At 49.8% G+C, this 64,926-nt stretch overlaps 1 protein-coding gene across 1 annotated transcript; it reads right to left on the reverse strand.

Annotated features, from left to right (window-relative positions):
• Positions 1-12,428: 12,428 nt before the first annotated feature.
• On the reverse strand, positions 12,429-38,259 carry LOC134022655 (uncharacterized). The gene is made up of 15 exons (XM_062464356.1): positions 38,140-38,259; positions 20,647-20,747; positions 20,014-20,143; positions 19,804-19,853; positions 18,954-19,059; positions 18,608-18,766; positions 18,267-18,384; positions 18,123-18,184; positions 17,868-17,993; positions 17,581-17,669; positions 17,300-17,455; positions 16,863-17,059; positions 16,637-16,766; positions 14,622-14,806; positions 12,429-13,080 (listed from the first exon to the last, which is right to left on the reverse strand). Exons 1-15 carry the CDS (start codon positions 38,168-38,170, stop codon positions 12,642-12,644), a joined length of 2,079 nt encoding a protein of 692 aa, XP_062320340.1. The 5' UTR covers positions 38,171-38,259; the 3' UTR covers positions 12,429-12,641.
• Between the last annotated feature and the right edge of the window lie 26,667 nt (positions 38,260-64,926).

The raw sequence follows: 64,926 nt of genomic DNA on the forward strand, positions 1-64,926 counted from the left end.
GGACAGTCTGCATTGTTTCATAAACGGTCCCTCATAGTCCAGCACAGCGGACCACACAGCGCTAACAGCTTGATAACACAAAGTTTTAATACAAAGGATTCACAAAAAAATAAAAATGTATTAACAATAACTCCCCCGAGGTAATGCGAATAAATGTAACGTGTGTCTCTTTAGATATGTTCTCAGTTCAAATGTTCCCATTATCCTGTTCTGCTCCGTGGCTGCGAGCGTAGCTCAGAATACAATATGTGGGAGGTTGAGTGGGAGGCTGTTGATCATATTGAAACAACACGTGTTTCCTTCATCCAGGGATGCTTGCCACGGCGTCCGTCCTGGCCAACGGCGCCCCAAAGCCGCCCCAAAGCTGCCAAGTGTCACATAAACAAAACCCACGACAGAACAATCGTACTCGTGGAGAGAAGAAAAGAAAAAAACAGAGAATGAAGCCAGGTGATCAGTCACTACGCCGCATTGTTGATGCAGCACTGCAATCCTAGGAACTGCAAACATGTCATTCAGCTGTAAATCATGTTAGAGGGAGGTCACCTTGCGTAGAGGTGAAGACAGGGAGGGGAAGAGACCTGGTGAGTAATTCATCTCCATGTCTGTAATTTAGACAAGCAGAGTGGAAATCTAAACACAGGCCGTTTAGTACCCTGGGGAAGAAATCAAAACAACAGCGATGGTAGCTGGGAGGAAGGTCTCGTTTTATGATATATGGAAGACACACATCAACTCGGGCTGCATGGAGGCTGGTTAGTTTAGAGCAGGGGCGTTAAATCAAGTGTTGTGGTAAATATTTACCTCAACTGTATACAGTTTATTATAACAATCATTTAAAATAAAACAGCATCCACCAAAGGCAGCCCTCCTAGATGTGCTAATTCAGGCAGAAGTGATTTCTAGTCCACAGAGACGCCATCGTCCGACTGGTCTGTGAAGCGGTCTGTCCTTGAGTGACTTTAAACGCAAAGCCGATCTCCCACGAGGACGCACGCCTTAGCGTAGCACAGAGGACGCAAGCCTTAGCGAAGCGGGCTAGTAATCCGAAGGTTGCTGGTTCGATTCCTGGCCGTGCGAAATGACGTTGTGTCCTTGGGAAAGGCACTTCACCCTACTTGCCTCGGGGGGAATGTCCCTGTATTTACTGTAAGTCGCTCTGGATAAGAGCATCTGCTAAATGACTAAATGTAGCACAGAGGACGCAAGCCTTAGCGTAGCACAGAGGACGCACGCCTTAGCGTAGCACAGAGGACGCACGCCTTAGTGTAGCACAGAGGAAGCAGGCCTTAGCGTAGCACAGAGGACGCACGTCTTACCGTAGCACCGAGGACGCAAGCCTTAGCGTAGCACAGAGGGCACAGAGGACGCACGCCTTAGCGTAGCACAGAGGATGCACGCCTTAGCGTAGCACAGAGGATGCACGCCTTAGCGTAGCACAGAGGACGCACGCCTTAGCGTAGCAGCGTAGCACAGAGGACACACGCCTTAGCGTAGCACAGAGGACGCACACCTTAGCGTAGCAGCGTAGCACGGGGGGCAGGGGAGTCTTCTTCTGTGGTTTCTCTGGACTCTGAGAGACTCTGCCAGCGCCTGGATCAAACCCACTGCTCAACTGTCTGTGTTTTATTTGGCAGGCAGACAGGAGAGGGGAGGGGGGCAAGGACAGCCACGAGGCCCTGGCAGGTAGCATGGCCAAGCAGCCCTGGGCAGATGGCTTTGACTGACTGACTGACTGACAGGCAGACAGGCAGACAGACAGACAGACAGACAGGCAGGCAGGCAGGCAGGCAGGCAGGCAGACAAGCAGTCAGACAGACATGTCCAGGGTCCTCTCCCCCCAGCTGGTCTCCACCCCTGTGGGACTCGAGGACGTTTCTTTCTCCCTGCACAATTTGCTCTGTGTTTACTCTCCTGTCCATCTGCATCAGAGGAGGACGTCCTGAGTGACATGGACATGCAGCCACACTCTGTGCCTGCTCCCCAGAGGGGCTGGGAGGGCAGCGAGGACGCCTCGCTCAGACCAGCAAGGACTTCTCCTGGAGGAAAAAAAAAACATTCATCTTGAATTGACATGCCAGGAAGACAACATCGTTTTTCAAACGGTCTTAGGTTCAGTATCTTCAGGTTTAACACTTTAGTCAGGACATGTCTTTCAAACATTACTCCACGGCCAGAGAATACAATCTGGCAGACAGTGGCAGACCTTAGTGCATGGCCTGAATGATTGAGTTGAGCCCTTTAAATGCCAGTGAAATTAACCAAGGAAGGCTGTATGTCGCATATCAGAAGAGATTATGGAGATACATCACTGGGAAATTGTCTTGCTAAAGACCTGCTCGGTCACAGTCAGTGCCTTATAAAATAAAATAAAATTATACAACCGTATTCTAATTTAACCACAATCTCTCCATCAGCTTCTACTGAATCATACATCTTTTTTTTAATAAAGATGGAATGGATATTTGCTGAAGGCACAGTTCATATATTTACACATAAAATTGTCACTATGACATAGCATGTCATTATTATGACGCTGTACATTACGATCCTAACTATGATGTACTGTATCTACACACTGCCTGACCCTATAGCACTGCATCCCTGCTGTCTGTTTCTAACATGGGAGGCTGTTGAATGCCAGTCACACCTGAGATGAACAGAACAACCTGATTTCCTGCATCCCCCAGAGTGAATTCCCCAAGAGAGGAGCCGCGGTGAATCAGACCTCCATTTCCCTCCTCTGTAACCTGTCATGGAATCAATCCTGTTCTCTGATGTGCTCTCTTCACTATGCTGGGAAAGAGGGGTGTGGTCTCCCTGTCCCTCTCTCCCTCTCTCCCTCTCTCTCTGTTTATCTCTCTCTTTCTTTCTCTCTCCCTCCCTCCCTCCCTCTCTGTCTCTCTTTTCCTCTCTCTACCTCTCTCTGTTTATCTCCTTCTCCCTCTTTCCCGCTCTCTCTTTCCCGCTCTCTGTTTATCTCCCTCTCTCTCTCTCTCTCTCTCTCTCTCTCTCTCTCTCTCTCTCTCTCTCTCTCTCTCTCTCTCTCTCTCTCTCTCACTCTCTCTCTCTCTCTCTCTCTCTCCTTCTTCTTTATTTCTGTCTGGCTCCCCCTGTTCTCTCCTCTCTGTAGTGCTGCAGTTGGAGGAGCAGAGGGACTCTGATTGGGACAGAGCAGAGCTGGCAGGGGCAGGAGAAGTAGGTCATTGTTTCTGTGTGAGGGCCTTGAGAGATGAAAAAGCTTCAAGACGAGAAGGGAAAATGATGCTCGATACAGTCCTGGGAGTTCTAGACAGTTCTGGGCTGAAGATATGCACTTGTGTGAAGGAGCTGGAGATCAGAGCTGCCAAGCAGGATTCACAAAATATAAATTGAATAAAACAAATATTTGCCATGTCTCTGTAACGAATCTGTGGTTAATAACGCTGAATTTCTCAGTGTAGTAGTACCACATGCTTTTTCTTATAGGATTGAATGATGGATATTTTAACATTGACTGTTATCATGATGTTTTCTCTTTCTCTTCATGTCTCTCGCTCTGTCACTCTCCCTCCATGTCTCTCTCTCTCTCTCTCTCTCGCTCTGTCACTCTCCCTCCATGTCTCTCTCTCTCTCGCTCTGTCACTCTCCCTCCATGTCTCTCTCTCTCTCTCTCTCTCTCTCTCTCTCTCTCTCTCTCTCTCGCTCTGTCACTCTCCCTCCATGTCTCTCTCTCTCGCTCTGTCACTCTCCCTCCATGTCTCTCTCTCTCTCTCTCTCGCTCTGTCACTCTCCCTCCATGTCTCTCTCTCTCGCTCTGTCACCTCCCTCCATGTCTCTCTCTCTCGCTCTGTCACTCTCCCTCCATGTCTCTCTCTCTCTCGCTCTGTCACTCTCCCTCCATGTCTCTCTCTCTCTCGCTCTGTCACCTCCCTCCATGTCTCTCTCTCTCTCCCTCTGTCACTCTCCCTCCATGTCTCTCTCTCTCTCTCGCTCTGTCACCTCCCTCCATGTCTCTCTCTCTCGCTCTGTCACCTCCCTCCATGTCTCTCTCTCTCTCGCTCTGTCACTCTCCCTCCCATGTCTCTCTCTCTCTCGCTCTGTCACCTCCCTCCATGTCTCTCTCTCTCTCTGTCACTCTCCCTCCATGTCTCTCTCTCGCTCTGTCACTCTCCCTCCATGTCTCTCTCTCTCTCTGTCACTCTCCCTCCATGTCTCTCTCTCGCATCTGTCACCTCCCTCCATGTCTCTCTCTCGCTCTGTCACTCTCCCTCCATGTCTCTCTCTCTCGCTCTGTCACTCTCCCTCCATGTCTCTCTCTCTCTCTGTCACTCTCCCTCCATGTCTCTCTCTCTCTCGCTCTGTCACCTCCCTCCATGTCTCTCTCTCGCTCTGTCACCTCCCTCCATGTCTCTCTCTCTCGCTCTGTCACCTCTCTCCATGTCTCTCTCTCTCGCTCTGTCACCTCCCTCCATGTCTCTCTCTCTCGCTCTGTCACCTCTCTCCATGTCTCTCTCTCTCGCTCTGTCACTCTCCCTCCATGTCTCTCTCTCTCTCTCTCTCTCTGTCACTCTCCCTCCATGTCTCTCTCTCTCTCTCTCTGTCACTCTCCCTCCATGTCTCTCTCTCTCTCTCGCTCTGTCACCTCCCTCCATGTCTCTCTCTCTCGCTCTGTCACCTCCCTCCATGTCTCTCTCTCTCACTCTGTCACCTCCCCTCCATGTCTCTCTCTCTCGCTCTGTCACCTCTCTCCATGTCTCTCTCTCTCGCTCTCCCTCCATGTCTCTCTCTCTCTCGCTCTGTCACCTCCCTCCATGTCTCTCTCTCTCTCTCTGTCACTCTCCCTCCATGTCTCTCTCTCGCTCTGTCACTCTCCCTCCATGTCTCTCTCTCTCTCGCTCTGTCACCTCCCTCCATGTCTCTCTCTCTCGCTCTGTCACTCTCCCTCCATGTCTCTCTCTCGCTCTGTCACTCTCCCTCCATGTCTCTCTCTCGCTCTGTCACTCTCCCTCCATGTCTCTCTCCCTCTGCCTCCCCCCTCTCTCTTCTCCAGCCTACCCTCTGTCCGGTGAGGGCTGTCCCGGTGGCCGGCCGTTCAGCACTCATCATGCGCATCATTTCCTCTTGGCGTTCCCCGTTGAGTTCCTTCCTGTTCTGCTGGCCTCCTGTGGACCGTGTGCACACGCCTGGTGTCCTCCTCTCTCCACGAGGCCCCCCAGCCCTGCCCAGCCCTGCCCAGCCCTGCCCTCCCCAGCCCTGCCCAGCCCTGCCCTCCCCAGCCCTGCCCAGCCCTGCCCTCCCCAGCCCTGCCCAGCCCTGCCCAGCCCTGCCCTCCCAGCCCTGCCCAGCCCTGCCCTCCCCAGCCCTGCCAGCCCTGCCCAGCCCAGCCCTCCCCAGCCCTCCCCAGCCCTGCCCAGCCCTGCCCAGCCCTGCCCTCCCCAGCCCAGCCCTCCCCAGCCCTCCCCAGCCCTGCCCAGCCCTGCCCAGCCCTGCCCTCCCCTGCCCTGCCCAGCCCTGCCCTCCCCAGCCCTGCCCAGCCCTGCCCTCCCCTGCCCTGCCCAGCCTGCCCTCCCCAGCCCTGCCCAGCCCTGCCCTCCCCAGCCCTGCCCAGCCCTGCCCTCCCCAGCCCAGCCCTCCCCCAGCCCAGCCCTCCCCAGCCCTCCCCAGCCCTGCCCAGCCCTGCCCTCCCCAGCCCTGCCCTGCCCTCCCCAGCCCTCCCAAGCCCTGCCGGGCAGGAGGAGGACGCCTGCAGGAGGGGGGGCTGGAGGAGGAGGGGAATGGAGATAGACGCTTCCTCAGTCAGACCAGAGGCCAGCACACTGTGGAGGACAGAGCCCATCTGAGGACTTCAGACAACCAGGAGCCCCAGCTGGAGAAGCTGGAGGAGCTGGAGAAGCTGAGAAGCTGGAGAATTGGAGAAGGGGTTTGGCTCGTCTCAAGATCTATCAGATGGTCAAAGAATAATCGGATTAAGTTGTGAACACAATGTCAGTGATTTTATTTGGTTTGGATTTTTCCTATTGGCCCTTTTGATATGCTTCAATCTGACTGAGAGCACATCTAAAATCGGTCATGGCCCGCTTTCCTGATCGTCACAGATTAAATCCTGTCTCACATCTCTCTGTCTGTGAACATGCTGCATTTCAGTGGGTGGTAACACTGGCTCTTCTTCAAATTGAACATTTGAAAAGAAGTATTATTTTTTATGTGAACAACCAGAGAATTTGTGATTTCAATGCAAAATAGAAGCACAACCGTGACGATGTTGATACATAATGAGAGTTCTACTGCCCTCTGGTGGAAGTGTTCAGACAGTGAAAGTTTTCAAGTTTCATTGGGTTCATCATGGCCTGATGGTGACATTCTGCTGTTACTATTTAATGACTGGTTAGTCCTCACCATAAATAAGGACTGGCTAAGCCCTACTCCTTGAGATTTACCCTCCTGTATGTTTTCACTACAACCCAAATCCAGCACACCTGGTTCTGATAATGAGCTGGTTGACAAGCTGAATCATGTTCGTCATAACTCTGGTTGGAGTGGAACCCCATAGCAGCGTTGGACAGCCCTGTCTTAAATAAGACGGGAGGACTTTGGTTACGTTTCTTCTGTAAATGTATGCTTTTGTGAACCATTACATACCTCCTCCTTCCCCTCCTCCTCTTCGCCCCTCCTCCTTCTCCTCCTCCTCCTCTCCTCCTTCCCCTCCTCCTCTCCTCCTTCCCCTCCTCCTCCTCTCCTCCTTCCCCTCCTCCTCTCCTCCTTCCCCTCCTCCTCTTCCCCCCTCTTCCTCTCTTCCTTCCCCTCCTCCTCCTCCTCCTCCTCCTCCTCCTCCTCCTCCTCCTCCTCCTCCTCCTCCTCCTCCTCCTCCTCCTCCTCCTCCTCCCCCTCCCCCTCCCCCTCCCCCTCCCCCTCCCCCTCCCCCTCCTCCTAAACCCATCACCACCAGTGCCAGCTCCAGAACCACTGCCAGTAATTGCGCAGTGCTTTATAAATGAGGTACTTGTTGTTCAGTGTGGGAAGAAAATTTGATTATGCAAGTAAACCCAACACCGACCCAAAGACAAGCCAGGCATCATCACAGGCTTAGAAGCCTTTTGATGTTTCTTCCGTTAATATTCTCCCCTGGATGATTTTCTTCCTCTTATTAGGATATTTTGCCCCCTTCTTTTGTGTACAGAGCTGTATTTCCATGATATAATATGTATGCCAACACAAAACAATCCCCAAACTGTTTTCTCTTGGATCTCCTAACCTCAGCTGGGTGGGTGCTCACCGTAACTTCATTTCCTCTATCTGACAGTCCTCTTTATCCTGCTTTAACCCTTGTGCTGCCTTCGGGTCACATGACCCAAAGGTTCATAACGAACCATCGTTGTGTTTACCCAATTTTACCCAATACAAAAACAAATACAAATACTTTTCTTTTAACCTTCGCAATGTGGGGGGTCTGAGAGCCCAACGGTTAAAAGAAAATGCTTCCCTTTGTTTTTGTATGTGGTAAATTTGTCGCAATACGACGGTGGGTCACAACGACTGATGAAGATAACACAAGGGTTAATTAAAGCATTTATTGGCGAGACAGGACATTGTGTTGTTTTTTATTTCAGAGAGAATGGATTTGAAGGTGACTGATACTCTCTGCAGACCTGTGTCAGTTTTGAGCCCTGAGGTGAAGGTACATGATGCAAAAGCTTGCTGTGTTTATCTCCTCCAAACACACCCTAGATTCCTTCCTCATGGTCTTTTCATTAGCTTTTAATTGGCCAGTGAGGAGTGTTAAAAGGTCTGTGTGCAGCAGGTGAGATACGTTTGCTGCCAGAATGAGCCCAGACCTATTCATTCACAGTTAAACTCACATTACTGTATGCTGCCAGACCATTCATCAATCATATGACCTCTTTTGTGGTTCTTACGTAAATGATCTTTATTCTTGAGAATGTGTCATGGGGCCTGCGGAGACATGACAGTCAGAGAGCGGCACACACACACACGTCACACCTGAGCTCAGAGATGGGAAGTAACAAAGTAAAAATACTTTGTTACTGTACTTAAGTAGATTTTACTGGTATCAGTACTTTACTTCACTATTTATTTTTCAGACAACTTTTTACTTTCCGTCCTTAAATTTTTGTGATTGTGAGGGAGGTGTTTGAAATGGTCTACGTTCAAAAGGATTCCCAGCGAATGCTATAGTGTCTTTAGTGTCTATAGTGTCTTTTTGTATTAATGTATTAACATGATGCGAGGTCCAGTTACCAGCGTGACACTAAAACAGGTAGTAGTAATGGCTACCTTTTACTTAAGTATATGTCAGAACCCACACTTCTTTACTTGAACTTTAGTGAAAAAATTGTAGTCAGTACTTCAACTTTCACCAGTCTTTTTGAACATGATATCATAAACAGTATCTGTACTTCTACTTGAGTGAAATATGTGTGTATTTTTGCCATCTCTGGCTTCAGTACAGCCCCTGTTTCTGTGTGTGTGTGTGTGTGTGTGTGTGTGTGTGTGTGTGTGTGTGTGTGTGTGTACATTGTCATCTTAAAAGTAACAGCATTAACAGTGAGTGATGTTACTCAGGGGAAGATGACAGGAATGACCAGCAGAGGGCAGCAGAGCTCCAAGCTTGAGGTAAATAAACAATATGTTATTGTTTCACACAATTCCAGTAGTATAGAAAAAGAAACTCTACATCGCTACATCAAACATTTCTATTTTACATCTAACAAAAGTAAGATAAGACAGACACAATTAAGAATTAAAGGTCACATCTTATCACATAAAACAAAGAAAATAAGTGTCGTCGGGGTAGATCGGTTAAACTCACTCCTCAGGTATAATGTAGCTATACACGCACGCCATCCGCGCCAGCTAAACGCTAGCTTTTCGTTGGTGTAGCTGGTAGTGGTTGTGCACAAGGAGTCGGAGTTGGAGGGTTTGATCCCAGGTGCGGGCGAACATCGGCCATGTCTACCTCCGACTGGCACCACATAGCTTACATCTGCTCTTGTCCCTCGTCCAACTTGGTCGGAGTCTCACTTCTAAAACTTCCAACTCTGACGATCAAAGGAAGAATCCTTCTCAAGAGGGCTGAGTCACATTGCAACTAACTCAAATGTTCCTTCCCAATGAATTTCATTATTTTAGGTAATTGTCTTTTCAACACACACACACATGCTCACACACACACTCACACACTCACTCACACACAAACATGACTTGGTCGTCTGTTCTTCTCCCATAGACATTCCTACTAAAGGTCACAACCAGAGAAAATCTTTCACAGAGACGTGGTTGAGTTTCAGTAATTCAGAAGGAGACGTTTCAACGATGTAGCAGCTCAATATTAGGATAAATGCCAAGCTTGTTTGTTTAACATTTCGTGGACAGGAATTCCTTTGGTGGTTTTTAGACCTGCAACACTCTTTATTGGCCTATGTGGGATTTGGGCAGGAAACCAAAGTTAATGCCTCTCTCCCACTTCAAACAGATCCCAGGAGCTCTTAAATGTCATAAGGAGGGAGGGGGTGGGGGTGCTGAAGGGGGTCTGAGGTTTGAGTAGGACAGAGATCCACCTGGAAGTCCTCTGGTTGGGGGCGGGCTTGGCCGGTTTATCAGAGGAGGATGGAGGTGGTAAGGCAGAGGAGATGGCCTGTTAAGGCAGAACAGATGTACAGCACCAGCCTGGGTCAGTCACAGCCTGGGTCAGGGAGAGCAGCCTGGGTCAGTCACAGCCTGGGTCAGGGAGAGCAGCCTGGGTCAGTCACAGCCTGGGTCAGTCACAGCCTGGGTCAGTCACAGCCTGGGTCAGGGAGAGCAGCCTGGGTCAGTCACAGCCTGGGTCAGTCACAGCCTGGGTCAGTCACAGCCTGGGTCAGTCACAGCCTGGGTCAGGGAGAGCAGCCTGGGTCAGTCACAGCCTGGGTCAGTCACAGCCTGGGTCAGTCACAGCCTGGGTCAGGGAGAGCAGCCTGTGTCAGTCACAGCCTGGGTGAGTCACAGCCTGGGTCAGTCACAGCCTGGGTCAGTCACAGCCTGGGTCAGTCACAGCCTGGGTCAGGGAGAGCAGCCTGGGTCAGTCACAGCCTGGGTCAGTCACAGCCTGGGTCAGTCACAGCCTGGGTCAGTCACAGCCTGGGTCAGGGAGAGCAGCCTGGGTCAGTCACAGCCTGGGTCAGTCACAGCCTGGGTCAGTCACAGCCTGGGTCAGTCACAGCCTGGGTCAGTCACAGCCTGGGTCAGGGAGAGCAGTCTGGCCACTGGGGCTTCAGGGACTGGGCCTCTGTTCAGGCTCCTACACACGAAGGTCAGCTCTGCTCTTTTGATTTACCGTCAAAGTTCTTCGTGAGAGGAGTGTGGAGTGTGGAGGGTGGAGTGTGGAGGGTGGGGCTGTGAGGGGTTGGGTGAGAGGAGTGTGGAGGGTGGAGGGTGGGGCTGTGAGGGGTTGGGTGAGGGAGTGTGGAGGGTGTGTGGGGTGGGGTAGGTGGGTCTGTGAGGGGTGGGGTAGGTAGTACTGTGAGGGTGTGTGGGGTGGGGTGACTTGGTTACTGGGCGTGTCAGAGTCTTTCTAGCCCTGCCAGGAACAGTGTTTATGAGTGGGAGTTCAGTTCCCTCCTCCTGTGTTAATGGATTTCCATAAAGGCAGCCATGACACATTTTCTCCTTTGGGTTGTTGTGTCTCTGTGAGACCTCTCTCTCTCTCTCTCACACACACACACACACACACACACACACACAGTTGTGTCTCTGTCTCATCCCCTCCCTCCCTCGCCTTCTTTCTCTCAATCTCTTTAGGTCCCTCTCTCTCTTTCTAGAAGTCTCTCTTTCTTCCTCTCTCTCTGTCTTTCTGCCCCAGCTCTTTGTCTTCTCTTCCTTCCTGTTCTACCAGAAAATGTCGTCTCTCATTAGTGACCTGAGGCTTCACCACAAGACCATAAACACACACACACACACACACATTTATCTCAGGCCCTTAGTCCCCCCCCCTCCTCAGGCTCCGCCCCCCCCTCTCCTCAGGCTCCGCCCCCCCCCTCTCCTCAGGCCCTTAGTCCCCCCCCTCCTCAGGCTCCGCCCCCCCCTCCTCAGGCTCCGCCCCCCCCCTCCTCAGGCTCCGCCCCCCCCTCTCCTCAGGCTCCGCCCCCCCCTCCTCAGGCTCCGCCCCCCCCCCCTCTCCTCAGGCTCCGCCCCCCCCTCTCCTCAGGCTCCGCCCCCCCTCTCCTCAGGCTCCGCCCCCCCCCCTCCTCAGGCTCCGCCCCCCCCCTCCTCAGGCTCCGCCCCCCCTCTCCTCAGGCTCCGCCCCCCCCCCCCCCTCCTCAGGCTCCGCCCCCCCCCTCTCCTCAGGCTCCGCCCCCCCCCTCTCCTCAGGCTCCGCCCCCCCCCCCCCCATCTCCTCCCGGCCTGATTCTCTGCCACTTGATGAAGGAGAGCAGGAATGAAAAATGAGGCATTTCCTGAGTGAAGCCTGCTGATACAGTCACAGCACCCAGGATGGATAAATACACAAATATTCACTTCTGTGTTAATATTAACTTACGGGTACTAACTAAGCAGCAGTACAGTGTGCAGGATTCAAAGTATGCGATGAGAGGATGTATAAATCCTTGATGTTGTGTCTGAAGGCTCTCCTTGCACATATGCATCTGTAACCCCTGCAGGGGTAAATCCTTAAGGATGACCTTGTTGTGACCTTGAAAGATCTTCACTGCATCCTGGAAACAGATGCCTGCAGCAGCGTCAACGCTGGAGAGTCAGCAAACAAGGACAGAAAAAAACCTGTTTTGACAGAGATTTATTCAGTCTACAGATCTGACATGGTGAAAAGACATTCCCCCGCTCTGGCCCAGGGACTGTGATTTAAGGAAGTATTTTTTACTAATCCACCCTTTACTGAGACAATATGGATAATACTAGCAGTACCTACCAAGAAGGAAGTTACATATACCACTAAGGAATGTTAAATATCCAACAACACGGTCACATCACTTTAACAAAATACATCAAAACCGTAACTGGTACAATAGCTAACAAACATATAAGTGACAATGTATGAAGTGACAACAATCTAACAGGATGTATGAAGTGACAACAATCTAACAGGATGTATGAAGTGACAACAATCTAACAGGATGTATGAAGTGACAACAATCTAACAGGATGTATGAAGTGACAACAATCTAACAGGATGTATGAAGTGACAACAATCTAACAGGATGTATGAAGTGACAACAATCTAACAGGATGTATGAAGTGACAACAATCTAACAGGATGTATGAAGTGACAACAATCTAACAGGATGTATGAAGTGACAACAATCTAACAGGATGTATGAAGTGACAACAATCTAACAGGATGTATGAAGTGACAACAATCTAACAGGATGTATGAAGTGACAACAATCTAACAGGATGTATGAAGTGACAACAATCTAACAGGATGTATGAAGTGACAACAATCTAACAGGATGTATGAAGTGACAACAATCTAACAGGATGTGTTGCAGCTACTGGTGAACATGGTACAGCACCATTTTGTTCAACTTTGGGACAAAATATATTTTAAAAAGATATTTCGGTCTTTTTGTCCATCTCTCTTTGATGCACATGCACACACACACACACACACACACACACACAGATGAAGAGGGAATGAATCTCTGTCATCAAATCGCCATAAGCTCATGAAATTGGGGAGTTGCCGTGGTGACAGATGCCCGGTCGATGGGGGTTGAGTGGACGATAGTCTCCTGGTTGTCGTGGTGACCAGTGATTATGGCCTCCTGGTTGTCATGGTGATTAAAGATGATGGTCTCCTGGTTGTCGTGGTGACCAGTGACGATGGCCTCCTGGTTGTCGTGGTGATCGAAGATGATGGCCTCCTGGTTGTCGTGGTGACCAGTGACGATGGCCTCCAGGTTGTCGTGGTGACCAGTGACGATGGCCTCCAGGTTGTCGTGGTGACCGGGGGGGGGCTGCTGGGGGGGGGCGCAGGGAGGAGGCCTACGCAGAACCACAATCTCAGCACTAGGACCCTGGAGCAACAGGGAGCAGAGCTCCTCCTCACTGCAGCCCACCACAGGTACCCCGTTCACCTCCACCAGCCTGGAGCAAACACACACACACATTACATACACACACACACACACACACACACACACATACAAACACACACACACACACATTACATACATACACACACACACACACATTACATACATACACGCACACACACATTACATACACACACACACACACACACACATTACATACACACGCACACACACACACACACACACACATACATACAAACATTAATCACCCGCTATAATCATTTCATTTGCAGAGATGCTGTGTGGTTACTGATGCAGGTAAGAGTGTTCAGAAGGAGGGACCAGGACAGCTGCTCCAGCTGCTGTACAGCGAGGGAGCAAAGTGTGTTTCTCATCCAACTGGTCAAATATCAGTCATCTACTGTCTCCGTGGCACCTGCGAGGCAGACTGCCTCCAGTGTTCTCTGTCATAAGACACCCCACAAATAATATCAAAGGCTCCTGGGTCATGAAATATTAAAACACGAGTTCAACACAGATTCTCAGCTCATTAAACACTGCCTTCGTTAATTTTCTATTTATAGTCATCCCGGAATACAAACGAAAGAAGGAAAAAAAAAGTTTGACTTTATAGGCTAAAGGCTTTATATTTTTTCACAGACTGTGAAAGGAGCATTGGCAGACAGCCTGTGATTAGCTACACATACGCAGCAACGTTCAAGACTGCTCTCAGTTTTCTGTGGTACAGATTCTGCACTGGGTTAGAGACAGGCCTCTCTGAGTCGGGCCTTTATCTCCACTTGCAGTGAGCAAACTGGCTCTCATGACGTCACGAGCACGGTTTTAGTGTGCGTGTGTGTGTGTGTGTCTTGGCTCGTGTGTGAGGGATGTGAATGTGTCGCTGCCATGGTTACAACAACACTAATTGCATGACTACATGTTTTTCTTCTTTTATCTACTGCTCTCCATTTGCTCCGACATCCCAGTTTCACGTTACCGTGGTTTCCTGTTATGGCCCCTGCTCTGACGGGTTTCCAAAGCTACCAGGACGAGAGCCGGTCCGTGAGAGAGCCGGATGATCCCTGCTGCTCACAAGCAGGAGGCTAGGACGCTTCCCCAGGTGTTTATAAGGTGTGGCCTGGTCGATCAGGTGAATCTTTCGGTGTGATCAGGGCAGGAGGAGGATTGTTTCCAGTGGGTTAGAGAGAGATCGTTCCTTGTGTGTGCAGGGGGACATTTCCATGTGTGTGCAGGTGTGTGTGTATATGTGTGTGTGTGTATATGTGTGTGTGCGTGTATATGTGTATATATGTGTGTGTATATGTGTGTGTGTGTGTGTATATGTGTGTATATGTGTGTGTGTGTATATGTGTATATATGTGTGTGTATATGTGTGTGTGTGTATATGTGTGTGTGTGTATATATGTGTGTGTGTGTATATATGTGTGTGTATATGTGTGTATGTGTGTGTGTGTGTGTATATGTGTGTATATGTGTGTGTGTGTATATGTGTGTGTGTGTGTATATACGTGTGTGTGTGTGTGTGTGTGTGTGTATATATGTGTGTGTGTACGTGTGTGTGTGTGCCTTCACCTGTCGTCGAGGCAGAGATGGGAGCGTCCTGCCTCGACCACCACCAGGCCGCAGCCGTGTGTGAAGCGACAGGTGAACCCGTAGCGTCCGTCCGGCCTCGGTCTCTCCTCCACCACCAGCAGCATGGCCGGGCAGCAGGGGGACACCAGCTGGCCCAGGGTGGAAAGCTTCCTCTGGGCCTTCTCCTGCAAACACACAGCCACACAACCAGCTCTCACTGTTTGTTTTTAAGATATATTTTGGGGCATTTTTCATGCTTCATTGGACAGTTTTAAGTTAAGTGTGACAGGAAAGGAAGGGGGGGAGAGAGAGAAAGAGAGGGGGAGATTCGAACCCAGGTCGTTGCGGTGAGGCCACAGCCTACATGGTACACAGAATTTAGGTCAGGAACACATACCATATGCAAGAAGAATGAAAGGTACTTTAAAAATAGCTTGTGTGTCTGGCCACTACATTTCCAGTGCCCGCCCCCCCTACCTCGCCCCCTCCCCCTCTGCCCCCCAACCCCCTCCCCTCCCCTGGCCGTCTCTCGTGGCGTGTGAACGCCTCGCAGCGATTGCTGCCGTCTTGCCGGGGTCAGAGGTCAAAGCTGAGGCCTCTCCTCAGGCATGAGAGCCAGACAGGATATCTCCACGGAAACGCAGCAGAAGCCCCTTGAGAAACAGCCCATAATGCACATCATTCTCCCGTTAAGTTTCCCTCTCAACTGGACGCATGGTATGAGCCCAAATAATTTTCTCTTCATATTGTTCTTGTTTGTCTAGAGGAGCCTCCGTGATCCTGGACTACCTGGTCGAGACAGAGAACATTCCAGATGCTCCAGAAACACTCAGTCTACATTAGTCAACATAAAACAGGGAGTCAGGTGGCTGAGCGGTGAGGGAATCGGGATAGTAATCCGAAGGTTACCAGTTCGATTCCCGGTCATGCCAACTGACGTTGTGTCCTTGGGCAAAGCACTTCACCCTACTTGCCTCGGGGGAATGTCCCTGTACTTACTGTAAGTCGCTCTGGATAAGAGCGTCTGATAAAAAAAAAAGAAAAGACTAAATGTAAAACATGCCACGGTTTGAGTGCAAGGATGAAAAAGGATTTAAAGAACGTGTCCCTACAATGTCAATCACAGGAGGTCCCCGTCGATGTTTAACAGTATGGTGACTGAAGTTTCTTTGCCTTCCAAGCTAAAGTGCTAGTTTAAAATAATTTCCGCCGTTTGTTGTCCTCCTTCCAGCACTGAGGCTCCATTAGTTCCCAGGTTGCCACGCGTGCGCGCGCCTCTCCCCCGCGTGTTACTCTGATGAGGTCATATGATAAACATTAGCTCTGCCGTGTTTCCCACAAACTCAGCACCTCCAGCAGCCTCACCCTGGGGCCGCAACGCGACACGGCCGGCCTCTCAAGGCCCCCGGCCGCGTGTCCTTTCATGGCTCCTCGTTAGCGCTGCTCCAGCAGGATAAAAGACCCACGTAAAAAAAAAAAAAAAGGTACAAACTGAGAAGAAGGAGTCTCCTGTGAGCACGCACCCGGATCGTCTTACATGCAGTGGCCTATCTCTCTCGCTCGCTCTCCCAGTGGCTTTTGTCACTGACATTCCATTGTTGGTATGGTCACAGGCTCTCAGGTGACAGTGCTGTGGATCCCCTCTCTTCCTGGAAGAGCATGTTCAGCTAATTGGTGACCCTCGGCCTACTGCCTGGTCTCACTCAGATGCTAACGGCTCAGTCTCATGAAATAGAGGGAGGGGTGAAAGGAGGAATGCGTTTGTCCATGAGAGAAGAAACTGTAAAAACAAGATGGATGCCGTCTCCTTAGTAAAACTGTTGGTAACACCAGCTCAGGATGTTAGAGATGTTTGTCTGTTTGAAGTCATCTCCAATCTTCCCGCTGTGTTACACTTGCCCTGGGGCTGATGTAGCATTAAAACAATGCACCACAATATAATAGGGACAAACATGTAAACCCTTGTCTGAAGCTGACAGGTGTAGGTGTGGTGGATTTAATGAACCTAGTGTTACCTTATCTTGGCAGTCCTGCAGGGCGGTCTGGAGGTGAGCCACCTGTCTGTTCAGGTGAACCAGGGAGATCTCCTCCATAAACACCTGGCAGTTTGTCTTCATCTTGTCCAGGAGACGGACTTCCGATCGCCTGAAAGGTACAGAGGAGGTTATTCCTCCCCACTGCGCTGCCCTACATCAGTGAGAACCAACCAAGTGAAGGAATGGTTGGACGCGGCTCGCGTACCCGCTCCCGTGAGCCGCTGCGTGGGTCGTGGCGTCTCTGAGAGCTTGCAGACTCTGTCTCTTGTCTCTGAGGCGGCCCTGCGCCTCCTCTAGCCTGGCCTCCAGCTCAGCAGAGTTCAGCTCCACCAGCGCCACCTCTCCCTCCGTGCTCTTCAGCTCTGAGCAGAACGCCACCAGACCCTGGTGGAGCTCCTGGACCTGGGGGCGCAGGCAGCCACCACTCACGTGGTCAGATCACATCAAACTTGATCTGTAGAGCCTTTCTTACAAGCAGTGTCACGGAGGGCTTCACACACGCCCATAGAACTGCACCCAAACCGTCATTTTTCAAGATGTTTATAGTGATATGTCTGATTCGTCAATTTCGGATCATTCTTTCCGTGTTAGTTTTTAAATTGATTGTACTGTTGAGTAATGATTGGATATGTTAAGACACACCTGGAGGATGACATGTTGGAGGGAGTCCACCTGCTGGTTCAGCGCTCTGATCTTTTCTTCTTTACCTGGAAGGCTTACTTGGAGGTTTTGATTGACAGCATTCTCACAGTCGTTGTTTATTTTAGGGCCTTGGATGTCTATGGATTTGGGTTTCTCCTTTGTGGCAGAAATAAAAGAAATATTCAGAGACATGTGAGATGAAGCATGCTTCTGCAGCATTGCAATAATCACCTTTGGTTTGTGACATCAGTCCAGCTGTAGGACAGGTGATGCAGACCTACCTTTTTACACAGGTACAGCTCCAGCTGCCTCTTCACATGTGTTGCCAAACTACCGATCTGTAGACCTGGTGAAAGCCCTTCAGAGGAACCTTCAAAAAACGAAATACAAATTCACCATAAAACACAGAAAAGCATGTGCGGGGTCACTGTGTGTTTGTGTGTCTGCCTGACCTCATTGTGTGTTTGTGTGTCTGCCTGACCTCACTGTGTGTTTGTGTGTCTGCCTGACCTCACTGTGTGTTTGTGTGTCTGCCTGACCTCACTGTGTGTTTGTGTGTCTGCCTGACCTTGCTCCTCTTTCAGGGTGAAGAGGTCCTTGTCTTCTGTCATGTTCAGCATCCTGGTGCACGACTCAACTACCTTGCCCACCGAGGTCTCCTTGGGGGTCCTGAGATGGACGATTCTCTCTGAGGCTGAAACATACCATGACACCATAACAAAATGTATTCCTTCTGACCTTAAAAACTGCAACTCTTGCAAGGGAACATCGAGTGAAGTGTTCAACAAATAAATGATATCACAGTAATCAGGGGTTCAAGTACCATTAATGGTGATCTCTATTAGTTGAGAGTTCTTCTGCACCAGATAATTGTGGCTTCTGTTTCTGCAGGCACAAGAGGTGAACAAATCAGGGCTGTGTTTAGATCACAGTAACGTTTGAAGTGGTTAGACGGGGCAAAACCTACCTGAGCTTGACTGAACAGCGGTTCATGTTGAGGCAGTTGACCTGCGGTGAGGATTTGGACTTGCTCATAGACACTAAAGCTGCAGTGAAGCTCTCTACGTTATTAGGCCCTAAGGTTTCTGGAGAAGAAAGACAGTATTGTAGGGAACATCGATTAAAGCCTGTCATTCAAACGTCTAACTACCACCTGGCAGTAAATCAACCCAGGTGATCCGAGGCTGTGTGGTGGTTGGTGCATGATGATTGAAATTAACTTTACAATACCCAAGGGGGATAATTGTACTCGCAAGAACAGCAGGTGTAAAACTATAAACAGTGGGTGATGCCATTCCATAACTGTACCCAGCAGGGAGTCGAGTTTCTGGGACGTGGAGCTGGGAGGGTGAATCTCCCTGTAGATAGCTGACAGGAGCTGCTCTCTCTCCTCCAGGGAGGAGATGTGGAGGACCTCCAGGGTGTTGACATCCACAGACGCAACGTCTGCTCCAGACAGAGCTTTCTCTGTCACGGAAGAGGTCATCGACACGCGCAGGCCAGGTCACAGCGGGAGAAACCAACACAAGCACAATGTCTTAGGTTTAGACATTCTTTTGTAATTAGCAAACTGGCAACGTGAGGCTGGGAAAACGGCGAGAATCCATCCCAAGGCTGCGGGGCTGGGAGGGTGAGAGGGAAGAGGGTGTTGTACCTTTGATGAAAGGGAGGCATTTGGGAAGGCCAATGCTGATGAACCACTGGCAGACTTCCTCCGTGCTGAACTCCCCAAGAGATCTGTCTCCCTGCCTGTCTGAGCCCTACCAACAGACAGAAACAGGTCTTTATCTGCAGGATCTTGGTTCACCTCAGTGACGAATCAGGTGTATTTCACTAAAGCATGGGATTCTTTGAAATTGAGAAACACGCATCTCTCTGCCATGTGCTGTTATAAGTCGTAAAGTTGTTATGCTCTCCCTTGACACTAAAATGGACTGTGATATACGAGCTTCTGTTGAGATCTTGGTGTTGCCAGAGCCCATTTGGCATGGTGCGATGCTCTGCGTGTAACTGGTGATGAGGTGAATGGTTAGGAGTCTTTGTGGCTGTTCTGTCTGATCGGTACACATTCTAAATTGTTGATGTGAGAGCACGTTTACTCAAATTATTGATTTTTGTCAGGGGTGGAGAACAGTGGGGTATTCTGAATTTAGTTCTTAGATCTTATTGAATTTAGGTATTTTCATCTTAATGGGCTCATACTGTAATGCTGGGTTAGGGTTAGGGCTAGTCAAAAGAATGTCCATTCATGTTAGAAAGAAGTATAAAATAAGTATACATAATAGTATAAGTAATTACTATAAAACAGATTCAATTTCACCATTTAAATTGTTTCTGTGTTCACAGGAAACACCCCCTAAGCACAAGCAAGACGGTTTAAGAAATATTTGCACAGTCATTACTTTGACTAGATTTCTAAACATATTCAGTAATTGCAGCAGCTTAGGGCTTGTCAAATGCCACCCTGAAGGGCCCAACAAGTGGCTGACGACGTGCCTTCTCACCTTCTCAGCTAAGTTTCCATTCTGGTCCTTGGACTGGGGCACGTACGACTCTAAGGAAAATATTGGGGAAAAAATAAAGTGTTATCGTTGGCTAGTACTATGATTTAATTTATTTATCTGAAAAAAAAAAAAAAGAAATAAATAAATGCCAAGATGCCCTGATGCAATGTTCCAGTGCACATCTTCGAAGCGAAGGGGGGTGGGGCTTACCAACGGTTATGCGTCGTTGCCGAGGCGACCCTTCCTCCTCTTGTGATTGGTCCTTAGTCTGGGTCACAGTGTGGAAGGTGTGGCTGCGGGTCACCGTGTCTCCCAGACTGCAGGAGCGGATCGCTGGCTTCTACACAAACGACAAACCCACAGCGACCGGAACATTGTTGCCAATTCAGCGACTTTCCGCGGTTGAGGAGGAACAAGGAACAATTTACGTTTTATTTTTTGGTGGACCGGAACATTGTGTGGCGTAGCCTACGAGCTAGACTGTTCTAATCACAGCAGAGATTAGAAGCCTTATCGAATCTATTTACCCAGCGAACACCACAGTACCCTCATTGGCGCACAAATTGTAATTCCCCAAAATCTAATTCACAGTAGAACATTTTTGTTAAAGTTCAGAAATCTTCTATATCCGTTTAAACACCCAGAGGAAAAGACGTCCACATGTCTACAAGCGTTATCCTGTAAGAGGTTGAGTGATTAATAGCGCATGATGGATCACTCAAACCCTCTATCTGAAAATGTCTACATCCGCCCTTGACTCGGAGCAGAGGGGTGAGTGTGTAGGCCTATCTCTGAGCCTGTTCTTACCCTCTGTCTGCCACTCTTACAGTCTATGGTTCTTACCCGCAGGTGTGTGAAGCTCTCCATCTGCGCGCTGAGAGGAAGCAGGCCAAGTTCTGCCTTCAGGAGCTCGTGACAGACGGCATCCTTGCTGCTCAGGTCGTCTACCGATGCAGAGAAACGACACGAGACACCAGCGTCACACCGTAGTCTTGTTGTCTTAGTTTGCCACACGTTCATCTGCTAGTAATCGAGATTTTGTTGGTACACAATATTTAAGCAATTAAGATGTTATTGCTGCACTGCTGTGATATTCTTTTTGTTTTGTTCACGTGCCTGGTAGCTGCGATGTGGTTACTTTGCAATGTGGCTAAATGTAGACTGTTCCTCGACTCTGACCACGGAAATACTGTTGAAATACGCACTTCTTTAATCTTTGATCTTGTTTTGTTCTTTCTAAATGCACTAGTTGTTCTTTGCTTTGGATAAATGCTAAATGAATACAATGAAAAATGTGTTTCAGCACAGAGCAGGTCAAAAACTAGGCAGTCGGAGGTCAATGTCTTGACAAGATGAAGTCAGTTTAGGACAGTAAACGCCAAACTATCTGGTCTTCTGCTACTTGACACGGTGATGATCCTGGACACAGCAAGTATGGTCGCCTAGCAACCCACGAGACATAGACGTGTCTGTTTGGTGAGACACAAGACAGCTGTGTTCTTTCCCACAGAAAACTAATATTCTGGCATTCCCAAAGGTCACTTGACCTGAAAATCTTTCTTTCCCTTCATGCTATACAGAGCAGTTAGAAGGACCAACATCTTTGGGTGGATTGAAATCTACAGTGGTTGGTCATTTTGGTCAGGATACTAGCAGTAAATGTACTATCAGAGTTTTCTGGCAAGTGAGTGATAATCTAACTTGGTCCCACAGTATATTGAGATAAACTGTACATTCCTGTAGGCCTTGTGTATGTACAGAAAGAAACTGAATATCAAATATCCCATCAACGCATTCATTCATAAACACATGTTCTGCATTTCAGGGGCCTCGTTTATGAAAGGCTGTTTTAATAGTTTGACATGGTCTGGAGTTTTAGAGGGAGCCAGGATCAGATAGGACAGAGTAATGGGTTTAAGCGTGACAGCTGAGGAATCCTGTCTGAGAGACTGGACATCACTTTCACCTGAACTCCCGCCCCCCCCCCCCTCCCCGTGTCACCCCCCCCCCCGTCTCACCCAGCAGAGCGAACGTGATGTTTTCTCCGACAGAGACACAAGCCTCTTCACGTGAATCGCCTTCCTCAAAACAGAAGTGCATTCTCACTCCTGACCTCAGAGCCCGTGGCCGCCCTGCAACAAGGCCCTCTTTTAACATCCTTCCATTCCGATTGATACATTTCCATGTATTTCGACGAGTGGCGTGACGTGTTTGCGGCGTGTGATGAAGCAGGCGAGTGGCAGGATAAGGGGCAGAGCTGGACGAGCTGGCAGGAGGAAGACCGGCCCTGTGGCAGCCTGGGGAACCCTTCCAGGAAAGGCTCACAGGACGACAGGAAGTGGCTGCCAGGCAGAGGAACAGGGAGGGGGAAACTAGTGGTAATGGAGAGACAGGGAGTGTGTGCAGCAGAGTCAGGGTTAGGGTGACTGGGTTCTCTACTCCTTTAGAGGGACAAACACAAACAGGGCAAATGCACGAGTATACACACACACACACGCACACACACACAAACACACTGAAACGCACGCACGCAAACCCATACACACACACTGATCAATGATGAGTAGCCCCATGTACTGTAACTGCCTAACCGCAGCCATGATAATTCAACCGACACCATCATCTGAATGGTTGACTCCAACCTTCCCCTTGATCTAAGTGAGAAGGCAGGAGGGGTCACTGCGGACAGGGCCAGAGGAGGAAGAGAACGGAGGCTGGTGAGTCACAGCAACCCAACACCTGGGAACCGTCTACAGGAACACGCACAGGGAATACTTCCAACAAAGACTAGAAAGAGATTCCAAGAAATGAAAAAAGGTCTCTTTGCTCCCAGAGGAGAAGCAGGAGGTACTGTGACTGTGACACATAATCGTTGTGATTTACTCTGAATGGAGAACCAAGATCAAAACTGAGAGCCAACACATGAGCTCAGGAGGTGAACCACAGGGACCACGATCCAGGCCTTACAGTTATATTCCTGAGTCTCACTCACCCAGGTTGTCCCTCACACAGTCTCACTCACCCAGGTTGTGCTCCGTGAACGACAGCAGATTGATGCCGGTGTTGAAGCTTGAATGTTTTCCAGTTGAAAGGAGAGAGAGAGAGTGTTGTGGTTGTTGGGGAGCTCTGTGAAGGGACTCACTCTTCCTTGGGTACTCAGGGAGAGGCGCGACCTGGTAGGCATGACGTAGGAAGCTAGGTTTGGGTCCTTTCTTCTTCTCACATTCTGTCTCACTGTCCTCTTCTTCAGTGGCCTTGCCAGGCTCAGGCCCAGCAGTCAAACTCTCTGGCTCAGTCTGATTGTCATCCATGTCCAGACTCTCTACACCCGGGTCAACGTTGATCTCCTCCCCCTCCTCTCCTCTCTCCGCCCTCTCCTCATCACTGTCCTGTTCCCCGGTGTCGTAGCTGCCGTCGGACGTCAGAGCCACGCTTTCCTCCTCGGAGTTGATGTCGAAGAACTGGTCATCGTCAATGATGTCGGAGGGAGTGGGCGGGATCAGATGGATGACAGGAGGCATGAGGAGGCTTGCCGAGGCTGGGTTGCTGTCTGCCTCAAACAGCACAGGATCCTCCTCCTCCTCGCTGGCCTGGTCTGTCCTGTCCTGCAGAGGGAGCGAGGACAGAGCTCTCAGTCTCTTCTTGCTCAGGGCCTTGTTGCAGGTGGACACGGAGCTAGCGGACCGTGTCACGCTGCACATCCAGGCTGGGCCCTCCTCCTCCCCCGCCTCCCCGGCCAGGCTGAAGCTGAGGTTGACCTCCCCCAGATCCTCCACGGTGATGTGAACGTGCTCTCTCCCCCAGGGGGCCTCCCCCAGGCTGGTCTCCTGGGGGCCGGCGCCCAGCGGGTCCCTCTCCTCGGCTGTCAGGCAGGAGCAGGAGAGCAGCCTGCGAGAGAGACGCCGGGCACTGCTCCTCCAGGGTCGCCTCCCCGGACGCATCCAGCCTGGTACGGCCAGCCTGTTGGCCATGTCTGACTGATCCGCAGAGATCACGCCATGCACCACCACCTCTCACACGGGGAGAAGCATGGACAGAGGTGTGGTGAACCTTTGGTGTCTCGAAGGAGGACGGACTGACGGCCAAACCTCTGTAGCTCGACTGGACCGCCCTTTCAAAGGACGCGATGCAAATTCTCATTTGCAACGTGCGTTGCTTAGCATTAGACTGAGCACAGAAAAACACATCAATTGATGTGCTCTGGGTCAGGAGAATACTTGAAATTGAATACTGGTTTAATTAAGATGCTTTCATGTGCAAAGCAGGCTCATTGTTCCGGCGCAACACAGCTTTCAAATAGACCTTACAACAACAACGAGAATAACTGGCAAAAATAAAAAATCGAATATGAAAATGGGCGCCAGCCATTTGTGCGTGGGCGCGTGTTTGATTTACAGTGTCTAATACAAAGTCTTAAACATACTGTAAATCCTGTGAATCATTCTACTGAGGAACTGGGGAGCACTGACTGGTGAGTGTATAGGTGCAGGTGGAGGGGGGGGGGTTCTGGGCCCACGGATGTGAAGATCTTCTCACCACTTCTCACCACTCTGGATGGGCTGACGCATCTCACAGGCTCGGTCATGCCCTCCCTATCATGAGGGACCCACCCAGCGTGGGAACCACCCACACAAAAACAGCTGCTGGGACTTCCAAGGAAAGAGGATTTCATGTTGGGTTTTGTCTCCAGAGATTATACATGCGGGTGATGCTCTTGCAGCACATTCAGAAAGTGTATTTCGAAAATATACACTGAAAACCTCTTATTGACAGGCATGGGGTGTTTAGTCATCCAAAATTTGTGTCCCTTCTTTGATATATGTTAAGGAATGAAAAAGAGAGCACTTGCCCAACTGTTTTTTGGAAACGTTACCTTTATTTTCAAATTAAAATGTACCATAAAAACTGTGTGCATTGTAATGGGAGGCCTAAACTGGTCCACTGACTACTCTTTTACCCAGAGATGGCAAAGGTACACACATCCTCCACTCAAGTAGAAGTACAGAACTTTTGGGGGATTTTTTTTTTGACCTTTCAAAACCTTTTTTTCACACAGTGAAAGGAGAGGAGGGGAGAGGAGAACAGAGAAACCTAAAACAGAGTAAAGCAGAGCAGGGTTAGGGTCAGGGTTAACCCGATGCCGGTACACTAGAGCATAGTAATCCTTGAAACTTTTGGTCCCCCCAAAGAAATTACATTTAAAAAAAATTTTAAACCTTTTTATCAAAACCTTTGGGGGAAAATATTTTTTCACCCTTTCAAAACTTTTTGTTTTTCTATTCAACCTTTCAAAACTTTGTATTTATTCAACCTTCAAAACCTTTTGTGGAAAATATGTTTTCCAAAAAAGAAAAATCTAAACTTTTTGAGGAAAATATTTTTTCAACCTTTCAAAACTTTTTTATCAAAATGTTTTGGGGAAAATATTTGTTCTACCTTTCAAAAAGTTTTTTTTCAAAACGTTTTGGGTAAAATATTTTTTCTACCTTTCAAAACGTTTTGGGGAAAATATTTGTTCTACCTTTCAAAACCTTTTTTGAAACTTTGGGGGGAAATATTTTTTCACCCTTTCAAAACTTTTTTTTGTTTTTCTATTCAACCTTTCAAAACTTTTTATTTATTCAACCTTCAAAACCTTTTGTGGAAAATATGTTTTCCAAAAAAGAAAAATCTAAACTTTTTGAGGAAAATATTTCTTCAACCTTTCAAAAGTTTTTTTTCAAAACGTTTTGGGTAAAATATTTTTTCTACCTTTCAAAACGTTTTGGGTAAAATATTTGTTCTACCTTTCAAAAATGTTTTCGACACTTTGGGGGAAAAATATTTTGTAACCTTTGGAAACGTTTTCAAAACCCCCTTTTTAAATTTGATTGTTTCTGCGTTCTCCATGGTAGCTTCGTAGGTTTTAAACTAGGAGTGAAAGTAAAAAGTTCCTTTTCTCAAAATCAAGCTAAACACTTTGTCGGTGAACCGCTGTGAGTTTGCTGACATCAGCAGCATGCAGTGAATCTCCCTCTCTGGACGCTGTGGACCCTGTCAGAGCACATTACTGAGGAGACTCCTTCTGTGGTGTTGGGCACCAATTCACTCCCTTTCCTTTTACACCCTTTCCTCTTTCTTTCTTTCCCTCCCTCCCTCCCTTTTCTCCTTCCCTACCTCCCTCCCTATCCCCCATCTTTCTCCTCCCTCACTCCCTCCCTTTTCTCTCTCTCCTCCCTGAGTCCTCTCACTTTCCTCTCTCCCCCTCCCTCTCCTTCCTCTTACAGTCCCTCCCTTTCTTCTCCCCCTCCCTCCCCCCTTTGCTCTCTACTTTCTTCTCCTCTCCCTCCCTCCCCTGTCTCCCTCCTTCTCCTCTCCCTTTCCTCTTTCCCTCCTTCTCCCTTCCCTCCCTCTCTTCTCTCCCTTCTTCTCCACTCTCCCTCCCTCCCCTGTCTTCCAGTGAGGTGATTCTGAAGACATCCAGACTGCCTCATGACAGACTATGTGCAGAGCTGTGTGGCTTTGGGGGGAGCCCTGTACCCCAGCGACAGCCCCACTCTCGGCCCACACTCCGGTTTCCGCTGGGGGGTGGGGGGGGAGAGGTGGTCTGGAACCCTGCTTCACCAACCTGGCCTGAGAAACAGGTCGCGAGAAAAAAGCCAAGGGTTCTGAGCTGTATCAGTTTACCTCAGAGCAGAACATGACGCAGCAGGAGCTGAAAGGCTCAGAGGCATGCCAAGAGCTACACCGGGTGATGGAGGCCATGGTTCAGAAACCACTACCTCGGCTAAACCAAGACACCACTCTTGCTGAGAAGAGGTCGAAACCGTCCACCGGGAACTCTGTAATACAAGTGTCCCTTTTTTCGTGGTCATCTGCATTTTGTTTTGTTAATAACAGTGTCCAGTAACGGGTGGGTTTGTGTTGTGGGAGACCGGGTGCAGTTTGCGTGTTGGACACTGTATGGCAGTAGAGAGCAGTAGAGAGAAAGTTGAAAGCTGTGGTTGGTGGAACTGCCTCCGTGTCTTGATAAAGTAAAACAACACAGGATCTTTTCATCTACAGCACGGACAGACAGACGTTTGTGATATCTAACTCTGGTATTTGGACGTTTTACGGGGGGGGGGAATCCCATTTACATGACGTTTAAGACACACAACTGGTGGAAAAACATTTCTGTCTGCAATTAAAGTCTTTTCCCCAATCTTTCCAGACCTGCCTTCCGCCTCCTCTCCTTCCCAAGACATGGATATCTAGTTTAGGTTTGATTAAAGTGACACATTGAGTCATGCACAACCAGCATCACATAATAAAACCTGAAATGGTTTGTGGGAAACTAAACAGACAGATGACTATCGCCTCGGGGAGAGTTCCTGTTAGAGAGGGAGAAGGACTCCAAATCCCACAAGTCTCGACTGTCGGAATGAGACACTGCGAGGAGAATGAATAGTCTCTCCTGGTTGTTTTGGCCAAGTCTCTCATTAAACAAATGTGTATTCTCTCATTGGCCTGTTGTATGTGCTGTATGTGCATGCTCTGAGCATGGGCTCTGTCCACTAGAGAGTGGTATATCCTGGACGCGATCCAGAGCGACGCCAGCCCTCCACACTGCAAGGGCTCCTCGCTGAAGCAAGCTTGAGTCCTCAGCCCTGAAGCAAGCTTGAGTCCTCAGCCCTGAAGCAAGCTTGAGTCCTCAGCCCTGAAGCAAGCTTGAGTCCTCAGCCCTGAAGCAAGCTTGAGTCCTCAGCCCTGAAGCAAGCTTGAGTCCTCAGCCCTGAAGCGTATTGAATGTTTCCTATGGTGGGCGTTTCCACAGGGGGGCGGGTCCTACCGTCAGCTTCCCCCCGCTGGGGTCAACTTTTCCTGGACGTCTCCCAGGGAGAAGGTGACCCCACCTGAACACACCAACACACACACACTCATACACACACAGGCACACACATACACACTCACACACACGCAACAACACACTTCTAAGGCTGTACTGTAATTGGCTTTGCTAAACACAATGGCAGACTGAGTCACTTTCCACATAACTAGAATGTCTTCCACTTGATGTGAAATTATATTAAATGGAGTGAGAACTTAAGAATAACATCCACAACCTCTTCATGTTTCTCAGGATGTTGAGTAAACACTGAGGTCATAACATCAGTGGCCCGTTCCCGGGACATTGAAAAGACTGAAAAAAAAAAAAGCACATTTAAACCTGGACGGTTGAACTTGTTCATTGAATAGAGGAGCCCTCATTCCCTCGCAAACCTTCGGACTCACACAGATGCTCCTACATTGCTTACATAAACCTTCCTGTTTGTTCGGAACGCCAAAACGTTTTGAGAGTTGGATCCAATGCGCTAAATATTTGCTGCATCCCCAGTGGCTGATACCTAATATGTTGAGAAAAGGGGAAGGAGAGGCTTCGGAGGGGCAGGAAGGGGCAGCGACCTTGGCAACCTCAGGTCTGAACGTTCCCCTCCAGCTCTGCAGCCTCCTCTCTCTAATCAATTACTGTTGGCAGTCAGGAGACCACCAAAGATTAGCAGCCACACGGATCTGGCTGGGGGCTGGGGGGGAGGGGGGAGGAGGGGAGGCAAGAGTGTAGCGGCGCAGACGAGGGGAAGAGGAGGAGGGGAAGAGGAGGGGGAAGGAGAAGAAGGACCCCACAACCGTGTTTGATCATAACGCTAGAGCAGGAACAGGAGGAATGGTGAAGGACCTCCAGGGTTGCTCGACTCATGGACAGAGATTGTCAGATTTGTTTTCAAGTATGAGAGAGCATCCTGTTTTCATTTCTGGATTGCCATGCTAATAATCGTAGATGAACATCGCATTGTTCCTTGAATGAGTATCACGTGTTGTATGTTTTCAGTCATGTAGCTGAGAGAGTTGGAGAAGTCAGCAACACTCATAAACCTTTTTAGTTGTTAGGTGCTTTGAAGCAGGAGGGGAATCATTTACAGGCACTTTTTTTACGAGAAACGTTGCAGTTCCCACGCCCAGTGTGGCTAAGAAGCTAAACCAAATCATTTGTCTTAAATTGGCTGATTGGCTAGCTGGAATCCCTGTACAGTGACTGTGATTGGGGGTTAATTTGACGACTGAAGCCTTTTCTCTCTCCCTCCCTCTCTCTCCCTCTCTCTCTCTCTCTCTCTCTCTCTCTCTCTCTCTCTCTCTCTCTCTCTCTCTCTCTCTCTCTCTCTCTCTCTCCCTGTCTTACTCTCTAGTTTATGTTTATCTTCTTACAGAGAGAGACCATGACGTATGAGCGGGAGGGGGGCGTGCGAGAGACCATGATGTATGAGAGTGGGGGGGGCTGTTCCTCCTGTAGTGTGTGTGTGTGTGTGTCTCTACTTGTGCTTGTACTCTGGTCAGAGGCATAGGAGAGAGAGAGAGATGGGGAGAGAGAGAGAGAGACAGAGAGAGAGAGAGAGAGAGAGAGAGAGAGAGAGAGAGAGAGAGAGAGAGAGAGAGAGAGAGAGAGAGAGAGAGAGAGAGAGAGAGAGAGAGGGGAAGGTAGACACTAAGACGGGGGGTCTGACTTCACAGATTGCAGGCACATGGAAACTTGCTTCATCAGATTCCTCTGGACTCATTCTCCAAGCCCCTCGCACCAAACCTCCCCACAAACAATTAGCAGCATTATGAGCACCGCTGGAAAGTTCGACCCCGAAAACTGTGTATTTTGAACATTTTGTCCAGCATTTAGAACTTTCCCATGGGAACATTTGAGAGCTGATGCCAGGCACTCTGCTTTGACACGGCTTCCCAGAGACGGGTTTTCACTGACTTGATCTTGTCTGGGAAAAAGACTTGTTGATCTAGAACTGATTTAAATAATCGTGATTGATGTAGTCGCTTGGATAAGCGCAGAGACAGAACAAGTCAAGATATAGACCATGCTGTTTATTCTACCAGTTCAGGCACTGTGGTTTGCCTCTTTCACAGCCTGTTCAAGGTGGGAATATTGCCTCACTGTCCCGTATAAAAAGGTACGACTGCACATTAATTCAGGGTCGTTGTTGTACGGGCGACGTTGCAGGATCTGTGTAAACGCTCCTCGAGTCTCCTCAGACACATATCAGAGCTGTTGTCGAGACGCTTTAGAAAGGGGGGGAGGGGAACATGGCATCCAGACAAGCCTTTGTGGTTCCTTAATGACGCCTGCGTCTTGGAGGCCTCAGAGAAATCACAGCAGATTACTGCTAACACTTTCTGAGAGGCCCTGAGAGCAGAGAAGAGGACACAGTTTAACTGACTCCATAGTTAAACATGGAGAGCAGCATGCTGGATACACAATTCCTAGGACTACAGGCTAGGACCTGGACTACAGGCTAGGCCCTAGACTACAGACCCTGGACTACAGGCTAGGCCCTGGACTACAGGCTAGGCCCTAGACTACAGACCCTGGACTACAGGCTAGGCCCTGGACTACAGGCTAGGCCCTGGACGACAGGCTAGGCCCTAGACTACAGGCTAGGCTCTGGACTACAGCATCCCACCCTGACCTACATTCGCCAACCCAGCCAGAAGACTTCCAACAACTCCTATTGTGTGACGGCTGCATCAAGAAAACAAGTCTAGTCTCATCTGCATGACCCCCCATTGGGCACGCTGCCCTTTGATGCTGCTCATAAAAGGAATTATGGGAGTTTTAACTGACTTTGGCAGCTGATTGGACGTCTCCAACCCATCCACAGGAGCGGGGGCAGATGTTTGGCAGGGCATTGTGGGGGAAATATCTCCATGAAGAATCCCAACAAGGAGGCAGTCTATTGTCTCTGGGCCACAGCGAAGGACACATTCCTCACACTCAAAACAAGACTGAGGTGATTCAAGACTTAATCATCTTGTACTGAGGGGGTTAGGGTGACCAGGTGGAAACAACAGCCCAGCGCCGCCCCTCTGGGACTGAATGAGAAGCTTTTCTCCTGAGCCAATTCACCCAGACCTCCTGAGCTTTTCATTGAGGTTTCATCCCCTATGATGTGAGCTTCCACAACAGGTCTATAGCTCAGGGACAGAGAGGGATGTTGGAGGGGTGAGAGGGGGGTTGTGAGGGGTGAGAGGGATGTTGGAGGGGTGAGAGGGGGGTTGTGAGGGGTGAGGGGGGGATTGTGAGAACGTTTTGTGGGAGTTTTTCCCTTGTCTTCCTTGAGGGTTTTAGGTTGGTTATAGGTGCTGATCCGTAGGCATCTTTGAACCCTCCCCCTCTGTGGCATGACCTGTGAAAAGGGGTGTGGCCTATCAAACCACCTGGGAGTCATTCTCAAACCAGTTAATCCTACGCACATGCTTCAATGATGATGTTTGGTTGTTAGAAATTAGTTTAATCTGAAAGAAAACAATCAGGGATCTCGTATTAAAGATGATGAAACTGTGAATTAGTCTTCTGGCTACCGTTGTGGGAGTCATGTCCCTGGGTTAGATGATGAAAGCAATTCATGAAAGCAAAACAGACTTTCACCCAACACAAATCTGTCTCCAGCAGACATTGGGCCTTTAGAAATAGCACATCCCAAACTTCTCATGGCATCGCTGAGGTGCAGGAATGTGTTTACTCACTTAAACAGCCCTCACATGACATGACCAATTAAAGTCCTCGAAATCACTGAAGTTCATCATCCGTTTAAGTAACAATCTAATTGTGTGTGAGCGTGGACAATGTGTGTGAGTGTGCACAGTACACTGAGAATGTTCACTACATCACAGGAAAGTGTGATCTGTCCTGGCTCTCCGCCCCCAGACGAAAACCCACTGCACTCTGGGTAATTATTTCCCCACCCATTTGAAAATTCATGTTGCATTATTCGCTGTGGAAACTGCAGACTTGTTGGATCATTCAGGATGAAGCCCTGGCACTGGCTCCCAGCACACTGTCTTACCCTCTACAACCTCCTCACCTGCCTCACCTGCCTCACCCTCCCTCACCTCCCTCACCTGCCTCACCTCCCTCACCTCCCTCACCTCCCTCACCTGCCTCACCCTCCCTCACCCGCCTCACCCTCCCTCACCTCCCTCACCTCCCTCACCTCCCTCACCCTCCCTCACCCTCCCTCACCCGCCTCACCCTCCCTCACCTGCCTCACCTGCCTCACCTCCCTCACCTCCCTCACCCTCCCTCACCTCCCTCACCCTCCCTCACCCGCCTCACCTCCCTCACCCGCCTCACCTCCCTCACCTCCCTCACCCTCCCTCACCTCCCTCACCCTCTCTCACCTGCCTCACCTCCCTCACCCTCCCTCACCCGCCTCACCCTCCCTCACCTGCCTCACCCTCCCTCACCCGCCTCACCCTCCCTCACCTGCCTCACCCTCCCTCACCTGCCTCACCTCCCTCACCCTTCATCACCTGCCTCACCTCCCTCACCCTTCATCATCCTCCCACCAGGTGGGAACAATGGACAAAGACTGAGAGGTCAGGTCACACACACGCACGCAGACACACACACACACACACTCTGGAAAGAACTAATGAGGGACTGGCATCCCTGCCAGCTGGCATGAGACCCACCTTTGTGGGTGCAGAATATTACTGTAAACAAACCCACCAAAGTACAGCTTTACAGCAAACCACATCATCTGAGGAGTGCCCTGAAACTTCACATCGCTGCGGTAAGATATGCCACTAAACAACTGATAAACTCGTAAAATAAACATAAAAACAGTGCGCACAGAGATCATCAACTCTCAGCTTCCCAGCCAGGGATCCTTTCAAGTCACAGTGAACTGTCGACAGAAACCTAATCCCAGTCCCCAGCTCTATTAGGCAAGGGCCAGGAACAAAGCTGCCTCATTTCCTAGGCTGAGTGGTCCTTCACAAATGCCCACAGGCTCATTTATTCCCTGAACCCAACCACAGACTACACAGAGCACTGCCCAGACTATCCCTGGAAGACTTCTCTTCACATCCAAGCTCTCGTCTCTTATTGTCCTCACTTGTTTTGTTCTTTCTCAAGGAGGTTTTGTCCCGCGTCCACGCAGCCGCTGGTGTTGCTACAACGACTCCTACAACAAGCTAATCTCCCTCATGAGCCTTCAACACACCCCTTTAATTATTCTATTACATCCCTAAATACGTCTCGAATCGCTTGAGTTGAAACACAAGCTGAACAATACAGCCGCTCCTCCTTCTGATCGAGGATTATCTGAAACTCGATATGTTCACAGGCTTTGTTTTTTTAAACAACCTTGAAAACACGTGAGATGTTCAGGAACATACTGTATGTTTTGAGCATCCGGAGAGCTTGCTGTTCTGTCTCAGGAGTGTGTGTGCGGGGGGGAGGTTGTGTGTGTGTGAGGGGGAGGTTGTGTGTGTGTGAGCGGGAGGTTGTGTGTGTGTGAGGGGGAGGTTGTGTGTGTGTGAGGGGGAGGTTGTGGTTGGGAGAAGGGTAGGTGTGTGTAAGTATGGAGGCTGCATGTGTGTGCGTGTGTGGGGGGAGGCTGAATGTGTGTGAGGGGAGGTTGAATGTGTGTGTGTGTGCAGAGGTGGGGGTTTTGAATGTGTGTGTGTGCAGAGGTGGGGGGCGAGTGTGTATGTTGGGGGGTTCAGTGTGTGTACGGTCTTGTCCCAGGGCCATATGCTAGTGCAGAATGAGGGGGAGGTGTGTGTGTAAGTGAGGAGGCTGTGTGTGTGTTAAGGGGGGGGGGGGGGGTGAGTGTGTGTGTGTGTATGTGGGGGGAGGTGGGAGGGCGGTATGGTCACATCCCAGGGCCATATGCTTGTGCAGACAGCAATGAGCTGTTTTACCACTCAGGTTGCTGAAGGTTGACCTCTCGCCTTGACCCCAACGGTAACAGGAGAACTCAGATGCCATCTTTATTCCCCTCTTCCGCAAACAGCAACATCAGGGTCATTTAGCACCCCTGGAGATCTGTTGAACTGACCTGAGCTTTCCACATTCTTCACTAGCTACAACTGGCATCGGTTTGTTTGCTCAACCCCCGGTAGCTTGGATTTATACATTTCACTCTCAACATTATGTTTTTGGTGCCGCGTGTAGCTTTGGCTGCATCGGTGTTGTGGTTTCCGCTCTGGTGATTAAAAGAGTTGGATTATTTAACTTGCAGTCCATTTATGGGTCAAGCACATGTCTCCAGGACCTGCTCATTGCGTCAGTAACACCCAGAGGTCATTAGGAACTAGCGGTAGCACATTTCAGGCCACTAGAACATTGTTACATAACACCCCTCTAACAATAACTGACTCTGAGGCTTACAATAGAGTGACACCGAAGACTCAATAACTATACTTTATGGTAACCGTGGTGATAAAATCTCGTTTTCACAAAGAAAAGCTTTACAAAGCTGAAAAGGCAAGTGAAGCGTTCAGCGTTATAAGTTGGTCTACTTATATTTCTTCCTGATTTTTTCTGTGTTTGGTCATGTTATTTTAGCGTCAACAAAAGCACAGCAAAGATTGACAGGAACATTTCTAAAATGCTGTGTATGCTCTCCTGTTGTGAGCAGGCCCAGCCTTGCCCTGAGGACGTCTCCAGGCATCTGTCGGAGCAGAGGAAACCATCTCGCTAACACGACAACATTCACCCCCACACACACCCACACACCCCCCCCACCCACCCACACACCCACACTCCAGGCAGAGAGAGGGAACATCACAGTCTAGGTCGAGCGCCCGCCCCAGGCAGAGAGAAAGAACATCGTATTCGTGCTGATGAGGACAAAAACTCACATGAGGAGAAAAAAATGCATGCTAGTACCATCCAACTCTCACTCGCACGCCCCCCTCTTCCCGGCCGACTCTCCCTCGCACGCTCCCTTCTCCCCCACCAAACTCTCCCTCGCACGCCCCCCTCCCCCCCCCGCCCTCCACCACCAGCGTGGAATGCAGGGAAGTGTGATGTGGGACAGGAAGTCCTTATTGTCCTGGCCTGGAGTCCCCTGAGCCAAGCGGCAGGCAGGGCAGATGTCATCCCTGGCCGGGCCGGCCATATCTGTGTGCTGGCTCACCACGCAACAAAGAGGTAAACAAACACTGTCGCCCTCTCCGGTCTCCAACTGTCAGTCTGATTAGCCGGCAGAGCGGTCAGACGGCCTGTATCCTCCCCAGCCTCTCCCTCCTGACCCAGGGCCGGCCGGGGCCCGAGGTGACCCCTTTATGGGGCCATCAGGGGATGGGGACGGGGGGGACGGGGGGGGACGGAGGGGGGACAGGGGGGCTGGTGTGTTTAGTCCCTCTGTCATCAGAGCAGCTCTGCTCAAATCTGCCGAGTCAACACTCTGGCTTCCTGGCTGCTAGCACACCGCAGGCCCCAAGCTCATCCTCTCCCGCTAGCCAAACATCCTCCCCGCAGCCAGGCGACACCTCAGGCCCCCTCTCACAAGCCCAAACCCACAGCCAGGCCTGCAGGCTTCTCGAGGTGGATCCTACTGCGAGGGAGGCTATGTAGTCGGCTGAAGTCCTTTAAACGAGACCACCCATCGAAGCTCCTATAGAAACCTCCTATAGAAACCTCCAATAGAAAAGTCCTATAGAAAAGTCCTACTAATGAAACAAAACAGAATGCGCACTTTTTATTGTCTTTTCATTAGCATGCCAGCTAATGATCAGTTTGGTTCTGACCTTTGAAAACTAGTGATCGATTCCCTTTTGCCTTGGTTAGATGTGTAGCTCAGGGTTAGAGCTTGTATTAATGATGATAGGGCCAAGGTTTAACTGGAGGGCTCCTCGCCACATCATAAGTTATGTTCCCCTCTCTTTCAAATAAATATAGATCCCTGAGACAAGACATTGTGGAAGGAGTAGCCTCCATCACTCAAATCTATGAAATATTCCTTAAAAAACTTTCAACCTTCTCTCTTAGTAGGAGACCTGGAGGCTGAGAGGAGAGATCTGTGATTAAATGGTAAAAACTCTCACCAGGAATGTGAGCCCAGGGACTAGAGAAGTGATAAATGATACCCAGGGTATCTCATTATTGGCTGTAAATCACTACATTGTTTAATTAGCATCCCTTTAATTCTCCCGTCTGCCCAGAGTGCGTTCCCTCCTCCTGCTCTCCCTGCCCTCTTTCTCACAGATCCCACCCAGTAGTTCCATCACTGCGGAGAGAAACGCATGCTCATTAAAGAAAAGGCAACTCCTGAAATAGAAAATAAGTCATTTTCATTCTTTGTGGAACTACATAAAAAAACAAACAAAAAAAAACAACCGAACTGCTTCCTCGGGAGAAACTCAAAGCTGAACTGACATTTCACTCTGCGTGAACCCAAAGCCAACTGTCTCCAAAGACCGTTTAAAACACACAAGCCTGCTCTCTGCGCTGACAGGCTGAACCCTGGACAATGGGGACATACCTTTCGTCCCCCCTCTCTCCTGACCCAGCTCTCCACCAGATCCTAATCTGCAAGGCCATCTGAGCCTGACCGCCTCTCACCCTGGGTAAGACGAGGACTGGTTGGTCGTCGTCCCCAAAGACTCGCAGGGACAATGGATCAAATGCAAACACTGGAGCTTTGAACTATTGTTGTCACTCGCTTTCTATTCCTTCCCTCTCTGTCTCTCTTTTTCCCTCTTTCTCTCTCTCTCCCTCTGTCTCTCTCTCTCCCTCTTTCTCTCTTTCTCCCTCTTTCTCTCTCTCTCCCTCTGTCTCTCTCTCCCTCTTTCTCTCTCCCTCTTTCTCTCTCTCTCCCTCTTTCTCTCTTTCTCTCTCTCTCGCCCTCTTTCTCTCTCTCTCCCTCTTTCTCTCTCTCTCCCTCTGTCTCTCTCTCTCCCTCTTTCTCCCTTTCTCTCTCTCTCCCTCTGTCGGGGAAGGGAAAACATTCTTTCTCTCTCCCTCTTTGTCTCTTTCCCCTCTCTTTATTTCTCTCTCTCTCCCTCTCTTTCTCCACCTCTCTCCCTCTGTACTGCAATCTATTCAGCTGTGTGCTCTGTTTTCAGTGCATACCGTAAGAAAAAACGACTGATTTGGCAGAGTCGTCTTAGTGACTGTGCCACAGATAAGTGTCTGTGTGGTGAATGGGATGTCGGAGCCATCCTACTACAGTTTGCTGACTTATAGTGGGAAGTGTTTTCAATCAGATAAGAACCAGGTTGGAATTCCCCCGTATTGTGTTGTAAGGTCATCATTGTAATGGGCTTACATTACATCCACACAACTGATGAATGGATCCAGCGAACATGACTTCTCAATTTATATCACATACATCCATGGTTTGATGACTGCAAACCCACAACATAATTTTAAAAGGTCAGGAAAATATTAAAGGACAATTTAAAGTGTCCAATATATAATCAAATGTACTGCTAGCAGAGTTAGGTAGGACAGAACTATGATAAACTAAAAGCCTGCCTAACATATTTAATAGAAATTACAGCATATAAAAATAAAGGACGTGAGAATAGAAATATCTCTCTAGTACCGATTACTTTGAAATGTTTCGGGGAAGCGTTTCGCAAGAGAGGTTTCAAGGCATCTGATCCTTGCGTATTAATCTACGTCTCCATGGGAAAGAAACTGCTGAGAGAGTTCGCTGGTGGCAAGCCCAGGGTGGGGTCCACGCGAGCAGGTCTAAACCACATCTCCACTCAAACATCAGATCACTCAATTCGAGACAGCTCCCTTGCGTTCCTATTCTTCTTCCGTCCAGCCTGCCTGGAGCTGTCCAAGTCCAACATTCAGGGTTTACCTACAGTACACTCCGTCAACCGTTCACAATAGCGGACCGTGACGACCCGTCTCGCTAAAACAACACGCCCGTCGAGAACAGGAGTGAGAATTTTGCAAACCCCAGTATAACCCATCACTGACAGGGCCAGCGCGTGACCCAGGCGTGCGTGTCGGGGTTTGCCAGTTGGCACAGAGACTCTGGCACCCTCCAATGCTGGCTATTAATGGATCATAAACGTTCGCTGGGAGCCGGGGTTCTCAGCTCGAGGTGATTTAGCAGCGGAACACAAACCATTTGCATGCTGTCTCTGACTGGCAGGAGACGCCGTAAATTACCAAGTCTGGAAGCTCCGCGCTACAGCCAGTTGAACGTTTCATCAAAGCCGATGATTAAAATGAAACATGCTTCTCCTATACTTCTGTGAAAGTATTGGTGAGGACACCACAATCACAATACAAACACGAGACCTGTTTTTCTTTGAAAGCCTGACTGAAAGAACAGTAACTGCTTTCCAAAACGCTTGAGTGTGTGGAGATTTTCAGAGGAGAAACTGGGAACATCTCTGTGTGAGTTTGTTTATCTGAGCTATCTCTCAGGACTCTCACACCATGACATAGCCTCACATCTAGCAATGACTGTGATCTGGTTTCCTTGTTAAGAACAAAACACTGAAGTACACAACACCACCTCAGAAAAGCAGAAAACAACCAGAATGAAAACACACACTTACCTCCAACCAGAACGCTCACATTCAGACTCATCTCCTCAACAAACACTCCGATGGAGGAGAAACTTCAAGGCAAACCGAGAAGCCCAGTGAATGCTCCTCACTTTCCCTGCCAAGAGATAACTGACAACGTGTTTTTGTCATTGGGATTGCTGGCCTGGGACACTGAGAGGGATTAGGTGGGATTAAGAGTGTCCAGATGCAGATGGGTTTGAGATTATACTGTACATCGACACACTGGCACTGGCCTAGAGGAGACAAAGGAAGTCAACAACAGCTAGCGCAGCATGGAGGAGGACTGGAGAGGATGCTGCTGGAAGCTTCATGTAATTGTAAAACTTGCTTAACTCTTAGCAACTATACATGTAGGCATTGTAGAAGACAATTGAAGCTCATGTAAAATTAGGATTTATTAGAGAGAACTACAGGAAACTGTCAAGAGGAGAACATTTTTATTTTTAAGTTTACAAATAAACTTGAAACTAGGTTCCTGAACAGGGGTTAGCTCTCAGATCTTTTCCAAACGGACCTGCAAACTCTTCCCCAACGCAAGTGCAGCAAGAGAGGACTGGGAATGTTCTGGAAGTCGTGGGGCTCTGTGAAAAACAAAGCCCATGCACTTCTCATTCCCACACATTAATGTGCTGTTTCCTTGTTCGATGCTATCGCCTGATAAGCTGATTACAACGAACCAGATGGACGCATCTGACCACGCCCCCCGCCTGGCGGACCAATCCAACGGAAGGAGCACTGGCTCCTCCCCCTGCCAAACACAAACATCTGAAGAGAGGCTTGAACTAGGTCAGCTAATTGCCATTATTGTTTTTGTTAGTATTCTTCTTCTTATTATTATTATTTTTTTTCTTCTTCTCCGCTAAATGGCTCAATAGCACAAAAAGTCCTTGACCCGATTTTTTCCAATTTGGCCCAATGATACACCAGGTCACTCACTACTCCCAGACCGCTAATGGCCCATGTACGCCCATAGGTGGCGCTATAAGCCACGCCCAAAGTCTACGTGATTTCCCCAGCGCCCCATTATTCCATTATTATTTGTGTTAATAAATCAAATATAATTTTGACTGATGGTTTTTCAAACCTCTGTGCCTTCAAGATGACATCATTCTGAAGTACCATACGCAATTTCACCTTGATATGTCAATATATGATTGGAGCAATTCAATTGAATTGCTCCATAGTGCGCGTGCTCCAAATTCTCAGACTCATCCTGCCCCTTGACACTAGGGTGACTACCTGTCACGCTTTGCGTTGTGTCGCACAGCATTTTCACCCCTTGTCCCGCACGTCCCATATTGAAAATGCTGTGATACAGCGCAAAGCAGGACAGGTGGTCACCCTACTTGACACACGAGCGAGCTTGGCGAGACGCACACACATCCTTTCTGGACATTGTGTGCTGCTGACCAAGCCCCCAACCTCGGTTTTTAGCTCCTATTTGATTTCGCTTCCAATCGCAGCTCGCCGTTACGAATATAAATTATTTTTCGGGGGCCATTGTTGTTTTCAACTGGAATCGCCTGATAGTGTTGGAGGAAGCCACGATCGGTAAGTCATATCACCTATTTTTACACATTTTAAGCTAGAATCAATGATTGGTTTCGTGAAAGTACACTACTCTTGAATTATGGTGAAGGTTTTAGCACTTTTAGACCTTTAGATCGTGAGTCTGAAGTGACGGAAAACCGAACTCGAAAAGTAGCGAGCTCTAGCTTTTTTCCTCTGTGTTTTTAATTAGTGAATCATTTAGCATCTCGGCGAATTGTTCATCAAAAAAGTCAAGGAGGGCAGCCTATAGGAGAAAAAGCAATTCCCCACAGACCTGTCGGCTCAGAATTTTGATTCTGGGCGTGAAAGTCTTTGTAATAAGCCTATGCACCAAGGAGACCGCATAGGCTTAGGCGGCAGCCATGTTTTGGGCGCGTCATGTTCATAAGTTCAACCTTTTTACAGTTACGTTTACACGAAAAAGGTCGAGGAGGGCAGCCTTTAGGAGATGTGGAACTTGTGCTTTTCGCCAGATTCTCCGATTATTTTTGTGATTTGTGGACTTGCAATTGGAGTGATACTGCGGCCCGGGGGTACATTGTTTTGACTTTTCAGACTCGGCTCGCCCACTTGGAGTGTGTAAACAATTTTGCATTTCACTCAATTCTACTCCAAAAACGTAAATGCACTTTGCCCGTTGTACCTTTTCAAGTGAAAAGCACAAATGGTAGTCAGGTGGCTGAGCGGTTAGGGAATAGTGCTAGTAATCAGAAGGTTGCAGGTTCGATTCCTGGCCGTGCATATTATGTTGTGTCCTTGGGCAAGGCACTTCACCCTACTTGCCTCGGGGGAATGTCCCTGTACTTACTTTAAGTCGCTCTGGATAAGAGCATCTGCTAAATGACTAAATGTAAATGTAGTAAGACCATTAACACTTACGCCTTTCTAGATCCTGACAGCTCTGCTACTATTTGCACAGAAAATCTCCTAAACAAGCTTAACATCAGAGGAAAAAGGACCAACATCCTTTTACAGTTTTTTGTATTCGCTTTGGTACTATTCTCACAAGTATGTGGTAAAACCTCACAACTGTTAGTACAAAACTCAAAGCAGATCATCAAAAAGTCTGTTTTTTCAAACATGTAATCACATGTTCAATTGACAAAGTACAATGCACAAAATTACACAATCACTTTTTCACCACACCTAATCAGTGTGTCATCAAAGAAATATCTTTCATATGAAGTAATTGTCTTTCACAATGCAATGCTCACAATGTTTTTCTAGTTCTCCACAAAGGGCAACAGTATTCCAGTTTCCACTGAGGTCAGTGTAAGAAATTAGACTTTACGAACCTACATGTGTAGTTGCAGCCAGAGAACCACTACCCCCCAAGCAGACACCACCCGTTTCTCCCTTCAGCCTGACCTCACTTCGGGCCAGGCCTTGCTCCTCTCGCAAGCCTGTCCTGGAAGTCTCCTTCGGGCCTTCAAAGGCTCCATAAATCTGTTGAGTGATTGCAGTGGTCAATTAACACGTGGTGAATTGCTCCCTGCGGAGGGAACGCTCACATCCGTCACAGCAAGAAACCCAAAGCCGTGGTGCTTCAGTCGGAGACCTGCTGTAATCACATCATGGTCTCAGTACTATGAGAAATAGGTTCAGGGCCCAGGAACTAGAAAGGAAGCCATTGTTGTGGTGGTCATGCAGTCACTCAAGTGCAATATTCAGGAAGGCTATTCTCATTACATTCAATAGAGCTTCAATCATGTGTAAAATTTGCAGTTTGAATAGGCTGGCTATCATATCAATCAGCGGCAAGAGAGAGAGAGAAGGCTAATGGAGGTTATTTCTTTCTTCCTTTCCGTTTGAGCTTATTGTTTCCTTTTACGGTATCAAAATTTCGACTTTGTTTAGGCTTATTTTTTAATCAAGGCAGGGCTTTGAGTGATTACTGCTATAGGCTGACTGAGGGTGTATCCTTTAGATAAATTAAATGTAAATTAATTGAGTAAATGTGGTCGCCAGAAATGTCCATCATTCCAAGTGGACGTTTTTTGATATTTGTTAGCAGCTCACACCAGCTGTTTGGCAAATTACTTTCCAGGTGCTGCTGTTTTAAATGTCACATTGTAAATTTAAAGAGGGGACAAAAGTTTCATGTGCAAATAATATGTGATGTCACTTATAAGTGCTTGAATGCACAACTTGTTCCCTGAGCCGCAAATGTGCATCAGGCCTCATGCCCTGTGATGAAGTCATCCTGCGGTTTCAACACTCTGGGTGTGTTTGCGTGGTCCAATACATTTTCTCGGTTTACGTATGTTGTTATTGTGAGTGTGAAAATAGGTGGTCAATACTTCCACAGATCTCCTAGTTTGCACTTTGTCGTTCTCGCTTTTTACGATGCCGTGAACAATTATGTGCACAAGAGGCTTCCTATAAAACGGCACTAATATAGCCGTTTCATGAGCTCAGACAAGCTTTTCCCCAGCACAGAACACAGACATCGTGGGAGAGAGGCCGTGACATCATCCACTACTTTAGATCAATATCTCTCTGGATCCAGAGTTGAGGCCCGGGGAGGTGATGGGCAGCCAGCCAGCAGGACGATCCTCCCGGCTCCTCCTGGTTCCTCCTGGTTCCTCCCGGTTCCTCCCTCCTGTCTGTGCTGGATCCCGCCTGTCTCTCAGACCTGGAGGGGTCTGCTCCAGGGGAACCCAGAGGAGCAGAGCCTCACAGGTCCTCCTGTAAATCGTTGTCTCGGTCTAGACATCCCTACAAAATAGAAACATTCGAGGGACTTGGTAAGAGGTCAGTTCTGCCTTATCCGTGTACTTTCTTGTGGCTCTCGTGAAATGCTTATCGGCTCTATGACTCAACAATGACAATACAGTAGGCACACCTTTGATTGTGTGAGTGGTAAGTCAGTTCCTGATCATTCCAGGCCTGATAAATTACCTTGGACTATCACGTTAAGTGGATCAATCCAGGTCAATGCCAACTCAATAAAATTATACAACTTTTAAAATTAAAAATAGATGCTGTGTCTGGTGAGGTGATTCGGTGTCAGTAGGTTTAGAAGTCATACAGTACATAAGTTCATGTAGACTACAGCTGTGTGATTGTAACTAAGTCACTATATTCTATGGCAATCAGCAGAATTATATATAGCCACCTCATACTGCAGGGTAGAACAATGGGGACAATTATTCCAAAACATATAAAGTTTACTTTGATGTTTTAAGTGTTAAAAAAAAAAAGTTTCCTCAATCTTAGCAAGGGAACAATGGTAGGAAAAACAGCATATTATTGTAAGCAAACCAGCAAAGTGGTTTCAACAGGCAGAAGTTGTTGCTGTGGACTGGAGAGACAGTGAGTGTGGAACGAGAGGGTTTGACAGATCGTCGGGATCCCGTCACTTACAGTTCCTTCAGCAGCTCCTTTGTCCACCCAACATGCCTGTGCCCTTTTGTTTTTCACTCAAGGGTAGGATAAGTCAACAGCACTCTAAACGGGCACACAATTTCAATCTCCAGTCAGTTGCAGCCCTTTCAGAATGTTGTTTGATTAACAGTTATTTGGAGGTGTACTTCCCTGATACACAGCTGGCGCAGTGTGAGTCAGTGATCAGGAATCTCTGTCCACACGGCTAATGCAGGGTGACCAACAGCAAAGAAGGATCAGGCTCTCTAAACACTTGGAGGAGACCTCACCCAGGCCTCCATCCATCACGGCCTCAGTGGACAAGCATCAGGGGCTTTTCACTGCAATGCAAGGAGCGAGCGGAGAGCTTCACAGGGGAGAACAGAAAGATTGATGGCCAGATGAACATCTATTATGACTTACACCACTTGGTGGTTTCTGGCCTGTGTCTCCCGCTTGTGCGGAGTGTGACGGCAGGCCTGGAGGGTCTGGGAGACCAGGAGCGACGGAGGGCAGTTGTGAGTGATGAAGCCACATCGAGGTCTCTGCGGTCCCAAGGACTCGGGTTCATCTGCTCTGGGTCTTGTTCATCTGCTGTAAATAGACTGAGGACCCCTCTGGAGAAGACCGCTGGCAGGGCCATCCTGCTAACCCAACGCAGGCTTTAGCTCTGCAGAGCAGACAGTCTCCACTCCTGTTCTGAGTCACGTCTGTGTCCCGTTGGTAGGGGCGGCAGAGGACAACGCCAGCGATGACAGAGCGCACTGCCCTCCTGTAGGAGAGGCTGTTTGCAGAATGCTGGTTGAATGTCAAAACAATTTTGCATGTACTGTATGTGTGTTTGTGTGTGTGTGTGTGTGTGTGTGTGAACGCCCTATTACATTTAGGTGTGTGTTCGTGTCCGTGTTCTCTTGTGCATGCGTGTCTGTGTGTGTGTTAAACATTTGATGTTGGGTCTGGTCTGTAAAGTCACTTTCAATCTTCCTCTTTAGCAGTTTTAAATGCAGAAGGGGTCCGGGTGAATTGCTTAAATAAAAACAAGATTTATTAGACCACTGAGGCACAATTCTATTTTCTCTGAACTCTTCTGAAAGGGTAGAATAACTCATATTTCTACAGTCCAAAGAAGGCGTCCAAGAAAAGGTCTCCACAGACCAGTGGGCAGGGTCGTGCCTGACGTAGCAACGCACACAGACTCTACATAAGTGGATAACATTTTCCCCTCTTAAGCGCTAATGTTCGTGCCACGCCCCGCCCCTAACTCCCAGTTCAATCTAACTCAAATTGCTTTTGATTGGCTCGAATTCAAACCTCCCTCTAATTAAAAAAGAATGCGTTTTAATCTCAGAGTCTACTGCAGCCTACCTAGCTTTCGTGGGGAGCTAGGTTTATGGGCCAAGCGATGTGTGCGTTAGCCTCGGTTGCTAACAGTTAGCATTATGTCCTTGTCATCACTGAAGCTTCCACATCACGCTGCCTTTATCCAGAGCGTTCTTCATGAGCCGGGGGAGAACATCCCATCCCATTGAACACTCGTGTTTGCTCAAGTCTCTCGCTTAATCGTTCATATTTCGCCTCTCTTGACAGATGGAATGCATCCAGGAATTAAAGCAGCTTTGAATGGAACCGCGCCAAGAAATAATTACACGTGCTTCTTACAGTTTGTGTTTCTGTGCACAAGCTGTAAAGTCCTTTAATGGTTTCATGTTACAAAGCACAGCAGTGGGTTGTGAGGCCTGTTATTACTGAGGCTGGACATGTGGCGGTGTACGGCTACCTGGACGAGGTGAAACACCTGAAGTCCTGTCTGATGTCTGCAGGGCTCGTCTCTGGAGGCATGGAGGGGGTTTTCTATCTTTCAATTGCATTTCTGTTTCCCTTTGTATGTTAGTCTGCGTGGGGGGGAGGAGAGAGAGAGAGAGAGATAGAGAGAGAGAGAGAGAGAGTGGGGGGGACAAGAGAGAGATAAGGGAAGGAAGAAAGTGCGAGAGAAAGGGAGAGAGAGAGGGAGAGAGATCATGTTCTCAGACAAACGGGAACCCCGGCACTTCATGTGTTCTTCTTCTCCTCGCTCCTCCGCTGGCTTCCCTTCCTCCGTCGCTCCAGCCCAGCGTGGGGAACAGAGAGGGGCTTGACGGAGAGGCTGCTACCAGGACAGACAGGGATGGGCCTGAAAGAGGAGTATTGTGAAGTCGCATTCTTCCCAAATTCAGGCAGGAGCCAAGTCAGTAGCTGGCGGAATTACCCCCATGAATCATGTCCATTGTGATGCCTACCCTGGGATGAGAACATGGAAAGGAATTAGGTATGGCCGGGCTTATCAGCATCCTATTCAGATCGGACGGCCAAACCCAGGCATCCTCTCCTCTCCTTGCTCACGTAGAGGCGTCTCTGGATGTGGAATTCCTCCTCTGCCATGTGTTGTTACTTAAGGGAGAACTGCAGCCAAGTCACTGTTCCCTTTTCCATCCACGCCCGTCCTGATGTCTCTGTACTTCCTATTCTCCCGGTTACCCAGAGATCTTTGTGGTGGGTCCTGGAGTTCAGGCAATATTAGGTTGCACCTCTTAAAACATGTCAGGCTTTGTGGTGAAAATTAAAGAATGGAAAAATGATGAAATGTAACGTTTCGCTGTGAGTTTTTTTTTCTTTTTTTCTTCACATCCACAGCCATTTGAAGGAGGAGAGAAAGCAAGTGGGAGAGATGGAAATAGCAGGGAATGTGTTCCAGAATCCCAGAGAACGAGGAACAATCTTCACATCCTTGCAGTAGGTTTCTTTAAAGCTGCAATAGGTAACATTGTGAAATACGTTTAAATATGAGAAACAGCACCCCCCCACTTCTTGTGTGTGGGCTGCGGGAGGGGAGGAGGTGCTGGGGGAGGGTGGGGGGGGGGGCAGGGGGGTTGTCATAACACTGCAGACTCACCTCTTAGGAAAACAAAACAAATATTTGAGGAGGGGAAGAGAGAGAGAGGGTGAGTGAGTGAGATAAAGGTCTGAGATTGAGCGCTGAAGTGGGTGTCAGGAACTGTACAGGTAGATGGGAGGAACTGTGAAGGTACAGTAGATAAGAGGAGCTGTACAGGTAGATAGGAGATATGAAGAGAGGGTCCAGAGAGGATTAATGGAGGCTCTGTGGAGGAGTTAGGGTGGCAGACAGGAACTCTGTGCAACAAAGCAACACGCCCCCCCAAGTTGATAGCTTGTGAGTGAACCCCCAGTCCATTAGCCCAAATAAGATCCAGGTGTTGCTGCGGCGACCGTGGCAGCGGCTCTCTTCACCCGGGTGTAAACGGCGAGCTCTTTTTCATGCTCCAACACGGGAGGCCGGGAAACAGGCCAGACAAAGCCCACGTCTCCTAGGGCCCTTCCTCTCCCTGCCCCTCCCTGCCTCTCTCACTGCCTCCCTCCCCTTCCTCTCCCTGCCCCTCCCTGCCTCTCTCACTGCCTCCCTCCCCTTCCTCTCCCTGCCCCTCCCTGCCTCTCTCACTGCCTCCCTCCCCTTCCTCTCCCTGCCCCTCCCTGCCTCTCTCACTGCCTCCCTCCCCTTCCTCTCCCTGCCCCTCCCTGCCTCTCTCACTGCCTCCCTCCCCTTCCTCTCCCTGCCCCTCCCTGCCTCTCTCACTGCCTCCCTCCCCTTCCTCTCCCTGCCCCTCCCTGCCTCTCTCACTGCCTCCCTCCCCTTCCTCTCCCTACCTCTCTCACTGCCTCCCTCCCCTTCCTCTCCCTGCCCCTCCCTGCCTCTCTCACTGCCTCCCTCCCCTTCCTCTCCCTGCCCCTCCCTACCTCTCTCACTGCCTCCCTCCCCTTCCTCTCCCTGCCCCTCCCTGCCTCTCTCACTGCCTCCCTCCCCTTCCTCTCCCTGCCCCTCCCTGCCTCTCTCACTGCCTCCCTCCCCTTCCTCTCCCTGCCCCTCCCTGCCTCTCTCACTGCCTCCCTCCCCTTCCTCTCCCTGTCCCTCCCTGCCTCTCTCACTGCCTCCTTCCCCTTCCTCTCCCTGCCCCTCCCTGCCTCTCTCACTGCCTCCCTCCCCTTCCTCTCCCTGCCCCTCCCTGCCTCTCTCACTGCCTCCCTCCCCTTCCTCTCCCTGCCCCTCCCTGCCTCTCTCACTGCCTCCCTCCCCTTCCTCTCCCTGTCCCTCCCTGCCTCTCTCACTGCCTCCCTCCCCTTCCTCTCCCTGCCCCTCCCTACCTCTCTCACTGCCTCCCTCCCCTTCCTCTCTCTGCCCCTCCCCTTTCTGCCTCCATTTCCCCTCGTTCTTCTCCCTGCTTCTCCCTGCCTCCCTGCCTCTGTCACCTGAGTCACCCCAGGGGTCCTTCTGAGCTCTGTGTTCCCAGAGTCGTGTTCTACTACCATAGCTGACGTCACTGGAAAACACCGCACAGTTCCCCTCTGATCCATGTGTATGCTGTGTGTGTGTGTGTGCGCGAGAGAGAGACAGAGAGAGCCCTTGTAAGCACACATGAAACCTGATGTGGTGTGTGAGTCCAGCTAGTGTGTGTATGTCCCTACAGTGCAGTACAGTACAGTGTATGATAAAGTACGTTTAACACACCTTGATCTTTGCTCCTGCAGGGCTGGTCTGGGCCCTGACGTGGGTGTCGTCTGCTCTGTGGAGAGACCTCCCTCCTTTAACCATTTCAACTCCTGCCCACAACTGAGCCAAGGTCTCTTGGGTCAGCACCAAACACACCTTCTTTCTTCCACTCTCTTTAACATGACTTTAATGAGAAACGAGAGAGAGAGAGAGAGAGAGAGAGAGAGAGAGAGAGAGAGAGAGAGAGAGAGAGAGAGAGAGAGAGAGAGAGAGAGAGAGAGAGAGAGAGAGAGAGAGAGAGAGAGAGAGAGAGAGAGAGAGAAAAAAAAGAATGTTTGACAGAGGGGCAGAGGAATTTTTACAAAACAACCACAGAAGATTTATGTGACAGTGGAGAGAAAGAAGAGTCAGGGGACATTCAGCGGATGTGGAGACAAACGCTGTCCATGATACAACCCCTCGTTTACCAACCCCACACCTCCCAGTACCCACAATCCCCTGTTCCCCCACAGCAGGCGAGCAAGCTCCGCTAATGATCACAACACAAGTGTCCTGGGTCCCTACCCAGGCCGTGCCCAGCCTCTGGAGGCCTGAGGCCTGGGCACGGCCTGGGTCCCTACCCAGGCCGTGCCCAGCCTCTGGAGGCCTGAGGCCTGGGCACGGCCTGGGTCCCTACCCAGGCCGTGCCCAGCCTCTGGAGGCCTGAGGCCTGGGCACGGCCTGGGTCCCTACCCAGGCCGTGCCCAGCCTCTGGAGGCCTGAGGCCTGGGCACGGCCTGGGTCCCTACCCAGGCCGTGCCCAGCCTCTGGAGGCCTGAGGCCTGGGCACGGCCTGGGTCCCTACCCAGGCCGTGCCCAGCCTCTGGAGGCCTGAGGCCTGGGCACGGCCTGGGTCCCTACCCAGGCCGTGCCCAGCCTCTGGAGGCCTGAGGCCTGGGCTGGAACACTGCTAGACCACGCTTCTCACCAAGGGGGCTGACATGCCTTCTGCCTTCCAGATGGGGCCTTGCTGTACAACGAACAATGTTCTCTTAACCCTGCAGACCCCTCTCTCATCCCTTCCAAACGAAGCTAAGCCCTGTATCCTCTCCACACAACACACCCACTGACAGAACGTCTGCAGGTGTTGGTACTGTGCCGGCTCAGACGGACTGTCCGACATGCACACCTACAAAGCTGTCATTCCACCTCTGTTCAGCCTCTCCAGCCCTCTCACCCGGATGGAGACAGTTCTAAGACCAGTTTCATTCAGTGGAGATGACATGTCACAACAGATATCACACGCCTTTTATCCACAGCTAATGGTCCTGCGTGTCATTTCTCCACTCATCTCCTTGTTTGAACGAGCCTTTTGTATCCCCCTCCAGGCCCTTGTTTACCTCTGCTTTCTTTCACGCACAGCTTAGCGTCCTGTTTGCCTTCCCTGAACACTGTCTGTCTGAGCCCAGCTCTGGCTTCCCCCTCAACTCTCTGACGAAGACGCCTGTGAAGAGTTCTCTCAGAGACATGAGAGGGGGCCCTCGTTGCAGTCAAACCAGGCAGAAAATCCACTCTTCTCTGGCTTAGCCTGGGTTCGGCTCTAACCGCACTCTGGATACGCAACCAGCTGATTCACCGCTCCGAAGAGACAGGGTCGCTTGGTGTGAGAGGTGAGAGGAACTCTCGTTGACAGTCTTGGGGATTTCCAATCCTAAGGCGCCATGACAGGGACACAAAGCCAGGGTCTGATCATTAAACTCTGTAAGGACTGTGTGTGTGTTTCGTGTTTAGAGGTAATCTGACATGTATGTGCTGAACTGGTCCTAGTAACCCTGATGGCTGTTTTTGCCGTTACCAAAACATGTGGTTGTGCTGGTGTCTCCTAATTCCACAATTTGTTTGTTTTTAGTATGTTCTTGATGAGAGGGTGGTTAAAATAATGACTAGACTGATTATCGTGCAAATAACATGTAAAGACAAAGAGTATTTTGACATGCTGTTTCAGTCATACCAGTTCAGCCAACATCAACATAGATAGTGTGTGTGTGTGCAGCATCTGATGTGTGTGTTTGTGCATGTCAGGGTTTCAGAGAGAGAGATGTGTGTTTGTGTAATGCATTCAACTCCTGTTAGAGGCCCCTGAGATCGAAGACTCAGCGTTGAATAAAAGTTATTTATGACCTTTCTGACAGACGCACACGCAGACACGGGTGTACAGAAGCCAAGTTTGAGCATTTGGCATAAACATACGAAGATGAATCCTTGTTCAAAAGCCTTCTTAACCCTTGTGCTGCCTTCGGGTCACATGACCCAAAGGTTCATAACGAACCATCGTTGTATTTACCCAATTTTACCCAATACAAAAACAGATAAAAATAATTTTCTTCTAACCTTCGCAATGTGGGGGGTCTGAGACAGCCCAACGGTTAAAAGAAAATGCTTCACTTTGTTTTTGTATGCGGTAAAGTTGTCGCAATACGACGGTGGGTCACAATGACTGATGGGTCAGAATGACCCGAAGATAACACAAGGGTTAACATGGGGAGTCAGGTGGCTGAGCGGTGAGGGAGTCGGGCTAGTAATCTGAAGGTTGCCAGTTCGATTCCCGGTCATGCCAACTGACGTTGTGTCCTTGGGCAAGTCACTTCACCCTACTTGCCTCGGGGGAATGTCCCTGTACTTACTGTAAGTCGCTCTGGATAAGAGCGTCTGCTAAATGTAAATGTGACATGTCTTTTACTTTCTTTTTACTATGAAAAAATAAGGAAAGGAGAGAAAACGAGGGTGAAGAAGAGAGGAGAGAAGTGAGAGAGGCCAGAGAGGGAAAGGGAGAGAGAGGATGGAGAGAAAGAGAGAGGAGAGAGAAGAGGGAGAGAAAGAGAGGGAGGGAGAGAGAGAGAAGAGGGAGAGAGAGGAGGGAGAGAGAGGAGGGAGACAGGAGACAGGAGAGAAAGTGAGAGGGTGAGTTCTCAACTCTGGCAGGTCGGGATGTCTGTGGAGGAGGAGCAGCCTGACGTCTGTCACAGGCTCTCAGGCGACACTTCCTCTCAGAGCACACCTGATCCCCTCACAGGTCAACCAGACCCTCTCCAACAGATTAACACCCCCGAGCCGTGTCACTTATCAGGCAGCAGGGCGGGACCGGGAGTCCTCATCGAGGAGCGCTGGCTCATCTCTTGGCTCTTGGAGGCTGGACACAGAGAATGGCTTCGGGGACAGCCGAAGTCCGTGTGTGACTGATTCCAAATTGACCAGCAACTGACCTGCACAAAGGCCCTCTCAGGACCTGAACAAGGACCAAAATATCGGAGGGAAGTCCTTGAAAGCAGTCTTAGTTCAGCACCAATACATCCTGATCATGTGAGAAACTGCAAATATGGACTTTGACAGGTCTGCAAACTCCTTTGTAAGCAGAGATTTGTTAAAACATTTTAACAAATCAAATTTGGTTTCTTATATACTAAAACAATACGTTTTAGTATATAAATCCCAATTCAAACACGACGAATCTGGCAGAAAAAGGTTGTCAACGTCATGTTGTCAACGTCTCCAAGGCAACCGCTTTCTAGGTCCAAAAAACGTTTGTTTATCTCTGTGAACTTTCAGGAGGTCAACAAACGGATTGGTTAGCTTTTGAGAACGTTTCTGGACCAATAACAACAGCGTATTGGTCCAATTATAATACTAGTAAATAAGAAACATGGATACCTTCCTCCTAAGGAAGTTTAACCTGATCACAGTGTACTCTCTTCCTCCTACAGCTGATTATGAGATTAGAGTCTGAAGAGTTATCATTCCACTGGCTGTTTTCTCAATGTTTTTTCCTGGTAAATACAGCTCTGCAGCCGGCTGGACACCCGGGGCTTGCCTGGGAGGTCTGTTTTACCTCCATGACTGAGAGCTAAGAAGCCTGGCAGAGCCATAAGCCTACATAATACAAGAGCTTACAGAACTAGTACCGCCTCCCACAGTTAGATCATCTGAACGTTCAAGACAGGTACAACTTGTAAACACGATGCTACAGTAGTCTAACTCCTCTTTTACAATGTAATGTACTCATTTATCAGAAGCTTTCATCCGAAGCAATGGAGAATTTGAACCTGTGACATCTTGATCTGTGGACAAACCCTCTAATCACTGAGCTAAACCTTTCCAAACGTCCTACTTCTTCCAACCCATCCCTTACTTCCTGGCGCCAAGACCTTAACCTTTAAACGTCAGAGCAGACCACTGACCCCAAGGTCACAGGGTGGGGTGGACACACTATAGAGCAGTTTAAACAGTGTTAGAGCTGTGTCGCGCTGGCTCTGTGTTGGCTTAGCACTGCTGGTAAATGATGTACTTGTGAGGTTGTGAGAATGTCCTCATCCTGGTCGAGGGTCTGTGCTGGTGAGCTCAGAGCTTGGAGCACGAGGCAGGGCAGGGCAGGGTGAGGCAGGGCGAGGCAGCTGTGTGTCTGGCAGCAGTCTCATGGGGGAAGCGCTAGGACTGATGAGGGCTTCTGCTGCTTAAGGTCCAAGCCCCTCTGCCCCTCTGGCCCCACCCCTCTGCCTCTCTGGCCCCACCCCTCTGCCCCTCTGGCCCTGCCCCTCTGCCCCTCTGGCCCTGCCCCTCTGCCCCTCTGGCCCTGCCCCTCTGGCCCCGCCCCTCTGCCCCTCTGACCACGCCCCTCTGGCCCCGCCCCTCTGGCCCCGCCCCTCTGGCCCTCTCTGCTGGTCTCCTTTGCTGGTCTCCTGCTGCACCCCGCTGGTGTCATCCAGCTCTGTTAGCCTGTACTGTGTTGCCGTCGCGCTGTCAAACACACAGTTGCCACGGTGACTGAGATGTTCCACAGAGGAAGGCCTGTTTGTTGTCGGCTGGGTTGTTCAGTTGTTCAGTGCTCTCTGGTTCACCGCCTGGGGCTGGCCTGCTCTGTGTGCTGGGTTAGGCGAGCGTGCAACAGCACTGAATCACAACAAGACTGATCCATCTGGAAACCAGTATTAAAGTTTACTGTGTGCACCAAACAAATGACATGTTAAAAACAACTGAATTGGTGTGCCAAGGCCAGTGCGGTCCAGGGCCAGTGCGGTCCAGGGCCAGGTGTGCCAGGGCCAGTGCGGTCCAGGGCCAGTGCGGTCCAGGGCCAGTGGGGTCCAGGGCCACTGCCAGGGCCACTGCGGTGTTTTCCTTGATGGAGATCCCATGAGGGGATGTCCCCTGGGGAAAATAGCTTCTGTTTTGATGTCTGATTGTATTTGTCATGGTGATGGAGGGTTAATGCTGGTTTGTCTTCATTACAAACTGTTCAAAAGGAAATGGAGCATCATTAGCTGAAGTTAAGGTTCCGACCGTGCGCAAACTACAGGGCATCTTTACAGTGGAGCTGGGTGGATAAATCTGCTGCACTGGGGCGCTCAAACCCAGGAAGGTTTTACACAGGCTCTTTGATCTTGGCAGAGCACCTGCATCCGATGGCTCAGGGAAAATCCTTTAAAAGTCAGCGGCACGTTTATGTGAGACCTACTTTCTCATCACTTTATTATCAGGACTTTTAACCGGGGCGTAATTATACAGAGGGCAGGCAGGGGCACAGGGAACAGGGAACTGTTCACGAGCCTGAGCCAGAGGAAATACCTAAAGACATAATAATCATTAAATGATTCAACCATGGAAACAGGCCGTGAATCACCTCATGTGTATTCAATGGAACCCTGCCATGGCTGTATCTCCCAGGAGACACCTGTGTCCCATCAGGACACCATTAGGGCTTGAAGAGATCACATCCAGGGTCCTGCTCACTTCCTCTTACTGATGTGAGTGTGTGAGAGAGTGTGTGTGAGTGTGTGTGTGTGTGTGTGTGTGTGTGTGTGTGTGTGTGTGTGTGTGTGTGTGTGTGAGAGTGTGTGTGTGTGTGTGTGTGAGGTAGGGGGCCAGTCTCCTAGTTGTTTTGTTTTAATCAGTTTCGCCTGTAATCACACAGCTCACAGAGTTGGCAGGCGATGAGACTATGGATGGGCCTGGTGAGGGTACAATGATTTCCTGTCTCTCTCTCCTCTCTCTCTCTCCTCTCTCTCTTTCCTCCCTCCCTCCCTCTCTCTCCTCCCTCTCTCTCCTCCCTCTATTTCCTCCCTCCCTCCCTTCCTCCCTCTCTCTCCTCTTCATACCCCTCTCCCTCTCCTTGACTGACTCATTGCTGGGGAGCGGCCGTGCGTATGAGCGTGATGAAGGAGGGGCGAGGTGAGCTCAGAGGTAGCGAGGTGGGAACATCACTGCCCTCTAAGGAACCACAGTGTGGTTCCTTCTCCTGCTGTGGTCCCTCCAACAGCACCCAGCTCGTCTGCTAACCACACAGCTCTCTGGGCTCTGGGCCTCCGTGGTTGACGGCTAAGTGCTTGTGTGTGTGTGAGGGAGAGAGAGGGGGAAAGAGAGAGGGAGGGAGAAAAACTCTAGTGTGTAAGTGTGTGTGTGTGTGAGTGAGAGTGTGTGTGCATGTGTGTGTGTATGAGTGTGAGTGTGTGTGTGAGTGAGAGTGTGTGTGTATGTGTGTGTGTATGAGTGTGAGTGTGAGTGAGAAACAGAGAAAAAAAACTCCAGAGTGTGTACAGTATGTGTGTGTGTGAGGACAGTGTGTGTGTGTGTATGTGTGTGTGTGTGTGCATACAGAGACAATAAGCAACTCAAAGCTAAAGCTGACTACATATTAAAGACTTATAGGTACTCTGGGCATCAGTAGACGTGCGCTGTGTGTGGTGAAACACACTCTGCCCTGCCTCTGAGAGCCGAGGCAGAGCTCATGTTTTGGTTGAACGTCTGCCTAGATGATCCGCCTGTGATTTTAACGGCTTGAATCGCGTTGCCATGGTTTCTCTTTGACAGTGTGTACCTTGAGGTTGTGAAATCCACTCCGGAGGGATAGGTGAGCCAAAGACACAAGACGATTTGTAAGACCTTTGGCACAACAATGCTACAACCACCTCCGCACGGCTTTTCTTGGATGACAAAAGAACATGATGATCGCAGGTTACACTTCGGTTTGATTCATAGAGAAGGAGACCTCCACTTCGTGTTGGCAGGCAGTCCTGGGTTAGCCGACCAGGTGGGAGTTTGTGGCTCAGTGTAGATAGACTGAAGCTGTGCCAAGCCCACCCACACCTGACAATCTAGCAGAACACACCAATACACACTCAGGAGAGAGGGACAGACTTTTCCGAGTTACTCCCTGGATCTCAGGATTACATCAACTTCCCACAGCATTCTAGGATTGCAAGGCCACTTTGTTTTTTACATTGGTAAACAAACTGTGGAAGCCAGGCTCACTAGTGAAACACAACCCCGGTCAACAGATTTGCAGACAGTTTCCAGGAGCAGAGAAGTCAAACGAGGCACACTGAGAACCACTGCGGTCCAGCTAATAGAATGATCGTCTTTTTCTGCATTTTTCTGGGGTCAAAAAGGACCTTGAATGAACTCCCTTCACCCCAGACTCTGTTCACTAGACGGACAACCGTGTGAAAACACGACCAGACGAAAGATATTCCACTAAAGTTCACTTCTCCTTGTTTGGATTTGTCTCAAAGAATAGATGTTCCTCCAGGCCACAACTTGTGGTTGAGTCGAAGCTGAGCGTGAGAGCTTGTCTGTGTCTGCTCTGCATTTTTCAGCACAAGACAAGGTATTGCCCCTTATGTAAGTAATGTATAATGTATTGTACATATACATCTTGTCAAATTGCTAGTCTGGTCACCCTTTCACCGCTCTAACTGAGGCATAACATGAAAACGATGTCATACGCCATAATTAATGTTCGTACATGAGTGCTGTGGATGGGAGGAGCCCTGAAGAATTGCATCATGGGATATATCACACATTCAAGGGTTAGCATGATGCAGTGTTGATGTAATATGGCATCTATTATCTGTTTCTGTCACTGCCAGAGAAGGACGACCCTCCCAAATGTCAGGCTGGATGGAACCCCAGGATAACCACAGACAGTGCCAGGGCCAATGTGTCACTCTTAAAGAGTATGTGGCACAAGTTGGGTCCCGGGAACAATCCCCATTGCCCTGATCGCTGCTGTTATGAGCGTCATAAAGACGAATACAGTCGTCCTGCAATCCCACTTAGGGTTTGAATCCAACGCTTATTTCCTTTTGCATCAGTCAGCTTCCATTCTGAGGTTACACCAGTAACTACGTTATTTCAATAACTACAAAGACACAGTCACCGCTCTCAACACACACGCAGTACAACACAGAGGGTCAATCACTGCAGTGTCACACATTCACTTACCAAACTATACACACACAACCTGGAAAACTGGAAGCTGTGTTCCTGTAAATCCGTCATGGTGGAGATGAGGGTGTGGTCCCCCCCTTCTCTTCCCACAGTCCTCCACCTGCGGATCACTTTGAGGATGGCTGGCACGCCCTCTCGCACGCCCTCTCGCACGCCCTCTCGCACGCCCTCTCGCACGCCCTCTCTCCCTCTTATAGCATTCCTCCTCTCCCTCTCCATCGCTGCTGGAATGCAAAACACTGTATTGACATTGGAGGGTCTGGAGCAGTGTGTGTGTGTGTGTGTGTGTGTGTGTGTGTGTGTGTGTGTGTATGTGTGTGTGTGCATGTGTGTGTGTGTGTGTGTATGAGTGTGTTTGTGTGTCCCTGCCAATCATGTTTTTTCGTATCGAGGCCAGCTGTGTTCTGGAAGCAGCATATAAAAGTTTGACCTGTCCAACAGGGTCAGCGTGAAGAAGTCTCTGCTGAAACATCCAGAACATACCTTTCTGTTGCGATTGGACTGGCATTAAACGTCGGAGGCTGCACTCTAAATGTGTGTCACATAAGAATGAACGCAAACTGCTACCATATGAGAAAGATGGCAGATAAACGAGAGGAGAAACTAGACAATGACTACAAGGTCTGATGTAATTAAAAGCAGAGGGGTAGGTTGGAAGTAGCCCATTGCAATGATGAGATAGAAATGGTCTCTCGTTGTACACACACACGCACTCAGTCACACACACACACACACAAACCAACACAACTGGGAACTGGATGGTTTACTTTTCCTGGCGTTTGTACCGTACCACACTAATACTTTATATATTGGACAGGAGAGAGAGAGAAAAAAAGGTTGAAGTAATTGTGTTGTGCAACTGCCAATATGTGTTGCAACTGCAGCTCATGCCGAGGACTTATGAGTAGAAGAAAAGCTGCATATTCAGATAGTTGAACATGATTACAGAACAGTGGTTATCGACCACAAGACATGTCTTAACGCACCATGAATAGGGTTGTCCCGAAGGCCCACTGGGTAAAGCGTGTACAATACAGGCTGAGGCCCTACAGCAGCGACCTGGGTTCGATTCCGGCTCGGGCCATTTCTGCATGTCTTCCTCTCTCTCTCCCATTCATTTCCTGTCTCTGTAACTAATTTATCTCTGGCCAGAAATCTTAAAACAAAATTATAATAACGAGCCATCAAACAACTTCTGCTTTCATCACATGAGAAATCATACGCGATTCCTTTCAAGCTGTTCTTCTCTCGGCCATGTCGTGTTGAAATCCTCTACAGGTTGTTGAAAGTGCTGTTGACTGAGAAAACTCCGGGAGGAAGTTGGTCGTTCTGGCGGGGAGTGTGTGAGAACGGAGAGAGAGAGGGCTGGGGAGGCCGGCGTGTTTCTGAGGCAGAGCCCATCTTGATTTGCGTCGAGAAAAAATAAACGATGTCGTTTCTTGAAAGGAGTTCCAGAGAAGGAACAAGCGCCTCTCTCTCAGGTTTGTTCTTACAGCTAAGTCTGTTTTCAATATTGTTCCACAGCAGCCGCCAAGCTACAACACACACCTGGGTAAACACTGTGTTCTTGCGTCTGCTCTCATCCCTGCCCCCTCCCTCCGGTCTCTCCCTGCATCTGTCCATCTCTGTCTCTGTCCACCATCTTTCCTCTCTCTCTCTCTCTCTCTGTCAGTGTCTCTCCCCCTTTCTCTCACAGTCTCTCTATTTGTCCACGTCTCTCTTTATCCCTCCCTCTCTCCCTCCCTCCTTCTCTATGCCCCCCTCCCTACAGAGACGTTCTTGGCTGTTTGCGGTGCCTTCGTTTGTCTTCATTCTCCTCACTGTCAGGGTCTCAGGGCTGGGCTCCAGCCGCAGATCAACCTCACTGCGCCCGCGCTGTCCAGCTAGACACCAGAGACGCCGAAGGCCCACCCAAAATCCCCCCAAATCCTCCCCAAGCAGAACAAGCTCCATGAGCATTACCTCAGGCTGCGGACACAGAGGCTCCACAACTGGACTGACAGCCCGGCCTGGTGAACGGCCATGATGACTCTGATTGTAACGGCTCTGATGACGTCAGCCTGCCTTTTCTCTTTCCCTTTCTCTGCTCTCTGTTACTTCACTTCTCTCTCTCTCTCTTTCTTCAGGCCTGCCAGGGCATTTGTCGGGTGATCCACGAGACCAGCATCCCTCTGAACAGGCAGGAAAGCATCCAAAAGTGCAATGCGTCTGTGCTGTGCGTGTAGAGGAAGTGAGATCACTGACTCCCATGATCCCCTCCCACACTCGAGTAGCAGAGTCGGCCCTCTTTTAGATGTAGGATCTCTGAGGTTGGGAGTTCTCTCTGCTTTCAAGTAGTAGCGCCAAAATGTTGGTGACATAACCCCTGGCCTGTGCAGGAGGAACAAGAAAAACTCTCTGGTCACAATAACTATATTGGTGGCCTCGTTCTCCCAGAATGCACCTTTGGCAGTGTCTCTGAGCCACTGTGGAAAGCCAGTGGGTATTAGTGGTGACAGTAAAGTTTTTGGGGGGAGTCAGGCAGTTTGGTATCTGCCTCCCCGCCCTAGGTCCCACCCGCTCCCCCCCTCTCCCTCCCCCCATTCCCCTCAACCCAAACCCACCCTACCCCACAGCTTTCCCTCTCCAGCTCTGACGGCCGAGTGGGAAACTCCATTCTGGGGTTTGGGGTCTCAGTTGTACTTATTTATGAGTGTTTTAATGCCACTGCAGGCTGGCGCGGTGTTTAATGGAGGTGAGGCCGAGACACTCCCATGTCGCACAGCTCCCCTCTGTAAAGTTTTACAGCGTCCCACCACACTCTCCAGAGAGGCCGGGGGAGAGTGACGTCATCGAGGGGGCTGGTGGAGGGGGCTTGTGGAGGAGGCTTGGTGGAGGGGGCCTAGTGGAGGGGGCTGGTGGAGGAGGGGGCCGTACAGGGGGCTGGTGGAGGAGGGGGCCGTAGAGGGGGCCTGCTGAAGAGGGCTGTAGAGGGGGCTGGTGGAGGATGGAGGGGGCTGTAGTGGGGGCTGGTGGAAGGTGGTGGAGGGGGCTGTAGAGGGGGCTGGTGGAGGAGGGGGCCGTAGAGGGGGCCTGCTGAAGAGGGCTGTAGAGGGGGCTGGTGGAGGATGGAGGGGGCTGTAGTGGGGGCTGGTGGAAGGTGGTGGAGGGGGCTGTAGAGGGGGCTGGTGGAGGAGGGGGCCGTAGAGGGGGCCTGCTGAAGAGGGCTGTAGAGGGGGCTGGTGGAGGATGGAGGGGGCTGTAGTGGGGGCTGGTGGAAGGTGGTGGAGGGGGCTGTAGAGGGGGCTGGTGGAGGGGGCTGTAGAGGGGGCTGTAGAGGGGGCTGGTGGAGGGGGCTGTAGAGGGGGCTGGTGGAGGGGGCTGTAGAGGGGGCTGGTGGAGGGGGCTGTAGAGGGGGCTGGTGGAGGGGGCTGTAGAGGGGGCTGTAGAGGGGGCTGGTGGAGGGGGCTGTAGAGGGGGCTGGTGGAGGGGGCTGTAGAGGGGGCTGGTGGAGGAGGGGGCCGTAGAGGGGGCCTGCTGAAGAGGGCTGTAGAGGGGGCTGGTGGAGGATGGAGGGGGCTGTAGTGGGGGCTGGTGGAAGGTGGTGGAGGGGGCTGTAGAGGGGGCTGGTGGAGGGGGCTGTAGAGGGGGCTGGTGGAGGGGGCTGTAGAGGGGGCTGTAGAGGGGGCTGGTGGAGGGGGCTGTAGAGGGGGCTGGTGGAGGGGGCTGTAGAGGGGGCTGGTGGAGGGGGCTGTAGAGGGGGCTGGTGGAGGGGGCTGTAGAGGGGGCTGTAGAGGGGGCTGGTGGAGGGGGCTGTAGAGGGGGCTGGTGGAAGGTGGTGGAGGGGGATGTAGAGGGGGCTGGTGGAGGGGGCTGTAGAGGGGGCTGGTGGAGGGGGCTGTAGAGGGGGCTGGTGGAGGGGGCTGTAGAGGGGGCTGGTGGAGGGGGCTGTAGAGGGGGCTGGTGGAGGGGGCTGTAGAGGGGGCTGGTGGAAGGTGGTGGAGGGGGATGAGTGACTGAGATGTACTGTACTACAGTACTGTCTAGGACGTCATATCCATCGTTAGAGTCAAGACATCTGTGTTTCTGCAGTGTTGTCTTTCAGGATGATGCTGTCTATATAACATACCACTACACACTACACGCTACACGCAATCTGATCCCCACTGTCCCTCTCTCACTCTCATCATGTCTAACAACCCCTCGTCAAAACCCACCACACTCAGCCCCCCTCCCCCCCTCCCCCCCCCCCCCCCTCTCTCTCCCTCCCTCCATCTCATCCTGTCATCTCCCACTACCTCCAAACGTCCTCCTGCTTCTCTCGACCTCCTTTCTCTTCCTCTCAGTTCTTTCCTTCCATCTCCTCCCCTAATCCCTTTTACAGTAACTCCCTTTAATCTTCGCCCGTTATCTCTCCCTTCTCTGCGTCTCTTGTCCTCCTCCCTCCTCCCTCCTCTTCCACCCAACACCATCCTCCAACACCCCACAGCTATTTATTCTTCATCCCCCCATCTCCTCTCCATCCATCCTCCTCCTCCTCTCCATCCATCTTCTCCTCCTCTTCCTCCATCTCCTCCTCTCCTCCTCCCCATCTGGTCTTGATGAGATCCAGACCAGAGTGGAAGCATATTAAACTGGTCAAACACTGTCGGCAGGAGAGGTAAATGGAAGGTACTGAAATCTTTTGAACCTCTGTTACATTATAACCGTCCTAAACACACGCAGCTGGGTCCGAAGTTCAGGGAGGGCATAAACGCAGCATTGCATGTTACCTCTGGAGATGATAATAGCCTGAGCGCTGCTGAAACTACTGAGACACTCAACAATCAAAGAGCAGGGAGCCCAGCCTCCCTGGGCCTCTCCCTGCCTGCTAATGGGCTGTGTGTGTCAGGGACAGCAGATCTGACGGTGTTTAGATCTCACACAACACACGCAGGGGGAGTCGTAAAGGAGAGGTTTTCTGTGTTAGTGATTAAACTCAATTAGGATCAGGTCAATTAAAATCCAAAAGACTTAGTGAGGTTAGTAATTACCTTGGAGCAGCCTGTAAACAGGTTCAGACCTTGGAGCAGCCTGTAAACAGGTTCAGGCCTTGGAGCAGCCTGTAAACAGGTTCAGACCTTGGAGCAGCCTGTAAACAGGTTCAGACCTTGGAGCAGCCTGTAAACAAGTTCAGACCTTGGAGCAGCCTGTAAGCAGGTTCAGACCTTGGAGCAGCCTGTAAACAGGTTCAGACCTTTGAGCAGCCTGTAAGCAGGTTCAGACCTTTGAGCAGCCTGTAAGCAGGTTCAGACTTTGGAGCAGCCTGTAAACAGGTTCAGACCTTGGAGCAGCCTGTAAGCAGGTTCAGACCTTTGAGCAGCCTGTAAGCAGGTTCAGACTTTGGAGCAGCCTGTAAACAGGTTCAGACCTTGGAGCAGCCTGTAAGCAGGTTCAGACCTTTGAGCAGCCTGTAAGCAGGTTCAGACTTTGGAGCAGCCTGTAAACAGGTTCAGACCTTGGAGCAGCCTGTAAACAGGTTCAGACCTTTGAGCAGCCTGTAAGCAGGTTCAGACCTTTGAGCAGCTTGTAAGCAGGTCCAGACTTCGGAGCAGCCTGTAAACAGGTTCAGACCTTGGAGCAGCCTGTAAACAGGTTCAGACCTTGGAGCAGACTGTAAACAGGTTCAGACCGTTGAGCAGCCTGTAAGCAGGTTCAGACCTTTGAGCAGCCTGTAAGCAGGTTCAGACTTTGGAGCAGCCTGTAAACAGGTTCAGACCTTGGAGCAGCCTGTAAACAGGTTCAGACCTTTGAGCAGCCTGTAAGCAGGTTCAGACCTTTGTTATGCAAAGTTATTTGAAAAGTTTTTTTCTATCTTTTTTTACAAAACCTTTTTTCAATCTTTTTTTTCAAAACCTTTTTTCAACTTTTCGCAACTATTATTTACTCACAGTGAAATAAGAGAGCAGAGGAGACGGGAGAGGAGAATAGAGAAGCCTAAAACAGAGTAAAGCAGAGTACAATAGATTACAGTAGAATATACAGTACCAGTCGAGACAAGTACTCTTCACTGATGCAAACTTATTTTCAAAAATATTTTTTTAAATCTTTCGAAACTTTTTTTTCAAAAGCTTTTTTGCTCCATGGAAGAATCGTAGTGTAGCTTACGTTTATTGTGCGTGATAGACAGGAATTTTAAAAAGGTGCACAACGACAAGAAATAACGTTGATCATGCCACCAAATACAGATTAAAACAAAAGTAACGAGGCTGGCTTGAAAATGTAAGAAGTAGAAAGTACAGATATTTATGTTAAAAAAATTAAGCAGTGTAAGTAAAAAAAAAAATGAAAAATAAAGAGTGAAGTAAAGTACTAAAACCAGAATATTGACTTAAGTACACTAACAAAGTATTTGTACTTCCCATCTCTTTTGTTCCGTTCCCCTGCAATTTAAATTTTGAAAACCAAATGTGCTGCTGAGATGTACATATATGCACATACAGTACATGCACACATATGTAATGTATATATGTATATAGTTCATAAAGCAACCATGTTCAACTGTGTACAGTATATAAGTGGGGAAAAGGTCAGACAGACAGACATACGTGCGCATGCGTGTGCGCTGTGTGTGTACCTAAGTATGTATGTGTGTGTGTCTATGAAGCCATATGTTGGCTGTGGGCTCCTCTGTGGCGCTTCAACCACACACGATAAATATGAGCTTGTGGTTGGGCAGCCCCAGGACCTCTCATATGTGGCCTGTTGGGCTCACCACCATTCACAAGAGAGTTCTGGGGCTTGGTCGTCAACATTCCTACTGGGGAGTTACATGGGAGGCCATTTCAAATCAAGACTTGAGGTCCTCGGTTGCAAAAGCCAGTTTCCTCAGCTTTCGAGTCTTGCTTAAAAGCATGTTACTTGTTTACTGCGAACTCTGACGAAGTAACTCTGTCACAACGCTGTTGACCACAGCGAAAAATGCACTTCAGCAGAAACAAGCATCTGAAACATTGAACAGCCATCGTCGACAGGAACGATTCCCAGATCGGGAGTGATTTAAGGAATGCCCATCCATGCCAGGCTGAAACCTTCTCCCAGCCTGCGACAGCCCCAAAATTAGCCCCCCAAAAAGTTCCTCTGGGCCGTAAGATGTGGGAAAAAATATCCATGTGGGAAAAGTATGGAATCTCAATGTAACGCCAAACAAAATGCGAAGCGCGATAAGAACTGTCAACGCTCCCAGGGCACTAATCAATCAGACAGTCCAGACCAGCTAAGTCAGACTTATATAGCCAGCAGAGCAACACCCTCCACATGCTGTATGATGTGTTATGGTTCATGTCCAGGCTGTGATGTTGGCATCACAGTTTTCCCAGTGTCCCCCCATCAGTCAATGTGACCAAATCCAAACAACCATGACCATGATTGGGGAGCTGATGTAGGGATGAAAGCAGTTTCTCCATGGCAAAGCAACTTCATTCCAAGACTTGACAGAGAGATGAACCATGTCTCCCTCCCCTCTCTGCTACAGGCAGGGATTTCATAAAGTGGGGGTCATCTGTTATGCTATGGTGGCAACCTCTGTCCGTGAATTCCATTTAATAATAAGTAATTAGTTCAGGAATCTAAATATGTCCAAATATATGTGTGGCTCCATAACTCATTCAACCAAGAGTGGCAGTCTTCGAGTGTCCTGCCCCTGTAATTGGTTGAGCCAGCTTAGGATTGTTAATGTGATTCATGGGATTCATATGACGTCTCCCACAACTTCAAGTCTGATAAAGGATGTTGCCCGAGGGTTCCTGGGGGGGGGGGGGGGGGGGGGGTGGTTCTCCTCTGAGGACTGCAGTGCCTTTCTGTTCTCACCGGATATTGACTTCCCTCTCCCTTCCCCTCCCCTGACCTCTCCCCTCTCTGCCATGGGTCAGGCTAAGGCGGGGAGGTTGTGAGGTCCTGGGGTCTGGACACGTTGTGGTATTAATTACACACTCAGTTAACATCCAGCCTGATGTTTGGCCTCCCCCTGGGGTTAACCCCTTCCTGACAGGGGAAAGTAATGGGGCCTCAGAGGGTCATTCTCCAGCAGTCAGCCATGACAGATCTTCTGTGTCCACTTCCACTCTGCTCTGGTCACAGAGAGACAGGCGCTGAGGGATGCAGGGCTGCTGCCGTCGATCCTGCATCTGGGAGACAGGGATGAAGGAGACAGGGATGAAGGAGAGAGGGATGAAGGAGAGAGGGATGAAGGAGAGAGGGATGGAGGAGAGCGGGATGAAGGAGAGAGGGATGAAGGAGAGAGGGATGAAAGAGAGAGGGATGGAGGAGAGAGGGATTAAGGAGAGAGGGATGAAGGAGAGAGGGATGAAGGAGAGAGGGATGGAGGAGACAGGGATGAAGGAGAGAGGGATGAAGGAGACAGGGATGAAGGAGAGAGGGATTAAGGAGAGAGGGATGAAGGAGAGAGGGATGAAGGAGAGAGGGATGGAGGAGACAGGGATGAAGGAGAGAGGGATGAAGGAGAGAGGGATGGAAGAGAGAGGGATGAAGGAGAGAGGGATGAAGGAGAGAGGGATGACAGGAGAGAGGGATGAAGGAGAGAGGGATGAAGGAGAGAGGGATGGAGGAGAGACGGATGGAGGAGAGAGGGATGGAGGAGAGAGAGGGATGACAGGAGAGAGGGATGACAGGAGAGAGAGGGATGGAGGAGAGAGAGGGATCACAGGAGAGAGGGATGACAGGAGAGAGAGGGATGGAGGAGAGAGGGATGGAGAGGGATGGCAGGAGAGAGAGCGAGGACAGGAGAGAGGGATGGAGGAGAGGGGGATGAAGGAGAGAGAGATGGAGGAGAGAGAGATGGAGGAGAGGGGGATGGAGGAGAGGGGGATGGAGGAGAGAGGGATGGAGGAGAGAGGGATGGAGGAGAGGGGGATGGAGGAGAGAGGGATGGAGGAGAGGGGGATGGAGGAGAGAGGGATGGAGGAGAGGGGGATGGAGGAGAGAGGGATGGAGGAGAGGGGGATGGAGGAGAGAGAGATGGAGGAGAGAGGGATTACAGGAGAGAGAGGGAGGACAGGAGGCGCGAGGCAGAAGGCGGCAGGCAG

The sequence above is a fragment of the Osmerus eperlanus genome, chromosome 6 (genome assembly GCF_963692335.1).
Source record: "Osmerus eperlanus chromosome 6, fOsmEpe2.1, whole genome shotgun sequence".
In the NCBI taxonomy this organism is placed as follows: Eukaryota; Metazoa; Chordata; class Actinopteri; order Osmeriformes; family Osmeridae; genus Osmerus; species Osmerus eperlanus.

What these genes read in the sequence shown, in the direction of transcription:
- LOC134022655 (XM_062464356.1), bottom strand. Translation starts at nt 38,170, where the DNA reads ATGAGTCTGAATGTGAGCGTTCTGGTTGGAG. An exon ending in AATAGAGATCACCATTAATG is followed by an intron (nt 17,994 to 18,122) that starts GTACTTGAACCC and finishes GGTATGTTTCAG; the next exon opens with CCTCAGAGAGAATCGTCCAT. An exon ending in TGCAGGACTGCCAAGATAAG is followed by an intron (nt 14,807 to 16,636) that starts GTAACACTAGGT and finishes GTGTGTTTGCAG; the next exon opens with GAGAAGGCCCAGAGGAAGCT.